General features: G+C 45.9%; 1 protein-coding gene across 1 annotated transcript; it reads right to left on the bottom strand.

The window, feature by feature from the left end:
• Positions 1-3,954: 3,954 nt before the first annotated feature.
• Positions 3,955-49,913, bottom strand: SEC14L5 (SEC14 like lipid binding 5). Its single transcript, XM_053276678.1, has 16 exons — positions 49,713-49,913; positions 38,067-38,142; positions 27,134-27,283; positions 26,890-27,021; positions 23,716-23,844; positions 22,193-22,409; positions 20,291-20,403; positions 19,435-19,624; positions 18,495-18,583; positions 17,820-17,890; positions 16,971-17,142; positions 15,914-16,048; positions 13,063-13,200; positions 11,445-11,690; positions 11,172-11,350; positions 3,955-9,418 (listed from the first exon to the last, which is right to left on the bottom strand). Exons 2-16 carry the CDS (start codon positions 38,127-38,129, stop codon positions 9,313-9,315), a joined length of 2,130 nt encoding a protein of 709 aa, XP_053132653.1. The 5' UTR covers positions 38,130-38,142; positions 49,713-49,913; the 3' UTR covers positions 3,955-9,312.
• Between the last annotated feature and the right edge of the window lie 1,044 nt (positions 49,914-50,957).

The raw sequence follows: 50,957 nt of genomic DNA, 5'->3' as shown, positions 1-50,957 counted from the left end.
TCTTACAGGCCCTCTCCTGTGCCTCACCCTAATTCCCGAACAGATGGCGGTGCCTTCAAGGAGGAGCTTCTGTGTGCATCTGCATCATTTCCTCAGTCTTGCACCCTGATACACTTACCAACATTACTCTATCCACTTTCCCTGAAGCCCAGTAGGGAACAGTCCAGAGGAGACAAGGAAGAGAACATAGGAAGCTGCCATATACCGAGACAGGCCATTGGTCTTTCTAGCTCAGTATGGGCAACACAAAGCAGTCTCTTCCAGAATAGATCCATGCTGTCTATCCTACCCCAGCACAGCATCCCTCCAGTGGCTGTTGCTGGTATCTGCCTTATGTTTCTTTTGGCAACAGGGGATCATCTTATGTACTTATTTTTCTATGTAAGCCACTTTGAGAAGTTTGGCTGAAGAGCGGTATATACATATTCATAGTAGTCTATTCGTACTCTCAGAAGGTAACCTTGAGTGCTGTCACTAATACCGACCCACTGGCTGGATCTTCTTCCTACCCAGATGAGGACCATTTGAACAAGCCTATAGTGTTTAACAGAAGCCCTGTTCACCAGCCCCTTTCCCCATGGAATAGTCTTTGCTCATCTCCTTCTCCTGAGCATTTCAAGTTCTCCATAGCTGGTTGAGCACGTGACTTCCCATTCATTTCAATAACAGCCAGCTTTCCCTTTGAGGTGATGACAATATGCTGGCCCATTACTAACGAACAGCAAAGCAATCACTCTCAAAGCGCTGCCCAACACGGTCCTGCTGAGACATCACATCTGTGTGCTCCATTCACGTCGCTGCTGCAGATGCTGAGCTGCCGGCTTTTCGCCGGACTGCAAAGTCAGCCAAAAGCAAAGAGCACCGGGTTTGCTGTAGAGGCTGCACTTTGAAAGTCACAATTCTCAAGCCAACTTAGCCTGCTGCTGGTAGGAGGCAGAGAAGCAGAGCGTGACGCTGAGCAGTTGAAGGGAAAAACAACCCAGACTTGGCTTTGCAGGATACCAATGTTATAAGACTTTCCTTCCATTGAATTCTTACTGTCTATCTAGTTTCACCAAACTGAATTGTACAGGCAGCTTGGTGGAAAGATATATAGCACACTGGGGATACTTTTATAGCAGAGCAAACTTTGTTCTTTCATCAGCTGGTATCTTCCACATTGCTGCTAATTTCAATTCTGCCTCAAGTACAATATGAAGACAAAGAATATTTATATACCGCTTTTCAACCAAAGTTCCCGAAGCGGTTTACATAGATACAAATAAATAAAATGGCTCCCTGCCCCCAAAGGGTTCACAATCTTAAAAAGAAACATAAGAAACTTCTAAAAAAGAAACACAAGGTAGACACCAGCAACAGCCCCTGAAGGGATGCTGTGCTGGGGACGGATAGGGTGAGTTGCTCTCCCCCTGCTCAGCAAAGAGGATCACTACTTTAAAAAGGTGCCTCTTTGCTTAGTTAGCAGGGGGTAACATAGCAAGGCAGTCCACATGGTCATAAGTAGAGTAAGATAGTTATGCACACTCCCATTCTGTAGGAACAAGGTTGGAGGTGTTGGCAATAGAGGTCATGCTTATGACCAGCCTTTTTAAGCCTGGTGCAGAGGTGCGTCCAGAGCCACAGGGACCTCTCCTACCCAGCCCCTGCTTAAATGGCTAGCCTAGCTTTTGGACCCACACTTTAACCAAGGTAGGAGAGAACATCTTATCTCAGCTTTTGATGGTGTGAGTGATCGGAGCCGCTTCTGCAGCTCGTGGGGACTGGTGGCCATGGTTACAAGAGAGTCCAGAGTAAAGCAGGGACAGGGAGAGGCATGCTGCTACATCGCAGAAGGTGGCTGCTCTGCTGTCTGCAATGTGCATTCTGGGATACAGGAGGACTTCCTCCTCCTGATCCCACTTCAGGAGTCTGCCGACATGCCAGTCATGTGGGTGTACGAGCAGTGGAGCCCAGAGGAGCCTCAGTTTGCCTGGAGCACGGCTGCTCAACTTCAGCCCTCTTACAGATGTTGGCCGACGATTCCCATAATCCCTGGTTATTGGCCACTGTGGCTGGGGATTATGGGAGACTGTATTTGCCTGCATCCAAGAGTAGGTTCCCTCCCCCCCACCCCCAAGTTCTTTGATGTTAGCAATCAAGATGTCATCTTAAATTCATACTCCTATCCCTTTGGGGTAATTATAGGTAAAACCTATATTTAACCTCTATTTTTTAAGGGGCTTGTCTTAAATACAGGTCACCTTAAATGGCGCAGTGGGGAAATGCTTGACTAACAAGCAGAAGGTTGCCGGTTTGAATCCCTGCTGGTATGTTTCCCAGTCTATGGAAAACACCTCTATTGGACAGCAACGATATAGGAAGATGCTGAAAGGCATCGTCTCATACTGTGCAGGAGGAGGCAATGGTCAACCCCTCCTGTATACTACCCAAGACAACCACAGGGCTCTGTGGGCGCCAGAAGTCAAAATAGACTTGACGGCACACTTTAGCTTAAATTCAGAGTCTTGTATTCAGGGAAATACACAAATAGAAATGGAACAGAGTCCTCCTCCAAAGTTTTAGCTCATGTAATGAATACTCATGCTTTGATTTGCATATTTTTTGTATAGTGCTACAGTTCAGTCCAGAGGGAGATCCGTTCTTGCCGATGTTCTCCCCGACACGATTAACACCTCTCCCTGCATCCTCTGGCAGGTCCCTCTTGGAGAGAAAGCTGCTTGCAGAACTCCCAGCAGAGGCCTGTGTGGTTTTCTGCTTGCTTCCCCTTTCCAAAATGGACCCCCAGTAGTGTTGCTGGGAATGGTCTCGAACAAGCCTGAGCCTGCAACATCAGGGCTGTACAGCAAGCAGAGCAGGACAAGTCAGAGGAAGCCCAGCAGTTTCATGAAAGCGAGATGTGAAATCACAACAGTGCTTCTTCTCTCTCCGTCACCCAGATTGCTAATCATCCTGCCATTGAGACTAACTGTCAGCAGGATAGGCAAAACCCTTGACCTCACTAGCAATTTAATTTATAATCAATAACTTTTGTAATTGTTCATACTTTAAAGGGTCAGTGCGGGTACTTATGGACAGTTCCAGCAATCTTTCTGGAAGCAGGCGACGTAAAGAGCAATGGTTAATGAGACTATTACAGGAAGACTGTTGTGATCTGGCAGACTGGATTTAGACTTGCAACTGTGTGAACAGGATTGTGGGCCTGCCTCACAACAGCTTAGTTTTCACTGTCTTTCAGTCTTATTTCTCTATCTGTGAAGTGCGAATAGCAGCCTACCTCACAGAGTTACTGTGAGAGCAAAACAAGGCAGGACTTTGCCTGCTAAAAGCAGAATTCTAGATCACACTCTGTTTTGCAGAAGTGAAGACGAACATTGGAAAATAATTGAAATGCGCTTAGGTTCCAACCCTCAAACCAGACCCAAGAATTCACTTGGTTCTTATGTATGCAAGTCTTAGTAAGACAGTATTTTACAGATAGGGAATCTTTATGCAGAATTAAAAATTTACGGGGAATGGATATGGGAGCATTTGAAATCTTTCAAATCTAAGCCATCTCCCACAGCTTTAGAACATAAGAACAGCCCTGCTGGATCAGGCCCAAGGACGCCTATCTAGTCCAGCATCCTGTTTCACACAGTGGCTTTCTAATAAACAAAACAATCATGGTTACTAGATCGCTATAAAATTTGAAATAAATCTCCATGTCAAGTTGCTGGTCTTATAGAGTGAGGAAAGAAGTGGAGGGAAAGGAGTTGGGAATAAGCCAAATGTTATTCCTGCACCTTCACCTCCAGGGAAAAGAAGTTTCAATCCCCTGAGTGATGGAGAGAGGGGTCATTCAGCAAGAATTCCATTTGGGTGTGCCTTGGCGGGGGGCAGGGGCTTCAATAACAGCAGATGAGCTCCATCTTCTCAATGCTTTAAGTTAAGTCTTTAAGTTAATACCAACTCCTCTGCAACCAGCCCATATTACTTTATTTTTTATGTTACAGCAAACAGAGATCAGAAATAGTAACATCCAGCTTCCAAAGGACACGTCCAAAACATAGCTTCAACATCACATTTGCTCATCACCAACATGCATACAGTGACCTGAAAACCTCTAGAGTTTTTTGTGTTTTGTTTTTTTTGCTGACAGAAATGAATCTTTTCTTTAAAAAAAAAAAAAGCAGTATTAGCTTTTCTGTTTGCTTTTTCAGAATGCCCTTTAAAGCAGCTCAGGCACTAAGTGCCACTAAAGTGATTTGTCATCACACACCGCAGTTTAACCCTCGTCAGTACCCGAAAGTCACCCTTTGGGGAGGGTTTTAGCAGCTCTTGCAAGTCTATGGCGAGGTTAATGTGCTACTTGCAAAATCTCTGCAAAAGGCCCTTAAGATAAGCTTTTGCCCTAGGCCATGCAGAACTGGGTTACTATCTACATTATTATCAGTATTAGCACAGAGGAGGTCACAGTATAATGGGTCGACCAATTAGCACAAGAAGGAAGGAAAAGAAATCCATTTAAAAAAATCAACCAGTGGTGTTATATATGGCACCTGAGTTCAACATAGTGAATATCTGCACACTTTAAGATAATGATTAGCAAATGGTGGTCCACAGGTTAGAAGCAGCCCCCAAAGATATACTATTTGGTCCCTCAGAGGGACGTACACTTGCTTGCTGTCCATTTGAGGGATGATGAGGGACACCCCGCCCCCTGCCAGTTCTTTCCTCATAATGGTTCTCTAGTGAAAACCAATTGTTAATCCGAGTATCAGGATGTCCTGGCATCTCAACCTGTCCCCAACCCAAATTTAAGCTACTGTGGAATAGGCTTGTTTTGCCAGTTCTGCAGGAAACCCAAATCAAAGGATGCAAATGTGTGTGCCTACACCTATGCTTCTGCATAGTAAAGTGCAAAAAGGAAGCTATTGAAAACAAACAGCAGTCACACATGTGGCTCAAACCCTTTTCACCGTTAACAACTTTATAACCATCACTTCCCTCTTCCAGCAATGCATTACAAGCATGCCTCAAACACTGGAAGAAGCCAAACATTTAAGTAACCAAGTACTAAAGTGGCTGGTGATCTTAGCCCTTTTTAAAAGGAGGGGGGAAGGGTTCTGCTCTGTATGAAAATGCACATGCTTCCTTCTCAAAACTCTTCACTGGCATTTGCAAAATCCATGATCTTAGCCCTCATGGTTTAGCCTGAAGGACTAGAACTGTAGATGGGCAATGGTTTTGGTTTTTTAAAGGCTCTGGTACCAGAGGGGAATCTGGCAGAACTTCCAGTGATCAGGAGGAGAGGTTAATATCCATGCCCATCTCCCTGCAATTACCAAAAAATACTAAGTTGTGGGGGGAGGAGGAGGTTTCCAAGGAGAGGAGAAGCATATCGCATCATCCGATCACACTGAACTCAATCACTTCTCAGACTGATCGCACAAAATCTGCAGCCCCACATCTGCAGAATTTGTACTGTGATTTCAGTATAGTGTAATCCTTTTCTAGCTACTGCCCACTGCCAAGGCTACTGTGACCCATGGGAGCTGTGCTATATAGTTTGGCAGAAACTGTACCTGTTACATGGAAGGGGACAAGCAAAAAAGGTTGGGGGATGTTAGATTTGAGTCAGTTTCACATCTGAGCTGGGTGGCTTCTGGGTTTGTGTAGCCTCCGCCCCAGATGTAGGGGCCATCTCACACAGTCATGCTGAACTCAACCACTTCTCAGGTTGATCACACAAACCCTGCAGTCCTGCATCTGCAAGTGTGTGTATACAGCCACTTAACCTGAATATTCACTACCAGTTGTCCCTTCCTGGCCTATTCATTGGGGGTTTTTCTCTCCCACATCTGTTTAATGTGCAAAAGTATCCAATGCCTCAAACACTGGGGTCAATTTGAGAGCTGATTAAATGGGAACTACAAAGCCGCAGCAGTAGCACTGCACTTGGCCAAACCAATTCACGGAGTCCTGGTGCAGCAATCCTGACTCTGGTGAGTGCAGGAAACTCGTGGCCCAGCAAAAGCACCTCATATGTTGGGAAGGGGGCTGTAGCTCAACAGGAGGCCACGCAGGAGACCCCTGGCAATCTCCAGGTATCTATCAGGAAGCCCTCTCTGAAACCCTGGAGAACGGCTGCCATGCAACTCAACTAGATGGATCCACGGGCCTGACGTCTCCAATGAAACACAGGCTTTTTGAATGAGCCCTGCTTTATACAATCACAACAGACTCACTGCTCAAACTCTGGATTGTCATTCAGCAAACAGAATCACAATCTGTTCATTTCCAATGTTCAAGCAAAGGGGAAAGAGAGGAAACTTAGCCCTTTTCATATCAACATATATATATATAAGCCACCATTCCTGGAAGTATCCACATTCACAGCCGATCCCCACCCATCTCAATCTTGAGATCCTCCGCAGGCTGCTGCTGGAAGTTGAAAAGGGGCGAGATAGGTGTGCGCTTAATTTTCTCCACTGGCTGCATTCCTGCTCAAAACTGGAGCCCCCAGCAGTTTTTCCTATTAAAAAGAAACTGGGGAGAAAGTTGCACACCACTGCACGTAACACATCCAGTCCTGCCCGAAAACAAAGCAGCCCAGACGGCTACTTAAAGGTCGCGGCCAGCATCTCAAAAGCACTGCCTGGCATTCGGCTTCCAAGACAAGCTGGGACAGCCAATCCCCTGCAGTCCTGCTGCACAGAGGAAGATCAGCCCCGTGACGCACTTTGCAGCAACTCCCCCATCGTCCCTCTTTTCTCCCCAGCCATGCAATGACCTTTTAAAACACACACACAGTAGCAAGCCAAGGGATCTGGCATCGAGCCCAATCCCTGACTTATGGGAGGTACCCCTTCCTAATCAGGCGAAGCGAGAAATAAAACCTTAAAAAGGAGGGCTGGCCTGCTAACAAAGGTGGGCGTGGCAGGGGCCACAGGGAGTGGACTAGCAAAGGTGAGGGGACTACTTGCCAGCCTGCCTCCACGGAACCGCTGCCTCCCAGCACCTCCCTCCCAACCTTACACAGGAACATAGGAAGCTGCCATATACTGAGTCAGACCCTTCGTCCATCTAGCTCAGTATTGTCTTCACAGACTGGAAGTGGCTTCTCCAGGGTTGCAGACAGGAGTCTCTCTCAGCCCTATCTTGGAGATGCTGCCAGGGAGGGAACTTGGAACTGAGATGCTCTTCCCAGAGCGGCTCCATCCCTTAAGGGGAATATGTTACAGTGCTTACATGTGGTCCCCCATTTAAATGCACCCAGGGTAGACCCTGCTTAGCTAAGAGGACAAGTCATGCTTGCTACCACAAGGCCAGCTGCTCTCCTCTTCCTCCTGGCTCTCGCCTCCTGCATTTTCAAAGGCCAGAGGGGAAGGGAACAAACATGGAGGAGGAAAGGGAGCAGGCTGGCTGGAGCAGAGATGCCCAAGCCCAGCACGCTGATCACCACCTTCTCTTCTGGCTTTTTAAAATGCCACAAGCCGGAGGAGGAAACCAGCCATGGTGGTAGTTTACTAACTTTACTAACACCTTCTATTGAGGAAGAGGGGGAGGATCCAGGGAGAAGCGGGAAAAGGAACCGCTGGAGCAGAGGGAGAGGCCTGCAGAGAGAGGTGCACTCTATGTGCGACCAGGAAGGGAAATAATGGTAATGATGTTGAAGTTGGACATCGCTGGGGCAGCCAAGGGGGTGAACTGGGGAGGAAAGAACAGCACACACTGTTCGCTGCTGGGAAGGGGTGGAAGGTGGGGAGATGCCAGCTCACCACATTCTCTCCGACTCTTGGAATGGGTGGGTGCTTCGACAGTCCCTGCTGCAAGGAGAACCCACTGTTTGTGCCTAGTCAGAAGCATCTCAACACCTAGTGCTTCTGTCTATATCATTTCACAAAATCCTCAGTTCTCTAAAAACAGGCCCACTCCTCTGATATCCCGACGCTGATGCAATCTTTTCAGAACATCAAAAATGTACAAAGTAAGAGTCCTTGATCATTTAAGGCCTTATTTGCTGGAGCAGCTCTCTGGTTAGAAAGTGGGCCACAGCTTATAAAAATCAGACCCTTCGATTCAAGGGCGGACCTGTGCAGTTAAATTTTGTGTTACCCAGACCTCTGTGCTCCAAATATATCCCGCAATGAGCCCAGGTATCAATGAACCAGGATAAAGCTGAAGGTTATTCAAATCCCCCTTTCCAGCCCAAAGAGTTGAGCACACAAAAGATCGGGCAGGTTCCATAATAAATACATTGGTTGTACCTATAAAATGATACAAATAAGTTATTAATTTAAGCATTAATATGGTTTGAATATATATATATATATATATATATGTCCTAAGAGTTTAAATTACACACACAGTCACACACGCACAGACTTTTAAAGTGCCCAACCCAACTTAAACTAGCTCCTACCCTCAAAAACAGCTTCTTCTACACTGTGGAAGAGTTTTGTGCCTGTAGAAATTAAATATTGCTTTGCTTAGCCCTTTATAATGAAACTCTTCCCCTGCCCTGAGAAAGGGACCAGGCAGAGATCTATTCATTTATTGCTCATAGACCTGAGAAAAAAAGGGTGGGGAAAATCAGTGCTTACTCCTTTCAGAAAGAAGCTGTTTCAGTGCAGAAATGTGTGTGTGTGTGCGTGTGTGTGTGCGTGTGTGCGCGCACACACGCGTGCGTTTTCTCAGGGATGCCAAAGCATGTTAGCTTAACATTATCCAGGTATCTAACATCCAAGATAAATTTTCCTAGTTTAAGCAACCTGGAGACATTCCCCGCCCGCCCACCGTTATGTACGCAGAAGCCGTTTGTGTCTCATCTCTGTGTCCAAGACACCTTTGGCACCTGGTTAAAACATAAATGGCACTGCCGATGCCCCGAGAAACTAGACTAGTTTTTGCTACACGAAGACAGCTCTACAGGTCCTAACAGGTAAGGCAACGTCAGATAAGCTCGGCAATGATGTTGAGTTATGCTGACTGGAAAAAGCCCTTCAACCATAGGAATTCTGTAAAAGACATGCAAAAGTGATATGCATTCTGATGCACAGATCGGTTCACGCAGAATCCAGGAAAGCCAGTCTCCAAGACTTTGAAGCCGTAAGTCTATTCTTGAACACCCAGGAGTTCAAGCAGCTCCCCAGAAATGTCTTGATGTCCAAATGGTCACACACACACACACCCCACCTTGTGGTCTCACAGATGGCCACCCCTAGGCACTCCCATCCAGCCACGTTGGGTTCAGTCCATGGGGCAGACCTGGAGGCAGCGGCTAGGCCCAGGATTTCAATGCTCTGCAGGCGTTATTTGTGAACGTTGACGTTATCTTGAAACCAGAGAGCTGCTCTGAGATTGGTTGGAAGATGTCGTCGCTCCACTGAGCTGAGAAAATCCACTGTTGCACGATTCCAGACTTGACATGGAGCCCCTAGGATGGAAGAAAAGGGAGGTGCTTGTTACGCTGTGTCCTTAATGATGCCGAAGTGCACTGAAAGACGTAAGCAATTCGTTTTTGCTCCAGTGCTCCCATCTGCTTGTTCTCTTCTGCTGCAGGACCTGTCCAGCTTCCAGAAAGAGCTGGTTGGGAGCCTTTCCAGCCCTGGTAAAGATGGATTCTACCAACAGGAGCTATTTTAAAGGGCACAATTAGCCATGGCCGTCCAAGGTTATAACCACCGAGTCACCACCTAGTCACCACCGAGTCTCCAGACAAAAATTGTGCTTTTGAGGGCAGTGAAGTACAGAGCATTTTCCCATACACACTTAGGCCTGGGTTTTGTTAAGGTTCCCTTATGCTGCTAGAGACCAGAGCTAGATGTCTGACCACAAACAGGATTCCCAACCCTGCTTCTGCTTCCAGTGTGCAAAGGTGGTGGAGAGATTTGGAGGGAGAAGGGAGGCAGGAGAGGAGATTACTAATCCTCTTCCTTCAGCTGCTTTCCCCCACCTGACCAAGAAACCCCAATCTCAGAGCGAGGCTGGAGGAAGGATTGCAGAAGAAAAGCAGTGGATGGCCAAAAGGTTAGGTATTTTCTCCCCTGCAAATCCCACAACCCCCTTTGTAAAGAAGAGGCAAACTCTGGGATTGGGAATCCTGCATTTGCCTGACTTCCACTTCAACCCGGAAAGGGCCATTTCTGACATATTCACTGGAAAGTGGAAAATAATCACAAAAGCAGAGGGTGTCTTTGCTGTTTTCCGTATTCACACACTCTCAGGTACATTTAGCTAGAGCAGGGATTCTCAACGTTGGGTCCCCAGATGTCATTGGACTTCAACTCCCATAATCCCCAAAGGCCACTGGGGTGGGAGGTTATGTGAGTTGAAGTCCAACAACATCCGCAGACCCAACGTTGAGAATCCCTGAGCTAGAGCATCAGGTAAAGAGACCGTTTTGATTCTTTCGATACCTTTGCCCTTAAGATTACCTCAACAGGATTTGGAGCCAACACTGATTCACCTGATAAGACCTCCAAAGTCTGGATTGAGCCAGAAAGCATACGTTAGCAATGGTAGGGGAGACTGAAGGCAGTCAGTAATACCCGCAGTAGTCTCCAGAAACAGGTGCAATCAGGCTGCCCGGAACCAGAGGCAGCTGTGCCTTATGTGCCCCCCACCCACCCTGTCTTGTTAGGACAAGCTGCTGCTGCTGAGGAGCAAGGCGGGGGCCACAGCCATACGACTGTCACTTGTGCGCTACAGGTATGTTCTGAGCTTACTAGCTCACAAAAGAAAGAAAGTGACAGAACATTAGGATTTAGGCAAGAGAGGCTTGTCAGAGGAAGAACATAGGAAGCTGCCATATCCTGAGTCAGACCCTTGGTCTATCTAGCTCAGAATTGTCTTCACAGACTGGCAGCGGCTTCTCCGAGGTTGCAGGCAGGAATCTCACTCAGCCCTCTCTTGGAGATGCTGCCAGGCAGAACCTTCTGCTCTTCCCAGAGCGGCTCCATCCCTGAAGGGGAATATCTTCCAGTGCTCACACATCAAGTCTCCCATTCAAATGCAACCAGGGCAGACACTGTTAGCTAAGGGGACAGGTCATGCTTGCTACCACAAGACCCACTCTCCTCCCTAAGAAGCAAGACAGGCATCTGGATTCCTGTGGGTGGTTTTTCAGAATCACGCAGGCTCTGCTCCGAGGCACGTTCGGCAACGGACTCCCCCAATCTCATCCCTACCTGAACTCTTTGGATGGAAGCACCTCGTAGTAATACATGATCTTGCACTTGTGGTTCGAGACTTGGAGGGTGGCCAAAACGTCGTCAACCCGAGAGAGGCTGGTCCCGGCACAGGGAATTGGGCTGTGCATTTTCCACTGGAGGATATAGAAGCCAGGCCAGCGAGTCACGTGGGAGCCCTGGAAAAGTGAATGATTGTGAGAAACAAATTGCTTTTCCTATCAAAGCATTACCAAAGGCCAGAAGACACTTAGAAGTGGACATACGACCGACCTGGATGCTCTCGCCTTCCCGGCAAACCAGCGGTGACTCCACACGGCTGTAGTCCACCCCCAGGACCCAGCTCTTGCCGATCAGCTGTATGTTATCTCCGCCAGTCAAAGCATTTGGCACTGGGGGCTCCTTGCGGACTGTCTCGGGTGCCCGCTTGGAGTGGAAAAGGCTGAACACCACATCTCCCTTCAGGATGTCAAAGTCCCAGGTGATCACCGATTCACCTTCCAAAATCTCCACAACTATCTAGATTGGAGATTAACAATCAGATGGTGATTGTGAATAAAACAAAACACACACACACACACCAGCATCCACCCACATTCAATGCTGGTCTCATTCAACAAATCGATTACTACTACAACAAATATTTATATGCCGCTCTTCAACCAACATTCACAAAGCGGTTTACACAGAAAAACAAATAATACTTAAATAAAATGGCCCCCTCTCCCCAAAGGGCTCACAATCTAAAAGAAAAATAAAAGGCAGATACCAGCAACAGCCACTGGAGAGATGGTGTGCTGGGGCTGGATATGGCCAGTTGCTCTCCCCCCACTAAACAGAAGAGAATCACCACTTTAAAAGGTGTCTCTTTGCTCCGTTAGCAGGGATAACTAGTACAGCAACATTATATCGTGGCTCTAATTCACTGGGGGTTTAATACCGATTTTATTGTTGCATTTACAGTTGCTTTGTGAACTAGGTCAATTATAATGAAAAGCAGGACAGGGATATATTAAACACGCACACACAGACACTTCTGGCTCCCAGCAAGCTACGAATGAGTCCCATTTCCATATTTCACCATAAACCTCTCAGACTTGCTGTGCACCCTGCAGCACAGTCTCTCCATGGGAAGTCCAAGTGCAGCATATTACCTGGGTGCTGGGCGAAGGCAGGATGCTACTGAGACACGGTATCAATCTGTGCCCTTTCTACCAACACCAGACTGGGCAGCTTTTGGAAGAGGCTGGGGACTATACAAGGACTGGACACTTTGGACTCAGGCACAGCAACAAGCACACAGCAGCCAAAAGCCTCCCCCCCCTCACCGCCTCCGGCCCCACAGAAACAGGTAAGCCTGCGATACCCTGTTCAACTTTTGGAGCCCCACACCACAAGCAGCAGCACGAAAGGCAAGGACACAGCAGTGCCTGGAGTCTAGGCTGTTACTGCTTTGGCCTTCAGGGCTAGAGACTTGCTTGTACCCTTCAGGGGCAATCAAAGTAATTCTCTCCAATGTCCAGGCAGCAGAAGGGAAATGGAGCAGTGTGGCCTGAGCTGAATCTGAGAATAATCTCAGCCTAGGACACATTTTTATCCCATGCGATCAGCACTCCTTAGAAGGCTCAAAGCAGTTATGAGTAGGAGAAAGAGTTATTTCCCCCTTGATGGATGAGATACCTGAAAACGGGACGTGGCATCAGAGCCAAAAGGAAATACTCTTTGACCCTGAACAGTATTTTCTCCCTCTTTCCTGTTTTTTAGTGCACCTCCAGAATCTTACTGAAACTATTCTTGCCTGTGCTGATACAGCCCAGAGCACTTTTCATACGCTCAGACTCTGTGACCCTTTCCAGCTCTCCAGCTGATTAGCAGGCTCCTTCTTTCCTACCTCATGGGGAGCACCTTTGAAGATATTTGCAGAGTGATAGATGGTTTCTGTCCAGAGGCGAATCGAGTCAGAGATTTCAGGCTCTTCATCGGTTTGATACAAGGATTTGGGGACAAGACCACCTTCAGGCACATTACACTGTCAAGGTGGGGGGAAACAGGGAAGATGTAACACAAAGTTTAGATCCACACTTCGGAGCATTCATTTTGTTTTGAAGATTTATGCCCTCCCCCTCGCCACCCTCTCTCTCTCTCTCTCTCTCTCTCACACACACACACACACACACACACACACACACACCAACCTGTGTGGAAAATACACCAATCAACCAGCACATCTTCCACCCAGCTTTTAAAGATAAAAAACCTTTTCCATATTAACAAGGTGAGATAACCATGCAGAGTAAGTCAACAACAGCAGTAAGTACAGTCATCCAGGCAGCCAAGAGAGGGAAAGGTGAGCAACGCATGAAAAGGGATATGGGCCAGAGGTTATGCACATTAAATAGAATTATCCTCAGAGGGGTTGGGAGCAGACTTATGGGTAATCTATTCCAGGGATTCTCAACGTTGGATCCCCAGATGTTATTAGACTTCAACTCCCATAATCGCCAACCAAAGGCCACTGGGGCTGGGGATTATGGGAGCTGAAGTCCAATAACATCTGGAGACCCAACGCTGAGAATCCCTGGCTATTTCTAGTACAGATCCACCGTGTGATGAGAAGAGTACCTGGCCTTCTCAACGGGACAATCACTTAGCAGCACATGCACAAGAGCTTCCTAGCAACATGCACATCTTTAGCTTATGTGTGCACAGAACCTGCCCAAGTTCTACAGCACTCTTGACTTAACATACTTTCGTTAATATTCTGAATGAATATTTGAGGCTTAACATCATTACCAGCCTTCAGGAGTCCTAAAAACACTTTTTAAAAAGCCTGACTTTTAGTGACTCTTAAATGGTTTTAAACTGTTTTGATTTTTAACAGCGTGTCTTGTTTTTATTCATGTGAACCGCCTAGAGCCTCTGGGTTAGGTAGTACAAGCACTTAAGAAAAGCCCTGCGGGATCAGGCCCTAGGCCCATCTAGTCCAGCATCCTGTTTCCCACAGTGGCCCACCAGATGCCTCTGGGAAGCCCACAGGCAAGAGCTGAGGGCAAGCCATCTCTTCTAGCATTGCTCCCTTGTAACTGGTATTCGGAGGCATCTTGCCTCTTGGGCTGGAGGTGGCCTATAGCCGTAGGACTAGCAGCTATTGATAGACGTGTCCTAGAAATTTAATAAGTAAAATAAGTGTAACCAAATTGCTTTAAGGTGTGTTTGATTCGCATAGCTCTGCCTACTGGAGCGAGTGGGAGGTACAACTCGCTCAAGGATATCCTCCTCCACTGAAGGAAAAAAGCATTAAGTTCCGTTATAAATGTAAAACAAGAACATTTCACTGTTGAACCGATATTCCATCCTGGATGTGGATGGAGTTTTCTCTTGGCAAGCAAAGAAAATGCGATAACCGCTGTCTCTGCTGGATATGAAAAACTTTATTGAACGATAAATCCTTTGACTTGGTCTATGGTCCCTGTTACTGTCCTACTTCACCACCTAACATCTCAAGTCATAGTATTCTATTCAGTTCCTTTATTATGATCACAGACCAGCACAGTTTACAAACAGAAGCCCAACAAAACCTACATAACCTACAGATAAATAATACAGTAGCTAAGCAAATACTTAAGCATACAGATTGGTTGACAATGATTCTTAATGAACTTCTGCGGATTTTACTGGCTATCAATTAGAACTGAGCCACATTATAGGATCTCAGGTCATTCTTGTCATTTAAAAGATAATCAAGATTTTAAAAGTCTGTACAACCTGGATGGCAATTAATAAAAGGGGTTAGATGTATATGCTGTATATCTTGGTAAAACTGGCAATGGATGAGCACATGGGCCGTTCTTTCAATATCACCCAGTTTGCAGAGACAAGTACGGTCTTTGTAGGGGATTTTTTTGACAGCTTCCTTCTAGGACTGCTGATTGCAAGGCATTGCATCACGCCTGTGTCAGAGCTCTGCAGTATTTTGGCATGGTTATCTGGTTTCGTTACCTGGCAGGGTTGAAACTCAGAACTTGCTTGCCCAAATGGACACCAACAGGAAATGAGCCCTGATCAATTTGATGCTCCATATTGTATATTCTTTGTCTGAGTCTGACCCTGGCATTTTCATACCCCAGAGTTATTAATGCAAGAGGGGAGAAACCATAGTGGTCCAGCCCTTCATCCAGTTCTTTTTTCCACCTGGAGTGATAGATGTCCTTTAACACAAGTGGAGCTAGGCCTGCAGGGGTGGAAAACTACCTTCAGCCAGAACTTGAAGATATTAATACATGCTCTGGCCTCTATTTTAAGCAGTCCTGCTTCCAGATGAAGGACAGCACTGCTAACACACCAGGATAACTGAAAAATGTTCCTCAGGAACTTAGATTGCACGGCTTCTACCTTAGAGAAGTTAGAATGCAAGCCAAATTGAGCTCCATATGGGAGCCAAGTCATACTATAAAGCAAGTACTAAGAAGAGCGCAGACACAGCATGTCACACACCATATTTCCATACAGATATTAAAGCTCCTCAAAGCATCTCACCACAAAAGGGGGATGAAAAGTCTATCAATAGAAGTTGAGGTTGTGCCTTGGTGGTTGTACAGAGTTCTCCAACAGGAAGCCATAACACAACTGGAACTTTGCACATTCATATGACTAAACATTTAATAGGGATGTAACGGCTTAAGAGATAAAGGAGATAAACCCTCTGTCTAAGGACTGTACACTTCAGATACTCTCCAACTTACCACACATTCTCCCCCAAGGAAGTCTGGGATCACATCCTTGTCTAGGTAGTCCACAAGCCCTCCAGGACCTTGATAATTGTTGCCACTGTAAATGAGGAACTTCTGCCTGGTGTTCTCATTGATGAAAGGACTCACCTGAAACAGTGAGCAAAAGCTGTTCGTATTTGTTCTCTACTGTCTGACCTATCTCGAAGGTTCACAGCACATACTAACAAACTTCAGAGAGCATACAGAATCCCATTAAAAACACTGGATAAAGCCACCAAACTGAAAAGGGACTTTAAAAACCCAACCCAAAAGAAGTCACAATGCTTCCAAAAGATGCTCTGTCTCAGACTTTGGCAAGTTGCCAAGGGACGGAAGTTCTGTAACAGTGGGGCAGGCTAGAAAAAGTAATTTCTGTGCCATCTTAAGAGCTGAAGCTGGTGCATAGATGTTCTTGTTGAAAAGAGCACCCTCAGTTGATGATCAAGGTTATAATGCAACACAGGAGAAGAGGCAATCTCCAATATATGATGGGCTACACCATTTGGAGCTTTATTGGTCAAAACCTCATCTGTGAATGAATGAAAGGGAAAGAAAAGATAGCACCAAGGCTTCATTGGTGCATTCCTTGCATTTTGAGCCAGATGGCTCTTCCCCCAAAAGACATGGTAGAAATATTTGTAATTTATATGAATATTGCAAATCTTTATATACCACTTTTCAACAAAAGTTCCCAAAATGGTTTACATAGATAAAAATAAATTAATAAAATGGAAATAAAACTTCCATAGCGATTCTCACTGGGAAGGCATTCTAAAGTTATCACCACTTGCTAGCCATACATGTTTTGCATCAAGAATATCAAATTCTACAGGAAAGAAATTCAAAAGTTGTGTCTAGCAGGATGTGAATCTAGAGGTGTCCCCATCTGTCAGAACAGCCCCTCCTAAATATGTAGCTTTCGCTTCTGGTGGTTTCCAACAAACCAACAGCCCAGTGGTAAAGTCATAGCAGAGATGTTCCTGCCCCCAACTGGTTCTCACTGCTTGAGTCCCACTGATAAGATACTTACCAGAGTCCACAGAACAGGGAATACTCTGGGTGCCCGCACAATCAGGAGCCTTCCCAGAGTCTCTGGGTAGTTGTCCTCCACAACCTCAATAATCCTCAAGAGAGCTTTTACTCCAGGCCTCCAGAGGTGACGCATGTTCAGCCCTTCAAGGTCAACTAGGCAGGTCCAAGAACTGAAAGAGAGGAAACCTATGAAGCAGTTTTCCTTATACCGACATGTACCTCTCTTCAGAGGAGCACAAAATAAGCCTTCCTACAGGAACCTGACTGTCCCAACTAATTGCTCTCCCATACAAAGTGACCTCATACGTATCCCCCAAGGAATGGAAAAGCAGGAAAGGACTTTCCTTTAGCCACTGGGAACACAGAAACGTTAAGTTTTATAATGACAAGGATGTTTGAGCAGGTAAGTGAAACCATCCTCATGTTTGAGACAATCCTGGTCCTTTTGGCAACCAGTCACTGAAGGAGGAATTATAACCAACTATGTACAACAACAAGGAGGCAGGACTGCGGAATCAGGGGCAGACACAGCGGCCTCTCTCCATGCAAGTACAGGCCACGTATTGGCAGCACGGCACAATTCACTGGTCTTCTGTGAAGCAGAAACTGCCAGAAACAGTTTAGGGTGTTTTCACAACTACTGCCCAGAGGAGCATTAAAGTTCCTCCACATTTGTAAATGGAATGAAAAAAAGCTGCACGGGTTAAAATGTACTCCTAACATCACCAATGAAAATATTCTTAGAATAAAAGAAGTTCAACACACATTCCCTCATTGCCAAGAGGCACGTAGCTCATTCAGGAAGAGAAAGGCAGGCAGGCTTGGGCATAAATGAGTGCATACTAACGTGATCGGGCACCCAGAGAGGTTGGTGTTTTCCTCACATCTCTTCTGTCCCTCCTCGTTAATTGACAGCACCTGAAATGAGGACCAGGACAGAGTGGAGTTACTCGGGCATAGCATCTGGTTCCGAGTCATGAGGAGTCCGAGACAGAGCACTGCACTTATTTCCAGCATGGCCCTTGATGCCGGAAGAACAGTCAGGGCTGCAGCTGGCCCACGTAGGCTGTTGCATGTAACGCCCAGGGAAGGGAGAGCATGCTTTTTCCAATGGAGAACACAAACACACTAGACCAGGGTTTCTTAACCTTGGGCAGCCAGATGTTGTTGGACTACAGCTCCCAGAATCCTCAGCTGCAATGGCTTTTGCTTGGGGATTACGGGAGTTGTAGTCCAACAACATCTGCGGCCCAAGGTTAAGGAACCATGCACTAGACTAGACTACATACTAGACTACATACTAGACTACATACATAAGCACAACCATTGTGAAAAGGCAACCAGGTGACATACACAATTTGCCTGGGAATCTTCCAGCCCCTACCTCCATCCCTCCAACTCCCAAATCGCAGTATCTGGACATCCCACTGACAAGAGTCCATAGATCCACTGTCTGGCTATTACTGTGCTTTAAGGCCTGTGGCTATCACCGTTACATAGATAAATCAAAGGTGCATCTTACATGACGGAGAAGGGACTCCTCACCCAGGGCCTTCACAAGACCTTTGGTATCCATCTGACCAAGGCGCAGTATGTAGAGGGGCCGTCCATCTTTTAAAACAAAAAGGGATCAAAGCAACAGAAGGAAAGGTATTTTTGTCTTCACTATGCAGCCAAAGTCATCACCTAGCTGGAGAGAAACTAGTCTCACCTGGGGCCGGGGTACCTGTCGAACCACATTCACCCATATGAACCTGCCAGGGCCCTCTGGTCATCATCTCGAGCACTGCTCATGACCCCACCACTAACAGAGATCCGGTTGGCGGGGACTAAAGACAAGGCCTTTTTGGTTGTGGCCCCTCAGCTTTGGAACGCCCTCCCTGTAGAGCTTCGCCATGCTCCCTCCCTCGGTGTTTTTAAAAAACACCTTTTTAATATAATTATTTTGTGGAATCAGGTAGGTTCTTTAGCTTTTTATAATTTTCAGTTTTAATTTGAACCTAATAATTTTTTTTAATCTGACTTTTAAAAAAATTGATTACTTGTATCTGTGTCTATGTTATTGTTGTAAGCCGCCCCAAGCAGTATTGCACTGGAGGGGTGGGGTATAAATGTTTTAAATAAACAATAAATAAACTGGAACACCTACGGGAGATCAATTTGTAGCCTCATCTCTGTCTTTAGGGAAGGGACAACAATACTGGCAAAAGGCTAGTAGCTGAAGCCTAATCCTTTTGTGTGCTCATTGTTTAGCAATGGAATGTGTGACCACCTATTGAAAAGCTTTGTGTTTGGGGAAAGGAGACCATATAGAGAGATATTAGAGACTGTCTTTATACACAGTCTAGACTATATAGAGACCGTATTTATGGATTATAAATCATCCATAAGAATCAAAAGTCATGTTGGAATAAATCACTGTCTGGAAATACCCTAGCACTGTCATAAAGCAAGCTTCCCACCTTTATCCTGGTAATGCCAGCCACCAGTATAATACTCTTCCAGAAGAGAGGGTGGTCTCCAGGTTTGCAGGATATAATCCACTTGATACTGCTTGCGCCATGTCAGTGACTGGCAGAGCATCTCCCGTGCCTTGTCAATGTTGAAATCACGAGCCCTCAAAAAACGGAGGATATGTTCATCTTTGGGAATCTGAAGGGGAAAAAAGACAAGGACAGTTTACCTACTTTTGTTACGCAATCATCCAATTTACTGCCTCATACACACATCTGAGACTTCTGCTTGGAACGGAACAGCCTTAAAGATCTTGCCAAATGTGAAAGAACTCCTGTGCCCATGGGTTACTTGTCGTTCCGAACAAAACTAAATTTGGGCACAAGCTATTCGCTCCTCTTTCTTTGTCTAGCGATCTCTATATTTTAATAGCCCAAAGCAGCCCATGTGTGTATTTGCAGACAATTTGTTCCCTTTTTGACAACAGGTAAAGAGTAGGGCTGTACAGAACCGGTTCGCGATCAAACCGGACTGCCACGAAGCGGGCTGGTTCAAGCAGTTCAAACGAAAAATGCTCCGAAGCAGTTCAGGCTGGTTCCTTGAACCAACCGGCCCAGCAGATCGGTTCAGCCGAACTGGTCCAAATAGCTGCGGTTTGGTCTGAATTCGGACCGAAACATGCCAACTGATTCGTGCACACCCATAGTAATAAGCAGAGGAGTGGTAAAGTATTATAAAGAAATGTAGCAGGTAGCTTTTGGGAGGGCACTAGTTACATTTTCAAGCAATTAAGACCATGAGGTTGCTAAAGCCTACTTAGTAGTCTCTTTCGCCAAACAGAAGGCCTTTTCTGAAGGTGCTTACCTTGCCTTTGTGTGTTTCCTGCAGCCACTGGCGAAGTCTGATCAGGCAGCTTTCCTGCATGGGAGTCAACTGCCCCAGGTACCTTTCTATGTAATCCGCATCCAGTTTATCAGCTGAGGAGTAGGGAGAACACAACCCCCGAGGGAGGCAAGTCAACCAGATGATCAATGTATTTCTGCTAGCTATTATGGGTGCCAGAACTGACTTTGCAAAACAGTGTGAGCTTTCCCCCCCAGAAAATCTCTCTGGTGGGCTTTGCTGCTAGGCTGACAAGAAGCTATTGCTTCCAACTACAGATTTAGCAACGTCCCTAAATATCAGAGCCAGAGAAGGGAGGCAGGTGAAGGCCCCATGATGCTTTGCGGCTCCTACTGCTCTCCTCCGTCATGTTTAGAAGAACAAATTGTTCTTCATGGGTGAGGCCTTTGCCTTCTCCTCCCCACTGCTCTCTGTCCTCCGGGAGCCATTTATGCTGTCAGTTCTGTGATCCCCAAAGAGGCATGGACCCAAGTATTTATAAACATTGCTAATGGCCTCCTGGACCCCTTGGGACAAGATAGAGGACTGAACAGGGCCATCTTCACAGGTGTTCCAGGTAAGGCACAGGCTCAAGGGCTCATGGCCATCCACCCAACAACCCCTTTGTGGTGCTGCAAGCTGGCCAACAGACTCATACCGACATTACCTTCATGGCTGGGTGCTCTCATTGGCCAGTGGGTAGGGCAGAAGATGGAGCTACTGTTTGCACCTCTCACGTGGCACTCCCTTCTTCTGCCCTCCCCACCAGCTGCTCTCTCCACCAGCCAATGGGCTTGCTCCCAAAGGCCCCTGCAGGGATTCAGAAGCCTGCTGGAGGAAGCCCATTGGCCAGTGCGAAGGGGGAGGAGCTGCTGCCAGGTTCAGTGGTGGGTCTTCACCCTCCAGTCCTCAGGAAGTGAGAACTCCACACTCTAAGAGTGGGAGGAATGGTCACTGCTCATCACCCAGTAAGTGGGTAAAGGGAACAGCACAGAGCCCAATACAACTTGGTCCTGGTAACACATGAAGCAGCAATCTAGCTGAAGCTAAGGATGCCTGGGTGAGAGACTACTTGGCAGTGCACAAACACTGACTTGAAGAAAGATGGGGGAGTTTAATCAACACAAACACATCCAAATATTAAAGTAACTAGACAAGTTGGAACAACATCAGCAATCCCTCGATCAAATGGTGTCAGTATTCCTCCTTTAGCGACTGCCTTCATTGCAAAACAGCTCTGGACACTACATCTACCACAGAAACGCTGTTTCATCCAAGATCGTGACAGGGACCCGCTGGAAGAGATGCACACCTTTTGCTAGGTGGGCACCCTACAGCTCTAAGACTGCAGCCTCTCTAGGAAGGGGCAAGCAGAAAGGACTCTCCGCATCCGACATTTGGAGCAGAGAGAGGCAGATGTGCACCTTCAGGCATGTGCAGCCAGCTGCTCATAAAGGGAACTCTGTACCAAGAGGGTCGTGTCATGGGACTGCAGCTGTGCTGAAGGCATATGGGAACAAAGAGGGAACAAACAAGAGGGAGGGGAGAAAGAAGCGGAGGGAATTTCTGGTTGGCTTCACATGAGGCAGCAATAAGAGGGTTTTTTGTTCCCAAACACAGCAGTTTACAGTACACTAGAACAGGGATGCAAAGCTTAAGGATACACAGCTGCCAGACTGCAGGAGTTCCACCATCAAGATGAGGCTTCTAGAAATGATCCAGAACACGGATATTTGAGAGGCCGCTTGCAAACAATACATCAGACATGACAAGGGAGAGAGGGAGGAAGGGAAGCTGTGGCATCTGCTCAAGGTTCAGACGAAGCCCTGCTGAAAGCATCCTAGCAAGATGTCAAGGCTCCGCCAGCTGTTAACAAGCACATACCATCAGGGGTTGAGGCTTCCACGGAAGAGCAGCTGTTACCACTCGGCTCTTTGTCACTTCGGTGCGCGTGGGATTCTGCGGGTGCAGCGTCACTCTCACAGCCTGATGGAATCCTTGTATCTACATTTCCACTGACTGCCAGGAGAGTCCACCGGGGGACAAAAGTGATACCTTGGGAAATCAGTTCCTTCAGATAATGTTCTATGACTTCTTTGCCCTGGAATTAAATGATGTAGTAGGTTTATAATCTACATTCTCTACAGTCTATAAAAATCACACAAAAACCCTAGGCTGGCAAAGGAAAGTGTGTTTGTCCATGTGTGCAATGCATGGTCCAGCAAAAGGGATTTTAGGGCTCTTGGGCTCAAATCCAGCTTTATTATTTCATTCATTTTAAAGATTTATACCGTGCCTTCCAGTCTAACCGATCCCCAGGGCAGCATACAATAAATTATGCAATTTAACATAGTTCAGCACAAAGCTTGAGTGGGGAAACAGCTAAGACAGATGTTGGAGGGTCATGATATTAAAGCCTCTTCTCCAATCTCTGATGTTCCTTCCTGCTGCTGCTGTCCTTTGGGGTGTGTAGTGACCTTGGGAAACAGCACCCTTCCTGGAATCATGCCTCCATCCAGCACTAGGTTTGATCTACAAGCTTCAACAAGTCATGTTCTCACCTCGCCCTCTCCATCTTTGCAAGTCAAAAGCACATTTACACAATTTTTTTAAAAAAAGCAGTGCTGAAGGTGCTGTTTATATTTTCTTTAAGTCAGCAAATCCATGCAGAGGCAAGTGGAAGAGAGCTGAGTTCTCCCTTCTTTTGGGAGAGACACACAAGCACTCAAAGAAAGAAGCATTTTCCCAACTTCTCCAAACTTCATGTGTTTTGTGGGCTGAGATGTCTTGAAAGGAACAAAGTGAACCAGGAGGAGAAAGATTCTTAGTAAAGAGGAGATGATTTACTTTACTCTCTTAAGGAAATTCTTACTCTCTTAAGGAAATGTCAATAACTAGTGCTTGACCCAGATGGGTCAACTGAAAACAGTACTAATTCTCGATTCTGTGACTCCAAATTAAATGGAAAGGAATCATTTTATCCTGCCCTTCCTCCAAGCAGATTAGGGAGATGCACAATCATGTAAGGTAGGTTAGGTGAGAGATGGCCCAAGATCAAGCTCAGAACAGAGTAGAATTTGAACTGGGGTATCTCTATTCTAAGTCCAACACTCTAGCCACTACATCATAATTTAACTACCAAAGTGCAACTCATAAAACATTTCACAATTCACTAATAAGGTCACAGTTCCTAGGAAGACATGACGGTATTTGGAAGGAGTCTTGGGATTCTTTCCAACTGACAATTGCAACAATTTGTATCCAAAATAATTAAACAATGGGTGTCAGCAACCTTCAAGTCAAAACAAGAGGTATTGTTTTAAAATCTGGTCTATTTCTTCAGTCCAACAAGTTTGAGACAACACACTGTCCTCCACAGAGATAGATCTGTGACAATCATTTCTCACCCGCTTGATGTTGGCTGTGTATTGCTTCATGGCAATTTTCTCCACCGTGTTTTCAAAGCCAAAGAAAGACTTGATGTCAAGAGAGGCAGACTGTTCAAAGCACGTCCAGTCTTCATTCTCAGGGTGAACCTAACCTCAGACACAGATATGGAGCCATTAAGAGTGAGCAAAGCAAATTTCAGAAAGACTGTTTGTGCTAGAAACTAGGAAGCCAGTTCTCAAATTAGGCACACTTTCATCCCGTTTGCTTCTCTGGGCTCCAATAACAACTAGAAAGAACGTGTGTTTTGAGTGAATTGAGGAGTCACAAACACACTTCAAGAGATTCTTGTCACTTTCTGCTTAACTTTATGGGATGGGTGGAGTAGGGGGGTGTAGTGACCAGTCTCCCCTCCCTCTAAAGAGTAACCGAAAGTGAACTCTTGTCTTGAATGACAGGCTAGTCACCTACAGAGATCGCCCAATCAGTCCACCAAGGGGTGGGTGTGACGTAGAGAGCTGTTGCTGGGAATTCTGGGAACAAAAAAGGAAGTTTGGTGCTGGAGGAGCAAGGGGACATGTGGCGATGGATTTTGCTGCAACAGGATGACTGCAACTCTTGGAAGACAGAACTGCAAGGGCTTGATTCACAACAGGAGTTTGGTGAGTTCAAGGAAAGGAAGCCTGGGCTTTTGGTTCAGGAAGATTAATTTTGGGGAAAGTTTGTTTAGTCGGACTTTGTGTTAGAAACTTATATTTCTTTTCGTATGTGTGCACTTTGTATATCCCTGATACTGTTCTAGTATTGTTTACTTGCAACATAATTAAAATAAGAAACGCTAGCCTATGCCCAACCCACCTAGGCCGTTGCAAAAGACTCTGTAAACATCTAAGTGTGCCTAAATGCAACCTAAAACCGAAGCCTAAGACAACCTATTTTTGTAACCTACTAAGTATTTTTGAATGTATCTAAACCTAAAAGCCTCAGATGGAAAGAGTCTGTAGTACTTGAATAAAACTGGTTTTTGTTCTTTTCTTTTTACAAGCCTCTCAGAGTTGGTTTCTAACTCAGGAAAAAGCGGGGGGCGGCATAAAAAGGGGATTTCTCTGGTGCAAAAGCGTCCTGAAAGCTCAGCAGCTATCGGTTTTTCTCAACCCATGTAGGCATGCACATGGAAGGGTTTTTTTGTATTTGCCCAATGCCCAGTTACAGAGGGACCTTGGATTAAAGCACCCAATCCACTGGTCTGGTTCTCTGTAGACTTTAGGGTGCTTGGTGGCAGCATTTTAAATCTACTGGAAATATAGAAAGGTTTTATGAGAAGCCCACCCAGGCAGCTCGGCAGGGATGACTTGGCATTTTCTTTCCCTCATGTGAGCTAGATCTGGGCCAAAGGCTTTAATCTGTTACAGAGAGTAGTTCCTGTACTAATCACTAGCGCAGGAGAGCAGACTAGCCCCGCCACCCACACACCCAGTGAGAGGAGGCAGAAAATGATGCATCTAAATAAACAAGATAAAAGAAAATATGGAATTAGAGTCAAGGTGAGAATGAGCTCAGAAGGTCTAGACAGGCTCCACAAAGTCCTCCGACAGATAGCAGCAGCAGGACAAAATTAAGGTACAAGAGCCATATGCAGGCATTCTGAAATGGTGTACTGTATACTGTACATGGTTACAATGCTCCCTGGAGCACATATCTGCCAGCATGCTCCATTGTGCCAACCCCCTGCCCAGGAGTACAGCATTTATCTGCTGAGATAAAGGCAGAACACAGGGAGGGTTCCTCCCCATGACCAGGAACATATTTTCACCACTATCCATTTGGAAATCCTCCTCAGGACACCAACCTCTCCCAACCAAGCTCCAAGAACAAAATAAACCTGGCTGGGGGTGCCAGGGGGCAGGATGTGGAGAGAAAGAACTATTGAGTAAGTGAAGGATTCAGTACCCCTTTCCCACCTGCAACTTTCCCTCTTGAAATCACTCACCTAGTTTTGTTGCAACCTACACTTGAGGATGCAGACCTGCCTCCATGTATAGTGCCTGGGACAGTGCCAAAGTGGCAAATAAGAGTGTCACTATTTTTAAGCATGTGTGTGTGTGCGCGCACACACACACAGTGTACATTGTCCACAGCCCTTGGAACATACTGAAATCTAAGAGGCCAGTAATGTTCACTCACCAGGGTCACCCAAAGCAGCAGTACTTCCAAGCCGCTCAGATTTCACGAAGCCGCTTCTTGAATAGGCGCCAACAAAGCAGGTAAGTAACACAATCTGGGCTTTTGTTTACTGAACACAAAGGAGTATTGAATTGCTTTCCGAGATGGACCAGGCTACTTTTAATGTCACAGACAAAGTGATAAACCTCTGCTGCTCCAAGGAGCGGTTTATATGGCAGATGGTACACTCTTGGTCTAATAGACTCTTTGCCATACAGTGGTGGACTGCAGCAAATGTAACAAACAGATGAAGTCATAAAGGCAAAAGGAACCCAAGGAAGGGAAATCTAGGGACTGACAACTAGGCTCTGCCTACGTTTTTAATGATGTTCCAAAGAGGAAGAAGGAGTCCCTTAACTTTGGGTCCCTTTGGGCCTTCACCACCCTGTAGCAAAGACTGCTCCCACTAGCTTACAGGTCCTGTGAATACAATTACACAAGACCCCATGTCTGTCTGCTGTGAAGATGCTGCAAGCTGGTGAAGAGTACACCACATGGGGCAATTGTGCTCTAGCATGAAACCAATCAACATCCAGCCCAAGCAAAACACCCCAATCACAGGCAGTCTTAAGACTGAGTGAGCAGCCTCCTATGAGCACTAGAACCCGATGACATTTCAGCTCCAATACAGTTCAGTTATCCTAGATCTTAGCTGAAAAGAACAGAGGAAAACACATAGCACAGGATCATCTTTCCTCATTTCAATTCTAGGTCTAGGACAGCTCCAACAACAAATGAAGATCATTTCCTTTTCTTTTATAAGCACTGGGCACGCGAACTATCTCCCCAAACAAGCGTGCATGGAAACAAATTGAAACTTCCCGAACTTCCAAGTGGCATTCATTAGCAGCCTAGTGTACAGCCTTGAGAACAACCCGGCTAACAGGAATAAAAGGGAAGCCACTACAAGAGATACTCAGATGGAAGCTCATCCGTCCCATTTGGAACAGGAAAAGAAGAATCCGGCTTACTGAGTAGTTGCACGTCTCCAGAACAGTGACACGATTGGCAAAGGTCTCATTATGAGCTTCAATAAGAAGAGTTCGCTCCCTCCAGTTCACTGTGTTTTTCTGGATGAAAAAGACATACTCTACTCCAGCAATCTGAAAGAAAAACCAACACACTTTAGTAGACAAGGAAGTACAGAATGCAAGACAGCTTCTCCCGAGCAGGACTAAACAAGCACACGAGTCCGTAAGAAATCCCGGCTCTCACCTTCTTCAGCAACCGAGGTGCATCTACATTCAGTTTACAACTTCGTTCTGTGATATGGATCGCCCCATCGTCACTCTTGGACTCACGAAGGATCTCACTGCCCAAAAAAACAGGGATCTCTGGACAGGTGGGGAAGCGCTTTTCATACGCCTGAGAAAGAGACACAGAGTCAATAGTTTTAAGAGCCACTCTTTTCCCCCATCTGGATTTAAACCACCATTGCCGTGGTTGCAAAATACCACACAGCAGGAATCTGACTACCCTATGCACAGCTAGCTGGAAGCCCTATTAAACTTAGTGGAGCTTGCTTTCAAGAAAACATGCTAGGCTATACATCTTATTTTGAAAAAGCAAAGAAACCAGCACAGAGAGCTTGGAGAAGTCAAATACTCAACTAATATCCAAGCACATGACCTTTAATTGACAGCAGTTCTCCAGGGTTTCAGGCAAGCGCCTTTCCCAGCCCAACATGGAGATGCTGCCAGGGATTGAGCCCAAAAGCTTCTGCATACAATACATGTGTTCTAGAGCTTCTGCATACAAAGCTATGGTTCTCCTCACAAGCAGCATGCCAAAACCTCGCTCGTGTGTCACACAGAGGCATTTGTGCTTTCATGCACAAAAAAGATCAACTTATCTTCAGACAAAATCAAACTATTGCTGAATCCAGACAATTGTTTGCAAGCCTATAATCATGTTGTGTGCCTCCTTCAGCTTCTTCAGAGTGCATCAATATCCGAAAAATAGACTTTCTACTGTCCACCCTCAGGCAGTACTTCTTGGAGCTAGCAATAACAATTCTCTTAAAACTGTGCAGGTTGCCGAATATCCATTCTGCTTCTCCAGCTCGTAAATCTCCTAATGAAATAGTGGTGATTTCACGCAACCGAAGTAGATAAAACACCTAGATTACAACAACAACAACATGAAGACACACTAAAGTAAGCTGCAGCACTAGTCAAGGTTTTAGTGTTGTTGAATGCAGTGTTTCAAATCTAGACATTTGATGTCTAAACCGATGCCAATCGGTTTACCAATTCTTGAAAGTGATGACTATATTCATTCATCTTTAAAGCAAAGATGATTAACCCCGTCTTGGGTTAATGCCCAGAGCAAGAGAGATCCTGTTTTAAAATAGGTGGCACTGCCAACTTTCAATATTACTTTATACATAGGGAGAAGTCGGAAGACCGCACAAGCCCTAGGATCACTCCTGATCTCACTTAATGGAGGTGGGGGTGGAGAATAATGTCCAAAAAGGCCCTCGATATTCAGAGAGGTTTCCCTGATGTTTTCCTCTTTTATCTCAGCTAATATCTAAGCAAGTGACCTTGAGAAATAGATCACAACACACGCTGGTTGCGATGGCAAGACATACAAACACCCAGACTCCCAAGACACAAGAACGTCCAAGTGTTAAGCACCAAGCAATTAAAAAACTCACAGACCATCTCCGCGCTACTCTTCTCTAGTTTAGCCTGGAACATCCAGGCCTCGTACAGCTTGATGAAGCAGCTGTCCAAATTAGGTTATCTATCATCATTTAATACCCGTTCAGTTTAGGAAAGAAAATCCAAGGTAATTATACAGGGAGTGCAAGCAACCCATATAGATTATCAGGAAAACAACCCTTAGCTTGTTCCCACCCAGGGCATTTCTCTAGAGCAAGAAACAAACTTCAAAATTCATATTACAGCAGAAGACTGAGTGCTCTATGAAACTTCTAGTTCAGGCATTCCCAACCTTTTTTTAAACAAGTGTGTCCTTTCTGCAGCAAACCTTCAGCTCAGATACCGACAGAGATTTTAGCACAGGTGCTCCTCTAGTCATGGCTTACATTCAGACTAAATTACTTGTGAGTTCTCCCACTGAAATTAATGGGACAAGTTTATTTGTCCCATTAATTTCAACGGGAGTAAAGTAAAGTGTGCTGTCAAATCAGTGTCAGCTCCTGGCGACCACAGAACCCTGTGGTTGTCTTTGGTAGAATACAGGAGGGGTTGACCATTGCCTCCTCCCACGCAATATGCGTTGATGCCTTTCAGCATCTCCCTAGATCGCTGCTGCCCGATAGAGGTGTATCCCATAGTCTGGGAAACATACCAGCGGGGATTCGACCTGGCAACGTTACTCTGTGCTAATTTTCTGAAGCCTGTCAGTCAGGCTGAGGAGAGAGGTACACTGAGCTTCAGCACACAGCCAACCAATCAGGAGCAGGAGGCGATATATCTTTATCCTCCTCCCTCCCCTTCTGCAGTGGACACATCGCCAAGGATGCGTTGGGCTCAAGCTAGCAATCCTCAGATGGGGAATAAAAAGCGCAGCGGCAGTGTGGGGGGGCAGGAGGGCTCTGAACACCCCCTGGGAACACTTCAAGTACCGCTAGGGGTACTAGTACCCCATTAGGAACCCCTGTTCAAGCTGATAAACAAGAAGCTTGTGTGTTGTAGCAACAGCCTGCATCCAAGGGACTCTCTGAAACTACTCCATATACAGTAGCAAACACGCAACTATCCTAGAGTTAAGTAAAACACGTTGCTATATGGCAGAAGTTGACCAGGAACAATGTTATGATCGTGAAGGAAGGCACAAGGCTCCCACAGAGAGGCTCTCCAGAGACGACACTGCAAAGAGCGGCTATTTGGGGCAGAATCCCAAGGCCACAGAACAAAAACCATTTGCAGAAATATACAGTGGGTGTATTTCAGGCCAATTGTACACTGGCGACTGTACAATGGTGTATACTGAAAAACTGCATTCTGTTGGATTTAGAATGTGCCCTTGGACTTCTATAACCAGCACATTAAACAATCAAGATGCATTTTGCGCTTTACAGCACAGAAGTTGATGACAAACCAGGCAAGCAGCAACAGCTGACAAGATATTGGACATGGCTTGCCTTTAACATGGCCTCTCTGTTGAGAATTAAATTACATTTAATGATGCATACGTTATTATGACCCTTCAAGGTCCCAATCTACAACAGTGCAATATTCCAGCATAGACCAAACAGGAGAATATTGAGGTGAGATCTATACCCATCTATTATACAGGATTTCACAGGAAAGGACAGAAGAAAGCAGTTGGAAATGAAAAGGTTTAAAGATATCTATAATCAAAGTGACATGGACTTCACCCTGCAGTTCTACCAAAGTATGTATAATTTACTAATATTTCTGACGCTAATATTAATCTGTGTCAGAAAACTCAGCAAGCATTACAGACAGATGTGTAAGAAATGGCCCTGTCTCCCATGCCAGGGATAACAAGTGGCTTTTTTTACTTGGTAAAGAATGAAACAACTCAACAAGAGAGGGAATACAGCCACAACTTTGAAAAAAGATCAGCTGTTGCACGGGTATTCTGCCCTACTTCAGGGAACACAGAGTGGCAAGTTCAGCCTCACAACCTGTGAGGTATACAATATGCCTGTGAGGTATATTAGGCTGAAGGACAGCAATTAAGACAGCCTAATGAGTTTTAAGCCACCTAATGGCACAGCGGAGAAATGATCTGCCTAGCGAGCAAGAGGATGCTGGTCTGAAGCCCTGCTAGTATATTACATTGGGCAGCAGTGATATAGGAAGGTGCTGAAAGGCATCATCTCACGCTGCATGGGAGAAGGCAATGGGAAATGGAGGAGGCAATGGGAAATGCAATGGGGAATGTATTCTACCAAAGCAAACCACGGGGCTCTGTGGGCGCCAGAAGTCGACACCGACTTGAGGGCACGACTTTACTTTAATGAGAGTTTTGCAGCCAAGACACAATTCAAACCTGGGTTTTGCACAACTCAAGCCAAGGCACCAGACTGCCTCAGTTTAAGACTAAATGTACAAGGTGAAGGCAAAGCGGTTCTACTTTAATCTGTCTGCCCTGCCCAAATCTTATTACTTCACAAGCCATACAGCTCTCCTCCCATGGAATTTCCAGGAGCAAAGAAACTGAATGCCTCAGATATCATGAATACTGACTCCTTCCTTCCAGACAAGGGGCCCGGCTGCTTGCTCAGCATAGTAAGAGACTGCCCCCGATTCCATACACATATAGCTATGCAACAGTAAGCCTAGATGGAAGCTACCCTTTGCTGAGCTTAAATGTACCACTGCCTCATTCTGAACAAAGCCAGATTGGGTGAGGAGGGAACCAAACACAGAGGAGGTCTCAAGGGCAGCAAACTGAGCAAACCTTATTGGCAGGCATCGGCAGGCCAAGGAAAAGCACAAGTTTAGCCAATGAGAACAGATGGCTTTCAAGCAATGTATGTGTCACCTTGTGACCGACAGGACAATTTCTGGCTGCCAGAGACTGCAGCAACATTTTGTTAACCGGAATGTGTCATCAAGGAGGCGGGGGGAAATCGGACTTGGGTCAGCACCTTGTAATTACCTACTTTGCATCTCCCCACAAGGCCATGGCTGGGATGTCTTATTCAAGAGCCCAAGGGCTCAGTTCTGCATGCCTGAAAGGCTCACAGTGGGGCTGTGGCTCATACAGAAAGTCACACATTCAATGCCCGACAGCAGTTTCCGGTATGGCTGGGAAAGATTCCTGCCTGAAGCCTTGGAGAGTTGCCACCAGCCTGTGTAGACAATATATGGCCACTTCCTATGTTCCCGACAAGCACTCCTCTTTTTATACAACAGTAGTCTTAGCATAGGGGTTCCCAATGGGGGGGTACTAGTACTCCATGGGTACTCAGAGCCCTCCTGCCTCCCCATACTGCAGCCATACTATGTTCCCCATCTCAGGATCACTGGCTTGAAGCCAACGAGTCCTCAGCTATATGCACACCTCCTCCTCTGCTCCCGCTTGGCTGACTACACACTGTTGTTCAGCACACCTCTTCCCTCAGCCTAACTGACAGGCTTCAGAAAATTAGTACTGAGTGCTCCTACTGAAATCAATAGGAAAGTAAACGTGTCCCATTCATTGCAGCAAGTTTGCTTATGAGTAACTTAGTGTAGATATGAGCCAGTGACTGTAGTAGCCTGCCTCCCTCACTGTAATACTCAATGGTACTCGTAAGATTACTGTAATGCGCTCTATGTGGGGCTGCCCTTGTATGTAGTCCAGAAACTACAGTTGGTTCAGAATGCGGCAGCCAGGTTGATCTCTGGGTCATCCAGGAGAGACCATATTACTCCTATACTAAAAGAGTTACACTGGCTGCCGATAGGTTTCCGGGCAAAGTACCAGGTGTTAAATTATAACCTATAAAGCCCTGAACAGCTTGGGCCCTGGGTATTTAAGAGAACATCTTCTTCGTCACGAACCCCACCGCTCATTGAGATCATCTGGAGAGGTCCGTCTGCAGTTGCCATTGGGTTGTCTGGTGGCCGCTCAGGGATGGGCCTTCTCCGCTGCTGCCCTAAGGCTTTGGAATGCGCTCCCTAGTGAAATAAGAGCCTCCCCATCTCTGACATCCTTTAAAAAGTCCTTAAAGACACATCTGTTCACCCAGGTTTAATTAATATTGTTTTAATGGTTTTAATGCTGTTTTAAAATACTGTTTTAAAATTTTTAAATTGTAATGTTTTAAACTTTTTGCTTTTGTTTTAACTAATGTTTTACTTTCTGTTTTTATTTTGTTGTAAACCACCCAGAGACGTAGGTTTTGGGTGGTATAAAATGTTAAAGATAGATAGATAGATAGATAGATAGATAGATAGATAGATAGAGCAGTCCTACTGAAATTAATGGCACAAGTTTACTTTCCCATTAATTTCCATGGGAGTAACTCAGTAACCAGAAGTCCCCACCACCACAGGACACCTGAGCTGAAGGTTTAACAAGTGTACTCCACACAGACACCAAGTGCATATGTATAGCCACTCTCAGGTTTCTTACAGCTGCCTTGTTCAAGCAGTGACCTGGCCTGAACCTGCTTTGTGCGAGACCATATTATCCCAACACATGGTGATCTGGCTGCAAGCACTAACAAGAAGGAAAAGGTTATGACTGAATACAGACAATGCTCATCGGAATATTACGCAAGAGCTGCACAGCAGGAATGCGGCTGCAGGGTCCTTCCCTTCAAGCGACTCAGGGAGAAGCTTCCAAGCAAACAGACCTTGGGTGCAGCCATCAGTCAGTGCAAAATGCTTGGTGTCAGTTTTAGCAGAAGGTAGAATTTTGCGCTCTGCAAGTTCCTGTGCTAGCTAGGGCACACAGATGGAATTGCCATGTGCAATCTAGGGCTCCATAGATCAACAATTTGCTCTTACAGCCTCCAAAGGTCAAGAAGGGACTTCCCACGCTTGTATAGGAGTGTGAGGTTAGCTGGCAAGGAAGCCCTTAGATGCAATTGTCCCGATCCCCAGCAAAAGCATTTCACGTCTCTAGTTTTTGATGCCAACACCAGGATAATGGGAGAAGCATTAAAGGCAGAGGAAATTTAGGACCAACAAACGGAAGTACGGTTTTACACAATGCATAATCAACTTGTGGAATTCTCTGCCACGAGATGTGGTGACAGCCAACAAGCTGGATGGCTTTAAGAGGGCTTTGGATAACTTCATGGAGGAGAGATCTATCAAGGGCTACTAGTTGGAGGGCTATAGACCACCTCCAGTCGCCAAAGGCAGGATGCCTCTGAGTACCATTGCAGGGGAGTAACAGCAGGAGGGACGGCATGCCCTCAACTCCTGCCTGTGGCTTCCAGAGGCATCTGGTGAGCCACTATGTGAAACAGGATGCTTGGCTAGATGGGCCTTTGGCCTGATCCAGCAGGGCTGATCTTATGTTCTTAGAAGATGGACAAAGCTCGAGAGCTACTCCCAGAGACCCAGGTCTACCGAATGCAGGTATTAGTTGTACAAGGAGCTTGTCTAGCAAGAGAAACTGACATCTCGATCTCATTACATTCCTTTTGTGCCCAGAGCAGGACAGGATTACTTCCTCTGCATTCTACTCGTGGGCAAAGTTATTGCAAAGCCCATTCACATCTGGCAGTTACACAAGTAGCCATGATTAATGAGAGGATTAAGTCAAGGTGGGGTTGGAGTGGCCGTTTACACCCCCGATTATTCCATAAAGATCGGTAAACATGGACAGCAAAAATTAGGACACAATCCACATTTTTAACATGCAATGCAATGAGTAAGGAATTCCAGGGATTCACTGCAACAAGGAGGTATTTCTAATGCAGTAATGACATCTTGCACAGAAGCCCTCTTTTTAGTCAGTCTTAGAACAGCTCCCTCGTTATTTTTGAATAGGGGAGTTCGTTTGCAAGTCTCTCCTATAACAAAAATCATAAAACAGAAAGCAGCAACATATCAGGTCCCTTGACGAGTTAGATACAGCAACTGTGAATTGGGCAGCAGCTCAGCGTCTTTGCATCTGACCAGCAGGCAGGCATACAGTTACAGTTCCCCCACATTGCAGGGAGTGCAGCTGCAAGTAACATAAGAAGGGGCCCTCAAATACAACATGCTAGCCTCACTGTAGCTCAATCAATCTACATTACGAAGGCACTGTTAAGCAACCAAGGAGACTGCCGAGTTCCATAAGAGATCTATTTCCTATGCAGCCTGGAAGGCCCAAAGTCAGCATGACTGTCATGTGTGGAACCATCCAACGAGATGGCACATATCAACTACTGGAAGGCGGAATGTGTCATTTCATCATTTGGAGAGGGACACTCGCTCAGAGCTCTGCCCAGTCACTTCAGCTGCTCTCGACAAACCTCGAAAATCAGCTGCAGCCTGCCGACTGCTTCAAAAGGAACTCCAGCGTCTCAGAAACGGCTGCCTTTGCTGCAGGGAGACTAGTTTAATGAATGCAAAGCTTGGGGGAGTAAAAGACTGCTGCATTATGCATATCCAAGTGAAGACGCTGATTTGAGACATTTTAAGTAAAAATTAAGCGATTGGGACCCCTAGGTCTATATATTAGTGAGTGGCCATTTCAAGAAATTAGACGATGTTTGACCTAGATATGGAGAGTTCTTACAGGATAATTTTAGCATTCATATTGATGTAAGGAGAGGGAACTTATCCCGCCAAGTCATTAAATAACTTCGCCCCACAGAAAATGCAAGATTTTTACAAGCCATCCCCGTGGTTCTGTACAGCACCCCTTTCTAGTCCATGTCTATTTTAAAAAGACCAAACTACTCAGCATGAGTGAAGATGTTGTCTCAACTACTTCTGAAGTGTGGTTTTGTATTAATATTGCTGCCGAGTCATATTTTATTGTTGTGGAGATGGTTTGATTTCATTGGCAGTATACTGTATTTTAATTATCCATTACTGCTAACAGCTTTTACATAGTTTAGATTTGATTTCTTTACATTGTAATTCACTTTGAGCTCTCAAGGAAAGGCAACTGAATTAAATGATAACCTGATCCTCATTAAGTGGAGTTCTGTAAGCCTATTCGAGTCTTCTGGGAGAAAATATTTCCCGTTCTGTCATCGAAATCAAAATCTTATCTAATCATGAGCAAAGCATCTACCGAAGGACCACCACAGGACATCACTAGGCTACGTGAATGCCTTGAGCTTATTCCTATATTTCCAGAATTTGTGATCAGATAAGGATAAGAGAGGGGATGGGCCCAGAGATAGTAAAATCTACAATGAAAACTGTAATTATCAGAAAAATCAGTCCGCAAAAGGTACCGCGAGAACCCATGGGCAACCTTTGCAAGCCTTTTTTTACTTGGGTACTGAGTGAGAGTGGAATATTTAAAGCTCTGTTTAAAGTAAGGATGTTTAAAAAGCCAGAGAGCAGCACACACAAAGGTGATCCTGTTCATCTGTAACACCCCAACTTGTATATAGCCCTGCTGAGCTGGTACCCTGTAGCCACTTCCTGTTAAAGCACTAGTCCCACTCAAAGTCACAAGTCCAATGTTATTTGTGCACTGTTGTTGTCCACACACCCCACAAAACAGGCTTCAAAAGGCAACCTGTGTATACTGGTTGGCAATTTGTTAACGGGGGTGGGGGGTCAGGCCCTTTGGCACTGAAGCTCCTCCTCCAATTCAGAATGTATTGGATTGGTGATTAATGCTCTCTGCATAGGCTCAGAGTTATTTCGCTGCTACCTCTAAGGCTGAACTCTAGCACTTTACTGATGCTTTGATTAAACTCCTAGGCACATAGGAAACTGCCTTATACCGAGTCAGACCATTGGTCCATCTAGATCAGTATTGTCTACCCAGACTGGCAGTGGCTTCTCAAAGGTTGCAGACAGGAGTTTCTCCCAGCCCTATCTGGAGATGCTGCCAGTGAGGGAACTTGGGACCTTCTGCATGCAAGCAAGCAAGCAAGCAAGCAAGCAAGCAGGTGCCCTTCCCAGAGTAGCCTCATCCCCTAAGGGGAATATCTTACAGTGCTCACACATGTAGTCTCCCATTCAAATGCAAACCAGGGCAGACCCTTTTTGCAAAAGGGACAATTCATGCTTGCTACCATAAGAACAGCTCTCCTTAACAAGTCCAAGCTTAGGACTCAAAGGATCCAAGAATTACTTTTTCCAGAGTACATCAGGGACTATGGATAAGTCACTTTGTTCCTTGGTTTCACATTTGGTAGAACCAACAAGGAACAGGAACTAAGATAGACATTTATGGACCATCAAGGAAACACTTGCAGTCCACAAAAGCTATATCTCTGGGGTCCAGAAGTTGTAAAATGTACAGAAATTTCCAGAAAGCAAGGGCAGCTAAATCACACAAACACATCATTCCCCGGCCTCTAGGAGATCTGCTAACAAGCTAACAATAGATCTATCTAGGAGAGGCTTTCTTGTATTAGCAGCCAATTTACTGACAAGCAGCTGACATCGGTCATCTGTGCAACTCTCCAAAGTTAAAGCCCAACAAAGCAGAGCTGCACATAGGCAGGGCTCAGGAAATCCACTAGTCTACTAGTCCACGACAAGTGAAAAATGATGCCAGACGAGTGAGAAAAAAACCCTGCTGAGTAATGTACCAACATAACTCAAGGATCTATTTGGCGAGTAAAATATTTTGTCTGGCTGGTGAACTAAGCCAAAATTTCTTGACCCCTGCACATAAGTTCCGTTTGCCATGCCTTTGTGTTGAATAATGCCAGCACTCTACTGAAGACATAAAGGGAACCTGCACTAGAGAAAGCAATGCAGACTTAGCAAAACAACTGATCTCGTAATAAAAACCCTAAAACTGCTTTAAAACGAATTGTCTACCTGCCTCTCTCATGGAACTATGACTTGCAGGGAATGTCAGAAGTCCTCAGTGCCAAAAGCTGCAAGCCACAATTCCCAGGGCATGGCTTTCCCCAGATGCACCAGTGCAAATCAGATCAATCTGGTACCCAAGACAAGTGACATGAGCAGAGCAGACTTAGCCACGGTTGTCTTCTTGAGCATATAAAGTGTTTCCTCACCACCAACCCTACCTCAAGCTCTGTAGCACGAAGCAATTTATAAAAGTGTGTTCTCCAAAGCAAGCACCTAGGGAACAGGATTGTCAGTGGGGTGAACCTTCTCAAGTAGGGCAGCACAAAACACAGTGCCAGGCCTGCAGGCAAATGGAAAGAGGATGATATTCTGCTTCTCCTCCTCAAGTGGGGAGAATTTTTGTGAGAGCTGCTCCAAGAGACAAAGAATATTCTCATCAGCATAATGCTTTTCAACTGGCTCTACAAATCAGATGAGAAAGTAGCTCCATCACAAAGGTCACTATTTTCACTTTTCACAGGACTCCTGATATTTCCCACAAATTTACCCAACACTTAGTTTGATGAAAAGCTGTACAATATGGCATGTAATGAAAAGAAACCTAATCACAGATTGATCCTACAAATTTTTGAGTCAAAACACCAGAAGTAAACTTGTCATGTGTCACAAAAGCACATATCCTGCACCAAACGCCATGCAAACCAGAGGTTTCTGAGGAATTTTTTTAAGCAGCATGAACTAGAAGCAGATGTACCACTTACCGCCATGACGAGCTCAAAGGGGTATTTGTAGACTCTAACAGGGGACTGATATTTTTGCACCATGTTTACTTCACACCTGTAATGAAAAAACAGCAACCAGTTAAGAAATCTACTCTGAACATCACACAGTAAGCCCAAACACAGCCCTTTCAGCTTTGCAACAGAACTGATGTTCTGCCTGCCTAGAGGTCAAAGCCAGCAGAGAACAGAAGCAGGTTCAACTAAGATGGGTCCGTTTTTTTAAATATGCATGCTTAAGGGAAGCAAGTCCTTTGTAGGTCATTCTCCACAGCCCAGATGCTATAAACCTTCCCTTTTATCGTGTGTGGTGTTATAGCAGCACCCAACATTAATGCTTTTGATTTTAAAGGCTGCTTAAACCAACCACATTCAAAACTGTCCAACTGTGCTAAACCCATTTGATTTTTAAAAACAGAAAGAAAAAATCTAAATGAAAGACTGCATGCTTTACAAAATGTTCCAGTCGCACAGTTTAGAAAATTATACCATTCTGACAAGTGATTTAAACACCAACTGGTTACCGTGTGCTGAACAAAAAAACCCTGGAGGACGTACAATACCCATCTCCACAGTTCATTTATCCAAATCAATGGAATTCCAGCCTCTGCCCTCATCCACAGCTTTTAACCCACACACGCATGGCAATAACAAGAATCCAGCGAGATAATGAACCCACTCTTACAAGAGGCCTTTTGAGAGGCTTTCTGCAAACTCTGTAGGATATGCTGCCTCCACTATTAGTACTAAAGGTCCATAAATGCCAGAAGTCTCAAAGACTAAAACTCTTACTCATATTCCAGTGCTGGAAAAGCACAGATCTCAGAACACTGGTCAGCATCCAAGCAGTGAACTCTTCTCCAGGATCAAAGAGTTAAAAGGTACTTAGGTGCAGAACAACTATCTTTAGGAAGGCTTCCATCTAAAAGTCATTTAGCAGCCTCAAGAAAGGTAGATGCTACAGTTAATTTCTCCAGTGAGGGAGGAAGAGAAAAACATAGCTAGTGATTCGTGAACTTAAAGATACCTGAAGTTTGGAAATTGCTTACTTAAATCTGTAAATGTTGTCGTAATACTGCAAGTCCACTAAGCAGCCAGCTGAAAATTGTGAAGTCCAATGGCATCTATCCAGGAACTACACAGATAAATACAATATCTAAAGGACGGGGTATATAAAGACTTTCCAGTGCTGGTGGCACTAACAGGACAGAGTCAAACTGTAGAAAGCTTTTGCTGATATCATATAACAGACACCCAAGCTGCAAGTAGTACAGGATACCTTACAATGTAAAGCTGTAACTGTGATACCTGGAGTGAGTGCTACCATCTGAGTGAGTGCTAGCATAGTGGAAGAATACCAGCTGCTAAACATATTTAACAGTGATCATCTTTGCACTTGCTGACCTACCGTCTAAGAAATCCACGCCACCTTCTGCAGAAGGGTCAGAGTCCCGAAGGGCGCTTTGACCTGTACTGAGTTGTCAACATCTACTATACGGAAAACCAAAAAAACCAGTGGTGGCTGAACTGATCAGATGGGAAGGTACAAGCATAAGTATGCAGCCTTGGCACTTATCCTGCTAATGTGGATAAACCCGGATGGGTGCCAATTTATACAGGCATATTTTATAAGGTAACTACTCTCATTGTGTAATATTTGGGTTGTACGGTATGAAGCAGATATGCTATCACAGACTGAACTTTCTTCGGACACAAACAGCATACCTATTGAACAAATCATTCATTCATGAAAGAGTTAGTTGTCCCATCCCCTGCTTTCTGTAAAATTGTTAAATTTTGGAGCTCATCTTTGATCGTAAATGAAGTTGTTCTTGTTGCATACCTGTGATTTGCTCCTTTGTCTGTGGACTCATTAGCATATTGTACATCACTACAATTGTATACCTTCCTGAGAACAAAAGCCCTGTGTGTGTGTGTATGTGTGTGTGTGTGTGTGTGTGTGGGTGTGTGGGTGTGTGGGTGTGTGGGTGTGTGGGTGTGTGGGTGTGTGGGTGTGTGGGTGTGTGGGTGTGTGGGTGTGTGGGTGTGTGGGTGTGTGGGTGTGTGGGTGTGTGGGTGTGTGTGTATGCAAGTTGGCTCCCAGCTTTATGTTGGGATTTTGCCATAGCATTGTCTCAGTTCTTGTACTAGACATGCTTGTCTGTAGGTTTTACCTCTATGTACTGGCTTGCAGGTGGAGTAACAGTTTGTCTGCTCCTTGCTTGCTGTCTTGAATTTCAAACTGAGAGGTTCTCCCTCTCTCTGCGCAAGAAACTGTTAGCCTGTTTGCTTTCTCAGCCTATGTTTTAGTTTGCAATAAACTATCAAGCTCTTGTTTCTCATTTAAAGATGGCTTCCTGTGTAACCACTTATACAAGATAATTACTCTGCAACCCTTTATCCCGAAGTGAAGCATAAATTTCCCAGTTCCAAGGAAACCACAAAGATCTTTAAAAAGAACCCAGGAAAGCTGTCAGATGGCAAGCGTTTTCGCTCCCAGAAGACCCTACCATAAATCACCAGCTACCAGCATCCTTTCCTTCTACTGCTTGCAAAGAAAAGTGTATATGGATTCAACATTTGGCTCTTGCTTCAGGAGCCAGGCATATCAAAACCGCAGCTAACTGGGCAAAGAGGCACCTTTTAACGTGGTGATTCTCTATTATTTAGCAGGCGGAGAGTAACTGGCCCTATCCACCCCCCGCACAGTACCTCCAGTGACTGTTGCTGGTGTCTACCTTATGTTTCTTTTTAGATTGTGAGCCCTTTGGGGACAGGGAGCCATCTGATTTATTTATTATTTCTCTGTGTAAACCACCCTGAGCCATTTTTGGAAGGGCAGTATAGAAATTGAATGAATGAATGAATAAATAAAAAAAAAATCTATTTAAATAGTGAGCTACCAAGCTACAGTTCAACACTGCATGTCTGTGCTGAACAATGCAACCATGAATGTGTATTCTCTCTACCAGCACTACCCCAAAAGAGACATCTTTGTCTTTCCAAAGAAATCCAAATTCTGTGCTGACATGGGAATAGTCTATGCCAGCAACACAATTTTCAGAGAACAGGGACCATGATACAGATATTCGTATAAGGAGATGCCCTTGAAGACGCAGTTAAGAAGCTGCAGCTGCTAGCCACTGGCAGCATGTGGGTTCGTCTGGGGCATTTCACAACAATTCTTCCATTTAGCATCAACAATTCAGGGTAATGGTAATAGCAATGCCCAGAATCGTGTGGCCTCGACCATTATGGAAATGCCTGCTCTTATCTGAACCTTCCCAGTTGTTGAAACCTACTGGGGAAGCCCTGCTTCAGATCCACTCTTGGAGAGAAACGAGAGCTACGAATCAGGGATTCTTTTTAGTGTTACAAACACAGAACATAGAACGGGAAGGGTCCCTAGAGGTCTTCCAGTCCAACTCTCTGATCAGTACAGGAAACTGTTACAGGATTCCCAACAGGTGGTTATCTAGCCTCAACTGAAAACTTCTACAGAAAGAGAGTCCACTGCTGCACAAAGCAGACTGTTCCACTATCAAGCAGCATGTAGCTATGAAATTCTTTCCAATGTCTAGCCTAAATCTGCTTCCCTGCAGTTTCAACCTATCCATTCATAGGAACATAGGAAGCTGCCATATACTGAGTCAGACCATTGGTCTATCTAGCTCAGCATTGTCTTCACAGACTGGCAATGACTTCTCCAAGGTAGCAGGCAGGAATCTCTCTCAGCCCTATCTTGGAGATGCTCCCAGGGAGGGAACTTGGAACCTTCTGCTCTTCCCAGAGTGGCTCCATCCCCAGAGGGGAATCTCTTGCAGTGCTCACACTTCTAGTCTCCCATTCATATGCAACCAGGACAGACCCTGCTTAGCTAAGGGGACCAGTCATGCTGGCTACCACCAGACCAGCTCTCCTCTCCTCAATTCCTGCCCTCAGGAGGAAAACACAGGTCAAATCCACTACTTTTATGTGATATCCCTTCAGATATTTGAAGACGGCAATCGTATCTACCCTTCGTCTTCTCTTCATGCCCAGCTCCTTCAACCGTCCCTCACAAAACTCGGCTTCCAGACCCTCACCATCTTTTCCGCCCCCGCCGAACCCATTCCTGTTTATCAGTGTCTTTCTTAAAATGCAGGGCCCAGAACTGGACACAGTGACCTCCCTATACCATGGGAAATGGATTAACTTACTCTACAGTAAATATTAGCACAAGAAATATGTTCTGCCCTATGAGTGGAAGTTGTTTATCATCAGACCGTCATGGGCTTTATTGCCATTAACCGCCTTTAGTTTATACAGCTGCTCCCCAAGTTTGCTCTCCATTATTCTTTCATGGCTACAAATGACACAGATTCTGTACACCTAATTTAAGAAGCAGGCTGTGGCTTTCATTATTTTCATTTGCTGCTTCCTTCAGCACTAGGGATTGTCCAGCACTAGGAATCGGAGAGCTGAACAAAACCCAAACTCAAGAACTAGTCAAAGAGATTTTTCATCAGCCAGATTTAGATCTGGCCCCTATATCATGTTACCCTGTGATCTCAAGCCTGGAAATTAGAAGGGTTAAGAATCGCTTTTTAGAATGCCTGGAGACAGTTGAACAAGTGGCATTCGTGTGAATTGAGCTGCAAGAAGTCTCATTTTTTAAGAAGAAGAAAGGTGTCGTAATTGCCATACAAGCAATTTACTTTGCAGCCAAGCCACTGGAGCTTGTCAGTCACCTGTCACCATCCTGAAAGCTTGACTCCCATTTCGGCTTCCCTAAGGCTCATGACTAAGCTTCCCTCCATCTTCACATCTCTGAAAGCAAAGCAGTTCTTTCCCACCCACACTCCCCTTTTCCCAAGCCCTGGCCGTACATAGTTATGCAAGCTTTCTGAAATTATTAAACTGATTGAAAAGGCCTTGCCTGCCTGTGAACAACCAGTAGGAAATCCTACCAGTGAATGTCTCCATTTAGTTCACCGCTGGGAGCTCTCCCAGAAACAAGACCCCAGCAATTTCGGGCATTTGTATTACCATACAAGTTGTTAAGCCTACTCAGCGCCACTGGCTGACACTGAGCCTTCTCAGCAGGAGTTTCTAATCAGTCAAGACGGCAGAACTTTGTACCCACTTCCAAGCTAATCCACTTGCTCATTTTTCAAAAAGTTAATGTGCCCAACACTCGCATCCTCCTTCACAGAGCCCAACATAGCACTCCTCTCCACGTGCCCTAACAAGCTTTGAGAGCTCTTCACTGCCTCACATGGAGTCAGCAAAATCATGCAGAGATGTATTCTTAGTGGATGCCCCATAATTAAAGAACTCTCATGTTGGGGCAGGGGAGAGAAGCAGACTGTAAGAAGTCTTTAGAGACACTTTGTTTCCCCCACCCAAGCTTTTTAACTAGACTTGTGGCTTTACATTATTTTAAGGTTTAGATGTCTGTTTTAATTTGTTTTATGCTGTTGTAAACCGCCCAGAGATGGAAGTTTGGGGTGGTGTACAAATATAATAAGTAAAAGTCATAAAAAAGATTGTAGCCTTCACTTCCATGGATTAATAGAGACTAGAGCCTACTTCATCAGATGCATGTAACACCATACACACACACACACACACACACACACACACACACACACACCCCACAGGGAAACGGCACAAATGGATACAAGGAAAGCACAGTGGCCATTCCCAAGGGCAGTAATTGGGAACAGTCTTTGTGGGTTTGCTAATGTTGAATGGCCACTGTGCCATAGACAGGCATTGAAGCTATTCTCACAATCAGCCAAAACCGGGCTAAGGGAGCCCAGCCTGGTTTTGGCTGGTCACGAGACCAACGGGAGCAGCCGGGAGGCTACAACAAGCCTCCCAGGGTCAGGAGGCTCCCCAAAAGGCACTGCCTTATGGGACTTCTGGGGACCAGGAGACTTCCGAACCCTGCCACCCCAACTGGCTCCATGGCGTAGCTGGTAATTGTCCAGATGGCCAGTCCGCAAGTGTGAGCACTGTAAGATATTCCCCTTAGGAAATAGGGTCACTCTGGGAACAGCAGAAGGTTCCAAGTTCCCTCCTTGACATTTCCAAGATAGGGCTGAGAGAAACTCCGGCCTGCAACCTTGGAGAAGCTGCTGCCAGTCTGGGAAAACAATACTGAGCTAGATGGACCAAGGGTCAGACTCAGTATATGGCAGCTTCCTATGTTTCGATTGCAGCCTATCCTGGTCCGTTCATTGCTTTTTAACAAAGCCAGAAAGGAATCTACATGAGCTGCCAACTTACTGCTTCACAGTACATTCCCACAGTGCACGACTACAGAAACTGCGTCTCTAGACCTCCTGGCTTCCTGGTCTGAGAAGACAGGGCGGGAGTCACAGGATGGTACTAACAGCAGCTACCCATCCCGACTCAAGAAAAGGACCTACAAGAGTAACAGTAGCAGATAGGAGAGGTGCAGGCAATAAGTGAGCATCCTCTGAATAATTAGATACCGTACCTGTACCAGACCATTAGTTAATCCATCTCACTATTACTTCTCTGACTGGCAGCAATTCTCCAGGGTTTTAGACAGCAGTCTTTCATTGTTCTATCTGGAGATGCCAGGGACTGAACCAGAGACCTTTTATGTAAAAAGCTGGTGCTCATCCACTGAGCGATGGCCTCTTTCCCCAAATTTAGAACAGCTTGCTCTCTGTGGGTCATATACAGATTTGACTTTTCTGAGAGAGAAAAGTTCTTGCATGAGGAGACTATCTCAGAGTACTTTTACCCTGTGGCAGCAACAGCTATTTAAAGCAAGTTACAAGAGCTAAATCCCAAACCTGGATTAGCTGTATCTTTTACCCTAGGTGCCAAACACGTCTTTTAATTACAGGGTAATTTCCCCCTTGGTAAGGAGCAATAATGTCATAAACTCAATTTACTCTCTAATATTAACTCTTCCCTATGAAACAGCCCTTTGATTCAGGCAAGATTACATTCGACTGGCTTGGACAGGACTGGGACAATTGTAGACTGCACCCGTCAGCGATGAGAAATTATTGTCCCGGTATGCAATCCGGGTGAGAGCGGAGGATGCACGTGGCAGAGGGGTGAAACTGCTTCTCCAGCTAGGCACTAGCAGCCTCTCCAACAGAGGGATGACAACCAATTCTAGCATACAAGTACAGCCAACAGCAACTAGGAGCAGAACGAAGGAATCCAGAGTGTGAACAGGACTAATTCAGAGAGCGAACAGCAACAAAAAGTGCTCCTAAATAATTTTACAAGAGTTATATAACATTTGGAAAGTGGAGATACATCCAATACTTGCTTCCTTTTTAAACCCAAACTTTATTTGCTACTCAAAACACATAAAATGGTATATCAACACATACCGCTTGGGATGTTTATGGAAAAAAGAAAATATGTATATTCAAACAATAATACAAGCATATCCAGCATTAGAGATGAAGTTGCAAATTGCTGCACCCTAAAGTATTTTTTGGCAGTTTATATATAGGAAGGAACAAAAACTGATAAGAGAAGCCACTAACACTGTGGTTAAAAAAAAAGATTACCCCATTTGGGCTTAGAAATCATATATAAACTCAACAATATCATGCAGAAGAGAGAAATCTGCTTCAAGAGAAATGCTCAGGAAATTGTCATCATTAGCCTATTACATAATTAACAGATAATGGTATTAAGGACTAGCCGTAACTTTGGATATTTAACCCAGCTTCATAACACCAGACTTAAAAATGCTTCAGACAGTTTTGCAAGTTCACAGCAGTGAAACTCTGCATACTGTATGCTTAGGAAAAACAATGAATGGTGGCCATTTCCATTACGTCCTGCCTGTCAGCTTGCTAGAAATATCTGAGTGGCCACAGTTGCAAGGACCAAATGCTGGGCCTTTGATCTGATCTGGGAAAGCAATTCATATGTTTACTGTTAACGGCCAGGGGAACTGTCAACAGAACTAGTCACCCTGAACCAGGATAATGCCATTTAAAGAGTAAAGTATGTACACGACATATTACCGCAACAAGCCACATAAATCAAGTTTCTCACTAATCAAAACCCACGTTCAAAAGATCAATCGCTTCCAATCCTATACGTTCATTTTTCTCATCCATGGACTTCAGAAAACTGAAGATATCCATGAGTCGTCTGTTTGTTTCTTGATACTGTGTATAAATACCCACATACTGGTCAATTTCTTGCACATGATGAAGCCGATAAAGGCATGTGAAACAGGCAATGGAAGTGAAACACTGTTGTACAAAGGATTTGCCACTCTGCTGCAGAAGTTTGCTTGGCAGATTCCCAGACTGCATGTCTGGATAAAATACCTGAAGGTGTTCTCTATTCTGCAACATCTGAATGTTCTTTCCCAGCCACCATCAAGTTCGAGGTCTAAACAGTTTCCAGTTTCCAGTTCGAGGTCTAAACAGTTTCCAGTTCTAAACTGGGGGCGGGTGGGGGGCAGCAGGAGAAGGAAGATGCTCTCTCCTCCTCCTTCACCTACGATCCACCCCCCCCTCCATCTTTACATCTCTATAAGCATAAAAAAAGCAGTCTACAGACCTGCTTAAGAACGGTATTGAAGCATCTCAGATAGGGGGGATATTAGAAAAGGGGCCAGCCATGAGAAACCGGATGGGATATATTTACCTATTAAAACATTTCTATCCTGTCTGTCACTCAGAACCACTGTGGGAATCAGAGGTGCTGAGGAGGTGGCCCAGGAGTACAGTCAAGAGCAGGCTGAGATGTGTGTAAAACAAGCCTGAGCTGTCAAAGAACAAAGAAAAGGAGGATGAGCAAAATGCTGAAGTTTTAGAAAAAGGTGTTGGGATTTAAGCTTGGAAGTCCTTTCCACACCCCACCCCATGTATCCTTGGTATGTGAGGGCTCTGCAGTCTTTAATGGTTCGTTTGGGGGCGATTCAGAAGCGGGCCTTCTCTTTGGTTGCTCCTGGGCTGTGGAATGCACTCCCAGCAAAAATCCACAATCTTAATTCTTCATTGACCTTCAAGAGAGCCCTTAAAACCTATCCATTTGGCCTGGCCTTCCAGGCTTTTAATTAGTTTTAATTGTTTTAATGCCGTAACCTGTTTTTCAGGGTTTTAATTGTTCTGGCTGTTTAATTGTTTTTTATGATGTTTTAATTGTCAATTGATGTTTATGTTTATATCTCTGTTTTAATTGCTATTGGTTTTAACGGTTTCTGTTTTAATTGTAAACCGCCCGGAGCCATTTCAGAAGGGCAGTATAAAAATCAAATAAATAAATAAATAAGTGTGACCAAGAAACAGAAACCAGGATACAAGCTGTTGTTGAAAGAGCAAACCTGATTCTCCATGGCTGGGTTCACCAGGGGCAGCAAGCAGGTTTAGATCCCACCACAACGGGGGGGGGGCTTTTATTTTCTCCCATATAAACAGCTGGCCTTGACTTCTATGGAGAGCAAGTAAAGAACTGCTCAGAGAACACACTTCCTGGGGAAGCATGATTTGACCTTCACCCAGACAATAGGCAGCCCATTGCCAATGTCATGGATCTCATGACAAAGTGTATATGGCATGCAATGTGGGTTTGCGATCCCTATCCCAGGATCCCTGCCTACACACACACACACACACACACACACACACACAAGTCAATTTCCTTACTTCCATCTTTTTGACACCCTTAAGCAATGACAATCAAGGTGGGTGGCAGAGGGAGATGACGCGCTACCCTTCACCACTGCAACTGAACTTTTGACGTGGGAGGGCCAGGTTCACCTGGATAAGAGACCCAAGGCTATGAGCTGGAGAAAAGTATTTAAGGAATGGGGGTTGAGAGCCAGTTCAATCCCAGGCAGCATCTCCAGGTAGGGCCGGGAGAAACTCCCACCTGGAACTCTGGAGCATCTAGTGTAGACAAGACTGAGCTAGATGGACCAATGGTCTGACTCAGAATAAGGCACCTTCCTATGACTTTGGAAAGATGGATCTGACACTCAGGAATCGAGAGAGATGTAGGGAAGAGAACTGGACATTGAAACAAGCCAAGCCACGTGGTGGGGAGAAAGGACCTGGGTTTTATTTTCTGTCTGCATCCTCGCCCACCCTCTCCAATTAAATTTAATGGACATTTTAACCCCATTAAAATTTTGTTGTCGATCATGGTAAGAACACTAATAATACAGGGGAAAGCCAAGGTGGGGTAATATCATCATCAAACACCCCCTCCACCAGCCCTCCCTTGTAATATTATTAATAGCAACAACTGTAATAATAGAGTGATAATAGTAATCACAATGACAGCAATAGAGGAGGACTAAGAACAGTTATTAAAACTCTTACAATTATGGGGGCTAAATGGAATTATTATCAAGAAGAATTGATTGACTGATGAAATGCCGTCAAGCTGGTGTCGACTCTTTGCGACCACATAGATAGATTCTCTCCAGGATGATCTGCCTTCAACTTGGATTAAGAAGAATACAGGATGTCATATGAAGGAAGGGGGCAAGAAGGGTTGAATCCTGCCAGGGGGTGGGGGAGGCAAAGAGGAAAGGGAGGGAGGCAAGGAGGGCTGGATCCTGCCAGGGCATGGCATAGGGGGCTTAGAGGCAATACCATTATTATTAATAATACAGGACACCATATGGAGGGAGCTAACAGGACTGAAACCTGGGTTGGGGGGTGGGCTTAGAGACAATCTCATGATTGATAATAAGAATACAGGGTACTATATGGAGAGAAGAGGACAAGGAGGATTGAATCCTGCCAGGGCATGGAGGGTGGGGGGCAGAAGACGCGGGAAATTAATAACGATCACAATATACCAACATGACAATTATTTATAGGCTGCTTTTCAACCAGAATCCCCCAAGCGGTTTACATAGATTGATCGATTGGTTAAATACATAGGCTCCCAGTAAGGGGCTCACCGGCCAAGACAGGCAGCAGCCCCCAGGGGACTGGAGAGGGCCGGCTGCTCCCCACCTGCTCACTATCAAGAGAAACTCCCCACACCCAAGGAGACACATAAATGGAAAAGGGGCCTCTTTGCTCAGCTAAGCAGGGTGCAGGGATGAGCAGGAGCCTTACAGGAGGCCACCTGGAGGAAGGAAGGGAGGGAGGCGAGGAGGGTGTGGGGAGGGGGAAGCAGGGCGGGCAGGGGGGCAGCAACGAGGAGGGGCAGGCAGGGTGTGTGTGTTTCTTCTAGGGGGGGATCGGGGATGTCCGAGGAGCCCTTCCGTGCCAGGCCAAGGGCCCACCTCTCTGGTCCCTGCTGGGTGGGTGGGGGCATTTTCCCACCCTAGGGCTGGGGGAGGGGCTCGAGCGGGGGGGGCGCTGGGGTGTTGCTATCATTATGGGGAGACGGGCTCAAAGAAACCGGGACCCCCAGACCACTAAGCCCCCCCCCCGGCTGTACCCCTCCCTCTTTCTCCACCATCTCGGGGGTCCCTGGGGGAGAGGGAAGAGCACAGGTTCCCCTCCTCTCCTTTCCTCTCCTCCGCCTCTGGGCTCGGGGCCGGGGTGCGTGTGTGTGTGGGGGGGGGAATTACTCCCTTTGGGTTTCCTGGGGGGGCGGCCCCCACCCGTCGGGGGGGAGGGGGAGCCCCCCACCCGCCCCTCCCTCGGGGGAGGCTCTCACCGGTCACAGACGGGCCGAGCCGAGAGGAAGCCCCGCAGACGGCAGCCCGGGCATCGGCACCGACGCCGCCATCCTCCGCCTGCCTTCCCGAGGAGAGAAAGGCTCGCCCGGCGCGGCTTCGGGGCTCGGCAGCGGCGCCTCCTCCTCCTCCACGGCGAAGGGGGCGGGGCGGGGGAGGGAAAGGCCGGCCGGTGCGCTCCAGCCAATCAGCGGCCGGCAGGGCTGGCACGCGCCGGGCTCCTCGCTCTCTCCGCCTGGCGTGCCCCCTGCGCGCGTGCCCGCCCTCCGCCTACAGCCCCCGCCCCCGCCGCGGCTCGGCCACGCCCACCAGCGAAGAGGAGGCGGGACTAAGCTCGGGTCACGCCCATCCTCAGGTGTTGGGTGGGCGGGGCCTCATGCGGGTGCTTCAGGGCAGGCATAGGTTCGTTCCTTCATTCACCGCCCATTTATAGCTACGCTCTGGAGTCCGGACTCCAGAGTGGTGTGTGCTTGGTTCCACGAAGGCCTATGCAACCAGAGTTCCCCAAGCGGTTGACATGCATACATGCTTAAAGTTGTAGCAAATTTGGTTCAAATCGGTTGGGCGGTTCACAAGTTAGCCCACGGGCGCCTCAAATGTTCACATGTCTGCCATCTTGGATTGGAGTGGATGACATTATCACAGACTACACCGCTGAGGTGTCCCCATGTGTCCCTACAACTGGTTTTTTGTGTCTGGTTCATATTGGTCAATTTGGTTCATATTGGTCCAGGCGTTGTGAAGTTCATAGGGGGACACACACAGACAGACACACACACACACAGAATGCCAGGTGATCTCATAAGCCTACTGGAAGTAGGCTAAAAAGACCCCCACCCTTTGCAGTTGTGGATGATGGGTGCTGTAGTCCAACAACAGCTGGGTGGGGCCCAAGTTTGAGAACTCCTGTATATCCATCCTTTTTTTGGCTTCTCATGTTCCTACACACTTGCACAAAAACCTGTATTTTATTGGAACACTTTCCTTTCATCCCACCTACATTCTCCCCCCCCCCCAGTCAAGAAAAGCGTGTTCCACTAAAGTACAGGCTTCTCTGCAAGTGAGTAAGAACATGACAACCAAGAAAAGGATCGTGGGTGAGCAGGTTGGAGTGCTTTGTGGGAAGTGGTAGTGGGTGTCTGCACTCTAGATGAGAATGCAAGTCCTTTTCTGTGTATAACCGCAATAATTAATAATTATAGACCCTGACCTTCTGCAGGAAGACC

Source organism: Hemicordylus capensis, chromosome 13 (genome assembly GCF_027244095.1).
Source record: "Hemicordylus capensis ecotype Gifberg chromosome 13, rHemCap1.1.pri, whole genome shotgun sequence".
Taxonomy (NCBI): Eukaryota; Metazoa; Chordata; class Lepidosauria; order Squamata; family Cordylidae; genus Hemicordylus; species Hemicordylus capensis.
This window is presented reverse-complemented; position numbering and strand designations above follow the sequence as displayed.

Coding starts and splice junctions, on each gene's coding strand:
- SEC14L5 (XM_053276678.1), bottom strand. CDS start 38,129: ATGGTGCAAAAATATCAGTCCCCTGTTAGAGTCTACAAATACCCCTTT. Junction 22,410..23,715: donor ACACAGCCAACATCAAGCGG/GTGAGAAATGAT, acceptor ATTTAATTCCAG/GGCAAAGAAGTCATAGAACA. Junction 11,691..13,062: donor TCAAAGGTGCTCCCCATGAG/GTAGGAAAGAAG, acceptor TCTCCAATCTAG/ATAGTTGTGGAGATTTTGGA.